This window comes from Stegostoma tigrinum, chromosome 25, assembly GCF_030684315.1.
Source record: "Stegostoma tigrinum isolate sSteTig4 chromosome 25, sSteTig4.hap1, whole genome shotgun sequence".
Taxonomy (NCBI): Eukaryota; Metazoa; Chordata; class Chondrichthyes; order Orectolobiformes; family Stegostomatidae; genus Stegostoma; species Stegostoma tigrinum.
Window position 1 is genome coordinate 5875303 of NC_081378.1, and position 54069 is coordinate 5929371.

Sequence of the window (54069 nt, forward strand, 5' to 3'; positions counted from 1 at the left end):
GGAACTCTGAGAGCGGGTGTTAGGACTGTACAAGCATGTATTGTAGGGTCACTTATACATTGACACTGCAGTATACTGACAAAGTATGACTGGAAAGATGTCATCCCCTTGCAGGAGGAGCTACAACTACGAGAACACGGGGTAAAAACAAGGGATCTCCCATTTAAGACAGAGATGAAAATCTTTCTCTCAAAGGGTTGCGAGTGTATGAAATAACCTTCCCCAGAGAAGTGCAGGCAGGGTCATTGAACATTTTTAAGGGAGAGGTAGATAATTCTTCACTGCCAAAAGTGTCAAAACGGATAGCAAGTAAGCAGGAATATGGGTTAAGGCCAGAATCAGACCTTATTGAATGTAGACTCGAGAGGCTGAATGGCCTATCCATACTGAATGCTCCTTAACTTACATGTTCTTATGTGTAAGCAATTAGTGCCAAGACCCCGACAGATTTCTCTTTGGTAAGTCAAAAATGCTGAGGCCTATTATAACAACACCAGTGTACCCCCAGTCACGACTTACTGATTCATTTCAAAGTGGGGAGTAAACCTGACTTTCCCACATCCCTGTAAGAGAGCTATTGAAAAGCTACAAAGGCGTTTTAGCACAAGGAACTCTATAAAGTGATATCCAGTAATGTCAGCATTAGGGTTGTTTGATCAGAGCTGAGAAGCTAGAAAGATCTCTTCCAGAGGGCAAACGGGACGGCGACGGAAAGAAGGATCGACCTGGTTGTAGTGGGAAGACGTATATCACATAGCAGTCACAGAGAAGTGCGTGAGGATGGTACATGAGTGCAGCTCATCATAGTGGGAATAACTACAAACAGCAACTGCATAGTCAGGTAATGACAGACATTGTTAAACTCCCTGAGCTTTCAGGAACACAGAACCCCCTTTCAATTCTTAGCAGAGAAAAAAAATTAACAACTGAACAGTTCACACAGGCAACAGGGACAGAAACTGGGTAAGAAAAATTTGTATGGACTGACTGAGGACCACGAGACGAGATAAGGAGAATTTGTTTGTGCCCAGTGAGTTGAGTTGAACTGGAATGTAGCGAATGATGGGACAGTAGAAACAGATCCCGCAGTAGCTCTTAAAAGGAGAATTTGATAAACTACTTAAAAAGGGGCATTAAAGGGAAAAGGGAGAGCTGGAGAGTGTGATAAATGGGCAGCTCTTCGAATGAGTGGATACAGGTATGATGGGCTGAATGGTCTCCAGTGCAAAATCATTCTATAATCTATCAGAATGTTTCTTTGCATTTTCATTACAATCCCAAAGCTAGTAGTTAATTTTTACAATAATTATTTGTTAATGGGATTTGGGAGTCATTGGCTGCCAGGATTTATTATCCATCCTTGTTGCCCTTGAGAAAGGGTGATGAGCTGCCTTCTTGAACTGCTGCCATCCCTGTACTGTAGATTGAGGGAATTCCACAATTTTGACCCAGCGACAGTGAAGGAACAGTGATATATTTCCAAGTCAGGATGATGAGTGGCTTGGAGAGGAACTTGCAGGGGGTGGTGTTCTCATGCATCTGCTGCCCTTTACTTCTCGATGGAAGTAGTCACCTGGGTTTGGAAGGCACTTTGGAGGATGCCTAGTGAATTTCTACAATGCATCTTGTAGATAGTACACACCGCTGCTACTGAGCATCAGTGGCGGAGGGAGTGAATGCTTGTGGATGTGGTGCCAATAAAGTTGGAACTACTTTGTCCTGGATGGTATCAGAGATAATGGGAACTGCAGATGCTGGAGAATTCCAAGATAATAAAATGTGAGGCTGGATGAACACAGCAGGCCAAGCAGCATCTCAGGAGCACAAAAGCTGACGTTTCGGGCCTAGACCCTTCATCAGAGAGGGGGATGGGGAGAGGGAACTGGAATAAATAGGGAGAGAGGGGGAGGCGGACCGAAGATGGAGAGTAAAGAAGATAGGTGGAGAGAGTATAGGTGGGGAGGTAGGGAGGGGATAGGTCAGTCCAGGGAAGACGGACAGGTCAAGGAGGTGGGATGAGGTTAGTAGGTAGATTGGGGTGCGGCTTGGGGTGGAAGGAAGGGATGGGTGAGAGGAAGAACCGGTTAGGGAGGCAGAGACAGGTTGGACTGGTTTTGGGATGCAGTGGGTGGGGGGGAAGAGCTGGGCTGGTTGTGTGGTGCAGTGGGGGGAGGGGACGAACTGGGCTGGTTTAGGGATGCAGTAGGGGAAGGGGAGATTTTGAAACTGGTGAAGTCCACATTGATACCATATGGCTGCAGGGTTCCCAGGCGGAATATGAGTTGCTGTTCCTGCAACCTTCGGGTGGCATCATTGTGGCACTGCAGGAGGCCCATGATGGACATGTCATCTAGAGAATGGGAGGGGGAGTGGAAATGGTTTGCGACTGGGAGGTGCAGTTGTTTGTTGCGAACTGAGCGGAGGTGTTCTGCAAAGCGGTCTCCAAGCCTCCGCTTGGTTTCCCCAATGTAGAGGAAGCTGCACCAGGTACAGTGGATGCAGTATACCACATTGGCAGATGTGCAGGTGAACCTCTGCTTAATGTGGAAAGTCATCTTGGGGCCTGGGATAGGGGTGAGGGAGGAGGTGTGGGGACAAGTGTAGCATTTCCTGCGGTTGCAGGGGAAGGTGCCGGGTGTGGTGGGGTTGGAGGGCAGTGTGGAGCGAACAAGGGAGTCACGGAGAGAGTGGTCTCTCCGGAAAGCAGACAGGCGTGGGGATGGAAAAATGTCTTGGGTGGTGGGGTCGGATTGTAAATGGCGGAAGTGTCGGAGAATGATGCGTTGTATCTGGAGGTTGGTAGGGTGGTGTGTGAGAACGAGGGGGATCCTCTTAGGGCAGTTGTGGCGGGGGCGGGGTGTGAGGGATGTGTTGCGGGAAATACGGGAGACGCGGTCAAGGGCGTTCTCGATCACTGTGGGGGGAAAGTTGCGGTCCTTAAAGAACTTGGACATCTGGGATGTGCGGGAGTGGAATGTCTTATCGTGGGAGCAGATGCTGCGGAGGCGGAGGAATTGGGAATAGGGGATGGAATTTTTGCAGGAGGGTGGGTGGGAGGAGGTGTATTCTAGGTAGCTGTGGGAGTCGGTGGGCTTGAAATGGACATCAGTTACAAGCTGGTTGCCTGAGATGGAGACTGAGAGGTCCAGGAAGGTGAGGGATGTGCTGGAGATGGCCCAGGTGAACTGAAGGTTGGGGTGGAAGGTGTTGGTGAAGTGGATGAACTGTTCAAACTCCTCTGGGGAGCAAGAGGCGGCGCCGATACAGTCATCAATGTACCGGAGGAGGAAGATTGTCCTGGATGGTGTCAAGCTTCTTGAGTGTTGTTGGGGCTGAACCCATCCAGGCAAGTGGGGAGTATTCCATCACACTCCTGACTTGTGCCTTGTAGATGGTGGACAGGTTTTGAGGTGTCAGGACGTGTATTCCTCGCCTCTGACCTGTTCTTGTAGCCACTGTGTTTACGCAATAAGTTGAGTTGAGTTTCTCCTCAGTGGTGAGCCCTAAGATGCTAATAGTGGGGGATTTCACTGATGGTAACACCATTGAATAAGAAGGGGCAATGGTTAAATTGTCTCTCATTGCAAATGGGGGTCATTGCCTGGCACTTGTGTGGTGCAAATGCTACTTTTTCACTCAGTTACCATCTCCTTTATTTATTTATAATAATCGGAGATAATGGGAACTGCAGATGCTGGAGAATTCCAAGATAATAAAATATGAGGCTGGATGAACACAGCAGGCCAAGCAGCATCTCAGGAGCACAAAAGCTGACGTTTCTGGCCTAGACCCTTCATCAGAGAGGGTCTGATGAAGGGTCTAGGCCCGAAACGTCAGCTTTTGTGCTCCTGAGATGCTGCTTGGCCTGCTGTGTTCATCCAGCCTCACACTTTATTTATAATAATGTCCACTTTACATTTACAATTAATTCTAGTTAGAAATGAACTCCCTTGAAAGGAATCGCATCTCACATTGGAAAACGTAATAGCAATTAGGCTTCAGAATAGTGCTTCTTTATTTGGAAACACTGCATGCCACACCCAGGCAGCACAGGTTGTTATTCGCGAGCCTTTTCTGTGGAATGTGTCCACACAGGTTTCCTCTTCTGGATGAAGGACTGAATTCCTTCCTGACCATCCCTCAGCGCCAGGTTGTCCAACATGACTTGTGCAGCGATTTGATACGCTTCGTTTCGGTTCTGGGCCATTTGCTTGTAAAACGTGGCTTTTCCCAGCGCAATAACAGGCCTGCTTGCTTCACAGATTTTGTTTGCGATTTTCGCAGTCACCTCGTCCAGCCTGTCCTCAGGAACCACTTGGCTAACCAGTCCATGCAGCAGTGCATCCTGGGCAGAAATAGGCTCTCCAGTAAACAGCATTTCTAAAGCAACCTGGCACAAGTAGAATTTATTCAGATCTTCTGCACAAAAAAACAGCTGAGCAAAAAAATACTTCCCTTCCCTGTCCTTCCCTGAACATATTGGCACAAAGTCAGAAGTCACATGGCCTTCATCAGAAAGTAGGGTCTAGGCCCGAAACGTCAGCTTTTGTGCTCCTGAGATGCTGCTTGGCCTGCTGTGTTCATCCAGCCTCACACTTTGTTACCTTGGATTCTCCAGCATCTGCAGTTCCCATTATCCCTGACCAGTCATAGTCCAATAGGTTTATTTGAAATCACAAGCTTTTGAAACTTTGTGTTATAAATATGTAATGACCTGGGGTGGACAAAGTCAGATGTCACCTGATGAAGGAGCGGCGCCCCGAAAGCTCGTGATTTCAAATAAACCTGTTGGACTATAACCTGGTGTCGAGTGGCTTCTGGCTTTGTCCACCCTGGTCCAACACCAGCAGCTCCACATATTCTCCACAGGCTGCAGTGTCTTTTTAATTTTCACACTTTCATACTTTTCTACAGGCTGTCCCTGGGTTGTAAACAGGTGCCGTTCGTGAATCTAATCGCAAGCTGATTTGTACGCAAGTTGAAACACAAAGCAAGGCAATTAAAACAAGTCCAGGAAACAATCATCTGTCAGATCTTTGAAATTACACTCCTACATGGGAGCGCGTGCATGAATGGGAGCATGTACAAGTCAGACATTTGTTAACTGGGGAGGCCTTGTATAAATGATTTGGATGAAGGGACTGAAGGCAGATAAATTTGCTGATGACATAAACACAGGTATGAAAGGGAGTTGTGAAGGAGTCTACAAAGAGTTAAGTGGGTGGGCAAAGATCTGCCAATGGAGTATAATATGAGAAAGACAGCAAATGTCCATTTTAGCAGAAAGAATGAAAAAAAGAAGCATATTATCTAAATGGTGAGAGGTACAGAGCTCTGAGATGCAAGGATTGATTTCCTGTCCTTTTTCGTGGTGCTGTGGGATGTTTAATATCAATCGAAGGGAACAGACAGGGTGTTTTGATTTATGGTCTCATCCAAAACATGTGGATGTGGGCCATTCAGCCCCTTCAGCCTCCTCTTCCATTCAATGAGATCATGGCTGATCTGTTTGTGTTTCATATTCCATGTTCACATCTACTCCTGGTTACACCTCTGGATGTCCCAGCGCACCAACCACAGACTAGTCTGCAGATCCAGCAAGAATCGGGAAAGCTAAAGGAATGTTACAGATTATTGTGAGGGGAAGTGAATGCAACAGTAGGGAGGAGGTATACAGGGCACTGGTCAGACCACGTGTGGAGTACTGTTTGTAGGACGGGTGGCTGTACTTACGGAGGATGTCAACTTGCTAGAAACGGTTCAGAGAAGGTTTATTACATGAATGCCTGGAACGAATGGATTGCCTTATGAGGTAAGGCTGGACAGGCTGAGCCTGTATCCTCTGTAGTTTAAAGGACTGAGTTGACTTAATTGAAACAAACAAGATCCTGTGGGGATTTCATTCGGTGGATGTGGGAAGGATATTTCCCCCTTTGAGAGAATCTAGAACAAGGGGTCATGGCCGAATACGTGGTCACCCGCAGATGAGAAACAATTCTTGATCACCAAGGGAATGAAAAATGATTGGGATTATGCAGGACAGCAGAGTTGAAGTTAAAATCAGGTCAGGGTCTTTACTGAATGGGAGAGCAGGTTCAAGGGGCTAAGTGGCCTACTCCTGTTCCTTGTCTGTATGTTCTTTGGTTGGGAAGAATCAAGGAGCACCAGGATGAGGGAATGCCTTTTATTGGGAAGACTGGATCAGCTTGATAGAGGATGGTGCGAGTTCAAGTCTCACTCCAAGATCTGAGCCAGGGACGTCTTGTGGAGGCAGGGACACTGTACATTTTTAAGGCAGAACTAGATAGATTTCTGTTAGTCAAAGCAAACTGAGGCCCAGCCTGCTCCCCCAGCCACCTCCCCCAGATCGATACTAAAGATCCCATTGTACGTCAGGGAAATCAATCCTTGCCTCCTGCTCAATAACTACCCCTCAACCAGCATCACTGACTTAAAGCAGACTTTCTGATTATTTGCTGTTTCTGGGTAGAATTGGTTGCTGTCTTATCAACATTACAGTAGTGGTTACATCTCAAAAGTACTTCACCGTTTACGAAGAGCACTGGAATTGTTGGGGTTACGAAAGGGGCTATAAAAATGCGAGCTGTTTCCTTTTCTGCCAATAGTCCGGCAGCTAGAGTATCAGGAATTTAACAATCAGCAGCTCTTCACAGGAACCAATGGCATTCCTAATTGTATCAGTGATAATGGGAACTGCAGATGCTGGAGAATCCAAGATAATAAAATGTGAGGCTGGATGAACACAGCAGGCCAAGCAGCATCTCAGGAGCACAAAAGCTGACAAAAGTTTCGGGATCTGATGAAGGGTCTAGGCCCGAAACGTCAGCTTTTGTGCTCCTGAGATGCTGCTGGGCCTGCTGCGTTAATCCAGCCTCACATTTTATTATCTGGCATTCCTAATTGCACACGTTTTGCAATGCCGTACGGGTATTGCATTTATGATTACACACTTGCAACTGTTGAAAATATTAATTGAGCGGTTTCAGTCACAAGCTCCTGCGAGGTTGCGAGAAAAGCAAGGAGTCGGGCAATTTGTGAACGAAAGCACCGAGCGAGATTCAGGGAGTTTGTGACATGAACCGACCATATTGCGAGCACAATGTCCCGGAATTTAATGCCGCTGAGTGTCTACAGCGACGTGCGTACCTTCCGAGGAAGAGATCGGCCCACGGCAACAGCTGGCGTGGAGCAGAATAGCCCAACGCTGACTCCTGGAGTGGCAAACTTTGACTTCTCTGATACCACAGCAATGTCGCAACTGGCAACGAGCTGACAGCCAGCAGCGGTGGCTAAACCATTAACTTTTGCAATGACTGGTACTGGGATATCCTGAATCAAATTCATCACCTGTAAGTTATAGAAAGTCTGATCAGCAGTGGTAATCTTTAATTGTCCTGCCACCCTTTTCCTGAAATCCTTTCACTCAAGGATCATTTCCCAGCCCTCCCCCGGCATGCCCAGCTTTTTACAGGGATACTGCATACCTCGATTACCTTCACACAGCACTTTTCATCACCAGCAGGCAAATTGGCCGTGAGGGCCTCACAATTAAGCCTGATCCCACCCACTTGGAGGGATCTGTATAGTTCAACTTGTGTCTGGTTTGCGAAACTATGTGGTTGGTGGTTAGTCAAGTCAATGAGATGCTCAGCCACATAGGTGGCTCAGAAATTATTGCCAGGGCCTGATGGCTACTCAACGAGGCAAGGACTTGCCATTGTATCAGAGACTTCAGAATATTACCGTCCTGTCTTGAACCTTCATCATTTAACAACTGGTGGGTTGAGGGCGTGGGGAGGTTCAGTTAGCTTGGATGGCTGGTTTGCAATACAGCATGATAGCGCCACATGGGTTCAATTCCCACACCAGCCAGGGTTCCCTCGAAGGACTCTCCTTCTCGACTGTTCCCCTCGTCTGGGAGATGGTGACTCTCAGGTTAGGCCCACCATCTGTCATTCCCCTCCTTTTATTCATTGACGTCTAGACCAGCACTTATTGCCCATCCCTATCTGCCCTGAGGCCACTTAAATGCCAACCACATTGATATGGGTCTGGAGTCACATGTAGGCCAGACCAGGCAAGGATGGCAGAATTCCTTCCCTGAAGGACTTCAGTAAACCAGATGAGTTTTCCCCCTGACAATCGACAATGAGTTCATGGTCATCATTAGATTCTTTATTGAATTCAAATTCCACCATCTGCCTTGGCACAATTTGAACCCGGGTCCCTGGAACATTACCCACGTCTCTGGAAGAAGGGTCTAGGCCTGAAACGTCAGCCTTCCTGCTCCTCTGATGCTGCTTGGCCTGTTGTGTTCATCCATATACACTGTGTTATCTCGGATTCTCCAGCATCTGCAGTTCCTACTATCTCTGGATTAACAGTTCAGCGATAATACCACTAGGGTCCTGCCTCCTTTTTCCAATGGGGGAGCAGCCCTATGGACTGATATTCTACTTTTAGTGTGCACACTAACAGCTCCTTGGGAAGTGAAGTCCCACATTTACTCCCTAAATCTCTCCATCTCTTTCAGATTCCATCTCATTATGTCCTGATGTAGTTCATTGTTAAATCTGGCTTAATAATCACCTTTATTTTATTCTGTTAAAGTAACAATAAGTTGCTGTTAAAGACATGGCATAACTGTCATTGTTATTCATTCCATTAAATATAAAATGATCAGCTTACTTCAGTGCAGACTGCAAAAACCTCAGCATGATGATCCCATCCTTCAGCAGATGTTAGCTCCTTGAGGTTGTGGCCAGATGAAAACACGGGTCCTTCAGCTGCACACACCAATCACACAGTATCAGCCTCAAATGGAAATATGATACTAATATTACAATTAAAATAAATAAAATCATTTCCAGCAATGACCCGTGAACATTTTCTTTCGTTAAGTGCAAGTTTATTGTTTTCTTGCCTTCTGCATTGTCAGATCCCTGGTCTAAGTGAGGGTATGGGGAGAGTGAGGGTGACAGATTTAGAGAGGGAGTGGGAAAGAGACAGAGCGAGAGAATGTAAGTGACAGAGAGAGTGAAGGAGAGAGACAGTGGAAGGGAGATTCAGAAAGCCGGAGAGGAAGAAGGAGAGAGAGAGAGAGAGAGAGAGAGAGAGAGAGCAAGAGAGACACACACAGTGAGGATGGGAGAGAGAGACTCAGAGAGAGCGAGGGAAAGAGAGAAGCATTGAGAGTGGGAGAAAGGGACAGAGAGGGAGAAGGAGAGAAAGAGAGACACAGTGAGAGTGAACAGACAGAGTCAGAGAGAGTGAGGGAAAGAGAGAGAAGCAGTGAGAGTAGGAGAAAGAGACAGAGAAGGAGAAGGAGAGAGAGAGACACAGTGAGAGTGGGAGAGAGAGTCAGAGAGGGAGAAGGAGAGAGAGACAGAAAGTAAGAAAGGGAGAGAGGGGGCAGAGTTGGGACTTTGGCACTAAGTTAAAATGCTGAGAGAGCTGGTACATACATAATGGGTGAGATGGCCACTTCTGCACCAGAACAATTTTGTAACACGGCGAGAGACGGAGACAGCTTGAGAGAGAGCCGAGATGTTTTTCACAGAAGTTTACAGATGACAGAGGCCATTCAGTCCATCAAACCCTTGTTTACTGGACTGTTGAACCAAAGACATAGCCAGAATGTTTCTGCTGGCTCTGTCTCCTACCCTAGCAGCAGAGAAGTCGGTGGTGATCGCTTTCCCACTAATCAGGGACATCCCTTGGCTATTTAAACCTGGAGATGGGGGAGGTGGAACGTGGGGTTGTAGAGGAGGCAGGAAGGCCCAGAGCTTGGGTGAAGTAGCCCTTTGATCGCTAAACGGGGTCAGTAGCAGGGGTACTCATTCCATCTAGCTCTCCCTCCTGAGGTACGGTTACCTGACAGACCCAGTTGTACAAAGGCTTCGGTGAGGCCGCCTCTCCAAACTGTGCATGGTTTTTGTCTCTTTATGTAAAGAAAGATGGAAATAAAGTGGAGGCTGATCAAAGGAAACTTATTGGAAGGAGCGGATTGTTTTCTGACAAATAGAGACAGGGCTGCTTTTGTTTCTAGTGGTTTTACGAAAGTAGCAGGTGACTTGAATGATATGTACAAAATCCTGGAAGGTCGTGATGGGTGTTCGTGGAAAGGAGACCAGAAGCCAGAGGTGCTGCTTTAAAATTAGGATCACCTTTTTCAGGTCAGAGCTGAAGAGATATCTTTTTTTCTCAGTGTTGTCCACCATTAGAACCCTCTGCCTTGGAAGGCAGTGGATGGGGTTAATTGAATATTTTGAAAGACAAGGTAGACAGATTCAGATTGGTTCTGAGGGTTACTGGATTCGAAACGTTAACTCTGCTTTCTCTCCACAGGTGCTGCCAGACCTCCAGCAATTTCTGATTTCCAGCATCCACAGTTCTTTCAGTGTTTCTAAAGACATTCTTGTTAGGCAGATGAATCGGGGGTTATTGGGGATAGTTGGGAATGTGGAACAGATCAGCCACGGTCTTATTGAACAGTAGTGTCGGATTTAGGGTCTGAATGGCCTACATATGCTCCTAAGTTGTATGTTACTCATAATTCAGTTCCCCGCGTGATTTTTACCCTGTTTCTTCTCTCTGGAGAAGCTAACTTTTTCCTGGGATATGGTTTTGCTGCAGCTATACTCCCCCCTCCCGCTGGTGGTTGTCCCAGGTTTCCTGTGTGAGGTTTGACAGTTGTCTCCTTTGCATGTTCCAGCCCACAGCCTGCTCCCGAGCTTACCTAAACCCTGAATCAATGCAGAAGACAGAAACCAGGAGCTGGAGTGAGCACTCACTAATTTGCCACTATATCTCCCAGAGTGATTTATAACGCCTCAATTAGTGCACTACATGGGATCATCTAAGCCAGTAGAATCGTAGAATCGCAGAGGCCTTCGGCCCATAGAATCTGTACTGTCAAAAATATCACCAGTACAACACTAGCCCCACAGCCCTGAATGTGACGACATTTCCAGTGCTCATCCAAGTACTTTTTAAAGGTACAAAGAGAGCATTCATAGTATCCCTACTGCGTGCAAGCAGGCCACTCAGCCCATCAAGTCCACACCAACCCTCCAAACAGTATCTCACCCAGATCTACCCTGCATTTCCCATGTAGAATCTATGTCTACTGTATGCTATGACCAATTTCCCATGGCCGATCCACCTAGCCCGCACATCTTTGGACTGTGGGAGGAAACCGGAGCACCCGGAGGAAACCCACGCAGACACGGGGAGAATGTGCAAACTCCGCACAGACAGTCGCCCGAGGCTGGAATCGAACCCGGGTCCCTGGCGCTGTGAGGCAGCAGTGCTAAGCACTGAGCCACCGTGCCATCAGTCTCATTTCCCTAGCTTCGTTTTACTTTACCCCATGATCTAAGTAGGTGTGTTAAATGTTAAAACCCATGCTGGAATTACCTGATATGACAATAACGCGCAGGTCATTGCTTTCTGCTTCGTGGAGGAGGTTGGTGCGCAGAGATTCCAACATGGCCAGCGACAGAGCATTCCTCTTCTGTGGGTTATTCAGAACGATGGACCTAGACAGGAGACAAACTATTTTCTAGAGACACACTGACAATGGAGGCAGCCCAGAGATACCAGGAAGGGAGGGACTGCTTTATGAGGCGACGTTCAGTAGGTTGGGCCTGTACTCACTGAAATTGAGAGAGGAGAAAGGTGACACCCCATTGAAACATACAGGTTTCTTCAGGGGCTCAACAGGGTAAATGCTTAGAGGATGTTTTCCATCATGGGAGAGTCTGGGTTCACACAGTATCCCCTCAGAATGAACGGTTGGCAATTTGAGACTGAGATGAAGAGGAATTTCTTCTCTCAAAGGGTTGTGAGTCTTTGGGACTTCTTGCCAACATGAAGCTGCGAGGATGGAGTCCTTGTGTATATTCAAGGCCGAATAAGTTCTTGGCCAGTTGAGGAGTCAAAGTTTATGGGGAAAATGCAGGAGAGTGAATGTGAGGAGTGTTGGATCGGCCATGATCTTATTGAATGGAGCAGGCTTGAGGGGCCGAACGGCCTATTCCTGTTTGTTACGCCCTTGGCAAATCTTAAATATCTCTGTTTTGTTGTCCATTTAGGAAAGCAGCCTCTTTGACTTTGCATTTGAACACCTCCCACAAACTACTGCTCAAGTCTTTCGTAACTGGATTGGCCCCCTGTGTTTGTTATTCCCTGAACGGGGGCATTTCCGGTGAGGGCAGCATTTATTGCCCCTCCCTAACTGCCCACGGGGTAGCTGAGGGCCAACCACATAACAGTGTGCCAGGAGCCACAGGATGGCAGTTTCCGTCCCCGAAGGATATTGGTGAACCAGATGGGATCAGCAGCGACGAGTTCAGGGTCAGATGTTTTCTTTTTGTACTGTTCCACCATCCTCCCCGGGCGGGATTCGAACCTGAGTCCCCAGGGCATTCGCAGAGGTCTCTGGATTGACAGTCCAGCGATGATACCACCGGGCCACTGCTTTCCCAGCTCTGCAGAAGGCTAGTATTGCCAACCCCATCCCAATTTACCCGAAGAAGAACAGTGCCCTGAACCTGTGTAATTTCTAGTGGGTAGCGTCTGGGTCAGTCCATGCCCCCACCAACCTGATCCCATCCTTCTGAGTTCTGACAGTCAGTTTATCACATTGAGCTCTTTCACTGGCCCAGCGGCCTGGTGTATAAATAACCGATACATTTCCCGTGGTGCCTGCCCCCTGGAAAAGCCGGGTGGAGGGGGCTCTTCTCATTTTCCTGAAACATCTCGCAGCAGCGGCCAAGCTCCCCATGGTGCCGCCACCCCTGTTCAGACAACACAACAGTCCCAACACAACCTAAAACTCACACTTAAAGTTCCACCTACTTTACAAGTCCGGGCCAGGATTTTGCTCGCTTTTTCTCATTTTTGCTTTGGGGATGCAGCGGCCCAGTGGTGTTATCGTGAGACCATTCATTTGGAGACCCAGGTAATTGTTCTGGGGGCCTGGCTTCAAAATTTGTCAAGGCACACAGTGGAATTTGAATTCAATAAAAATCTGGAATTAAATGTCTAACGACGACCATGAATCCATCGCTGATCGTCAGAAAAGTCCATCTGGTTCACTAATGGAAACTGCTCTGGCCTATATGTGACTCCAGACCCACAGCAATGTGGTTGGCTTTTAACTGCCCTCTGGGCAATTAGGGATGGGCAATAAATGCTGCCTAGCCAGTGATGCCCACATCCTGTGAATGAGTATAAATAAATCATAAATGCTGTTTTGTTGTAAATTATAATTTTCCCAATTTGACCATGTTTCATTTTCTATTTGATCTGCTTTGATAATACCTCGCAAAATAATACGGCTCATTTGTTTCAATGGACTTTCACTGCCCTTTTCACCTCGAAATATCTCACTTCAAACACTTCCCCAAACATTGATACTAATTTATTTTTAAAATTTTAGAGTCCCGAGGGGGAGGTTTTGTAGTACAGCAGGTAAAGCTCTGAGTTCAGGTCCCGATGGCCATGGAAGGGTACCGTAATACAGTCCACAGGGTGATTATCAGTCTGCAACATGGACTAATCTGATGGAGGTCCATGATTATCAATACCCTCCTTAGGCATGATACTTCACAGAAATCATAGAAACCCTACAGTGCGGAAGCAGGCCATTTGGTCCATCAAGTTCAGACTGCCCCTCTAAAGGGCATCCCACCCAAACCACCTTATAACCCTGCATTTTCCATGGCTAACTGGCCTAGCCTGCCTATCTTCAGGTTGTGTGAGGAAACCCATACAGACACAGGGAGAATGTGCAAGCCTTCACACAGGCAGTTGCCTGAGGGTACAATTGAAACCCAGGTCCCTGGCGCTGTGAGGCAGCAGTGCTAACCGCTGAGCTGCCATGCTGCACTTGAAAAGTGAGTGAGACAGTCGGTGTGTCCGGAGTCACTCATTGATCAACTCCCAAAGAACAGTTGACCCATTGTGGCTCAGTGACAGCGCTTCTGTTTCTGTGTCAAAGTTGGGGCTTAACCACAATCAACTGGCCTCTGGTGCAGTACTGAGGGAAAGCTGCACTGTCGCAGTTCGTGAGGTGCTCGCGGCCTGTTTTTTTACCCCTCTCAGGTGATTGTACAAGATCCCATGGCATCATTTAAAAGAACAGCAGGAGAGATTTTCCTGTCGTTCAAACCAACATTGATCCCTAAAGCTGTGCAACTAAATCAGACTTTCCTGTCTATCTATGGGACCTTGCTAGTGTCCAATACAACAATGACTGCCCTTTCCTTCATAAAAAATGCATAACTGGCTGTAAACTGTTTCAGGACCTTCTGCTGCGGCTCACAAAAACATTCCTTATCAAGTTGCAAGACTTTCAAGTGAAGAACACAAAGTTGGCACAGTTTCCATTCTTGCATGTTACCTGTCAAGGGTGTGAGGAGAAAGCAGGAGTTTGGCAGTAGGTAAATGATGAAGAAGCAGGTAATTCTCACAGCCTTTAAAAATCACTTGGGCCATGGGCGAGTTGGTGACGGGGAAAACAAAACATTCAGCTGTATGTAAGAGCAATTCTGGTTAAGTTTTTTAAAAAAGAAGTACGTGAATGACCACTTGAAATGGTACTCCATTCAAACGGTGGATCTAATGCTCAAGGACAGATGCGAGGCTGAAGGCAGACTTGACCGTGATGCTTGCTGCAGTCGAATTGCCAGGTGCACTGACTGACCAAGTGGATAGATGGACTGTCTCCAGCGTGTGTGCGTGTAATTGAGGTGGGGGTGTGGTGGATGTGTAAATATATTTTAAAGGGATAAAATTTTAAAAAACTGTAACCCGAGGGTGAACACAGTGGGTTTGCGGGCGGACAGCTGCAGCTTTCGGTTTATTGTTGTGTGCGGCGGGGGAGGGACCGTTTCTGCGGCGGGGCCGCTCCGTGTTTCCCCCCGGAGCCGCGATGTGGATGGACCCTGGGCCCAAGCTTCCGGTGAGCAGCCGCCGCGCTCAGGGCCTCGCGGGGCGAAAGGACAACAACAACCCGCACCCCCCCCCCCCCCCAACCCCCACACCTTACCCCCCTCCCCCTCGGGGGGACAGAGACAGAGACAGAGACAGAGGGGGCGGCAGCAGGAACCGGTGAGGGGTAGCGCGCGGCCCGGAGGGAGGGAGGGGGGAGCTGCTGAAATTGACGCCGAGGATTTAGGCCTCAGCGCGGCCCCGCGTCAGACTGGAGCCCCCCCCCCCCCACCTCCCGCCATCGTCACCTTAATATTTATCTTCAAATTACGCCCCCCCCGGTCTCGATTCCCCCCCCCGATTCCCCCTCACCCCCCCCCCGATTCCCCCTCACCCCCCCCCCGATTCCCCCTCATCCCCCCCCCCCGATTCCCCCTCATCCCCCCCCCCGATTCCCCCTCATCCCCCCCCCCGATTCCCCCTCATCCCCCCCCCGATTCCCCCTCATCCCCCCCCCCGATTCCCCCTCATCCCCCCCCCCCCGATTCCCCCTCATCCCCCCCCCCCCGATTCCCCCTCATCCCCCCCCCCCGATTCCCCCTCATCCCCCCCCCCCCGATTCCCCCTCATCCCCCCCCCCCCGATTCCCCCTCATCCCCCCCCCCCCGATTCCCCCTCATCCCCCCCCCCCGATTCCCCCTCATCCCCCCCCCCCCGATTCCCCCTCATCCCCCCCCCCCGATTCCCCCTCATCCCCCCCCCCCCGATTCCCCCTCATCCCCCCCCCCCGATTCCCCCTCATCCCCCCCCCCCGATTCCCCCTCATCCCCCCCCCCCGATTCCCCCTCATCCCCCCCCCCCGATTCCCCCTCATCCCCCCCCCCGATTCCCCCTCATCCCCCCCCCCCCCGATTCCCCCTCATCCCCCCCCCCCCGATTCCCCCTCATCCCCCCCCCCCCCGATTCCCCCTCATCCCCCCCCCCCCCGATTCCCCCTCATCCCCCCCCCCCCGATTCCCCCTCATCCCCCCCCCCCCGATTCCCCCTCATCCCCCCCCCCCCCCGATTCCCCCTCATCCCCCCCCCCCCGATTCCCCCTCATCCCCCCCCCCCGATTCCCCCTCATCCCCCCCCCCCCGATTCCCCCTCATCCCCCCCCCCCCGATTCCCCCTCATCCCCCCCCCCCCTCATCCCCCTCATCCCCCCCCCCCCGATTCCCCCTCATCCCCCCCCCCCCCGATTCCCCCTCATCCCCCCCCCCCCCGATTCCCCCTCATCCCCCCCCCCCCCGATTCCCCCTCATCCCCCCCCCCCCGATTCCCCCTCATCCCCCCCCCCCCCCGATTCCCCCTCATCCCCCCCCCCCCCCCGATTCCCCCTCATCCCCCCCCCCCCCGATTCCCCCTCATCCCCCCCCCCCCCGATTCCCCCTCATCCCCCCCCCCCCGATTCCCCCTCATCCCCCCCCCCGACTCCCCCTCATCCCCCCCCCCGATTCCCCCTCATCCCCCCCCCCGATTCCCCCTCATTGTACCCCCTTGCCTCTCATTGATCCCTCTTGCCTCTCATTGATTCTCCCCTCCCCCTCCCTCCATTGATTTCTCCCGCCTTTATCGATACCCCCCATCATCCCTAGTCCCTCCCTCGTTTGCTTTTTGATTGATTGGTTTTATTGTCAGGTGTCATGAAATATTGTGAGAAGCTTTGTTTACGAGCGGTAAAGGAAGCTCACAGCAAGCAAAGGGGGTACAGATGAAAAAGACTTGGAGACATACAGGTTACATTGTTGGAGGGTAGAGTCCATTCATCACTTTCACAGTTCTTTTCTAAAGCCACATTTCATATCCTACTCCTCCTACAGAAAAAAGCTGTTTCTGAACCTGCTTGTGTGTGTGTTGAGGTTTCTGTATCTTCTGCCTCATGGAAGAGGTTGTAGGAGATCATTACCAGGTTGACCCTTCTTGACTGTTGCATCTGTGTGGGAAATCCAGGACAGGTTGTTGGTTATCATCTCTCCGACAAACTTGATGCTGTTCCCTCTCTCAACCTCAGTTCTGTTGATGTAGGTGGGGGCGTGTTCTCCTTTCTTTCTGAAGTCCATAATCACTTCTTTAGTCTTGTCGATATTGAGAGACAGATTATTTTCATTGCACCTCTTCACCAAGTCCTCCATTTCCCTTCCGTACTTTGACCCATTGTTGTTAGATATCTGTCCCACTATGGTGGTGTTGTCAGCGAACTTATAGATAGCGTTCGTTCCGAATTTGGCAACACAGTGTAGGTGTACAGGGAGTACAGTAGGGGGCTGAAGATGGATCCTTGGTGGGGGTGGGCAGGGTTCCAGTGTTGAGTGTTATTGCGAAGGAGTTAGCCATCCTCACTGATTGCAGCCTATGGGTCAGAAAGCTGAGGACCCAGTTGCAGAGGAGCCAAGATCAATGTCATGGAATTTTGAGATCAGCCTGGAGGGGATAATGATGTTGAAGGCAGACCTGTGGTCCATGAGCAGGAGTCTGACATAGGTGTCTTTGATGTCTAAATGCTCCAGGAAGAGTGCAGGGCTAGGGCATCTTCTGAGGACCTGTTATGTTGTGGGCAGACTGTAGGGGCTTGAGGCACCACATTGACTCTTTGGATGACATTTTAAATCCCTATCAGTCTACTTCCTGTTCCTCAAACTCTTCAATATTGCCAGCCTCACTAACTCTTTTTCTTCTGTGTGGCTGCTTTGAATATAAAACAATTTACCCACTGGGAGATCACTGAACCTTTCTTTATATATTTAGTCTTAAATTGCACAACCTGTTAGCCACATCTGAAAATGATTGAAATTAAATCAACTGATACTTGTAGTTTTTATCACTTTGAATACAGTTATTAAGTAGTGTAGAGAATTATCTGTCTGGGTGATGTGGTTTTAGAAGGGCCTTGAATCCAAGACTTTGTGACCGGAGGCAAGTACCTCCCATTCCACTTATTGATTTCACCCATTAACTCTTCCAATTCTCTGTGTTTCTGTGGTTGCATGCACACCTCGTTTCTAAACTTTAATCATTTTCTGATTCCCACAGTTACAAATCCTGTGTTATTCTGCATTTACGCTCATGGCATTTTCTCTCCCTTCCCTTTTCTTTATTGTGATGTTCCTTCTAATTTTTTTTATTGGTAATGTATTTTAGTTCAGATTGTTGCTAAAACCACAGTCAACTTTTGTTTGTTTGATCAATTACATTAATTTGCTTGGTGCTTCTGAGGCTTTGTTTTTTTTCAGATTTACAACAAATGTATTATTTTTCCTTCATGTTCTCATCTGTTTCTGCTTTTCTCCCCCAGACCACTCAGTAGTGAATTGACTCCTGCTGGTTTGCATTGTTTTTTTTCACACAAGTAAATGTTAACCATAAATAAACTCTTCCTTTCTCTGGGGCCTCAGAAGGATCACTCGAATTTGTAGGAGAGGAGTAGAATGTGAAATGTTGTCTGAATGCTGAAATGTTGCTTTAAAAAAAACTCTGAAGGTTTGGAGTTACTTACTTGATGAATTTGTCACTTTATGCAAGTGTGATTTTATTTCCTGTTCATTGCAGCCGTGAAGGGAAGGTGAAATGTCCCTGTACGATGATTTGGGGGTTGAGACCAGCGACTCAAAGACAGAGGGCTGGTCAAAAAATTTCAAACTCCTTCAGTCTCAGCTGCAGGTGAAGAAAGCTACGCTTACACAAGCGAAGGTAATACTTCTTATTTTTCACCTCTTTATTTACAAGCCAGGCTCGAAGTACAGTATAATGGAAACTCGGTCACATTTTCATACGGGAAGGTCAACTGTTGGGCAAGCTCCGTCAGAGGTACCTTCTTCAACCATTCGGTGTTGGTGTGAGCAGAGAACTTCTCCTGCATTCAGCTTTTGAGATCTTCTCGTAAAATGTACTGCAATCCATTGTGGATTCTTTGTCCTTCTCTTGTTACTAATGCCCACTCAACACTCGGTGAGCTCAGGTGAAATGACCCTGAGAACTGAAGGCTGTGTGTTTTGGCTTACGATGCTTCTAGTCTTTGCTGGTGCCTGATCTTCATCCAGCACTTGAGATGAAGGAAAAGTTAATGATCAGTTTGTTTCTGTTCCTGGAAGATGGATAATGATTGGAAATATTGGCTAGTCCCCCTGCTCCCCCCTTTTATGCGGAAGCAAGGTGCAAATACCATTGAAGGGTGAAGAGGATAAAAATTATTTTTAAAAAGAAAAATGATCTAATTATGATAAACAAGTCTGAATAACTTTTATCACTTACTGATTACTCACACAGTTTATCGTCTATGAACTTCTGTTTCTGATAATGTTTATCAGCTGGAGATATGTTACTGTTAATGTATTGTGGTGGGATGATTTATTAAAGACTTATTTCCTTTTTGAGTTTACTATCTTTTCAGTTGGAAGACTTTGTTCTTTTGGTAGAAGTTGACACTGGTTCTAATTCATGTCTGCGATTGCTTCTAGACCCAGCGCTCAAAGCAGAGCACAGTTTTAGCTCCAGTTATAGACCTCAAACGAGGCACCTCTGGGGATGACAGGCAGATCGTTGACACACCACCTCATATAGCATCTGGCTTAAAGGTAAGACTCTTTAGGATTTGATGAGTTATGTTTTTTTATTGGTTTTGAACATTTTATTTGCTGACAGTTTTGGTCTCGTAATTCACAAGGACAGAAGCAAGAATTCCACACACGTTGGTTGTTTAGCAAGTTGACCACAGTTGGTTAGCAGATTGCCACAGAGCATTCAATGTGAAATTATTGTTAATTTTGAAAAAGATGCAATTGGTTGACATGTTCTTTCTGCTGTTAGGGGATAAGTTAGGGGATAGGTATGAATATATCTAGTTTCTCCCAAGTGTAAGTTAGCACTTTGAGACAAACACAGAGAATGCTGGAGAAACTCAGCAGGTCTACCAGCAACTGTGGGGAGAGAAGGTTACGTATTGAGTCTCAGCAGTTGGAATGTGTGGCCTGCATTCCTGGCATTGCATCTGCCAATCCGAGTCTACTTGCTGACTAATCTTCCCCTTTTCCCATGCAGTTTATTTTGTCATTCCCTTTGCAATTTGGCATTCTTGTGTCTATAGTGATGAGTGCAAGACACAAAATTCAACAACATGTCTATTTCTGTTTTAGCAGTATTCATGTTCAGTTTAAGCAGGTAGCTTTTGATACTTCTATTGTTCTTTCCTGTGGCTCTTTGTAACACTGTAGTGGTGGCAGATATGTTGCCACAGTTCAACAGATGTCTGGAACTTCTTCCAAGTAACTCTGGAGATTACCAATACCATGCTGATGGCCTTGGTTAGATGGCAATTGGAATCAGAGCTGTCAAGAATGATTGGGTCCTCCTTTAGGCATTCGGCATGAAGTCAGCAACCTGGCTCAAGTTGGCCAACAGAGAGTAATTGAATTACATTTTCCTTTGAATTGAAGTAAAGAATTGTGCATTGGTTTCTTTGATTTGCTTTTTAAAGGGTTACCCTGTAATCTACAAGTACAGATTGCATGGTTACAGGTTAGTAAATGGTTTGAGTTTAGAAAGAAAGCTGCAAATTCTGGAAATTAGAATTAATACTGAAAAGTCTGGAAGTGGAAAGTGAGGTCATGCAACATGTAATTGAGCCAAGTTATAATATCATAAATAGCGTCCTTAGAACAAGTGGAAATCATGTGGCATTTCATTTTTCAGAACTGAAACGTTTGTAAAAATGATTGCCTGTCAGAAAATCAGTAGCAGTAATTAAGATGTGGCATTTCTGTTTAGAAAATAGAGAAGTATTCTTCCATAACCATGATCTTATCAGATTGATGTGATTTGACTTTGATCCCAGCAGGTGAAGTGAAATCTTTGTTGAAAATTTTACGAATGTTGTGCGGTACTGATATGAAAGGCTTGACTAGCTCTGAGGTGGTTGTGTTCAGAAAGCTCTCACTGGCCCACCAGCTAATCTTAGTTGTATGCTCTCGACATTGATGTAAATGGTAGAATTTCAAAACTTGCAGATGACAAACTTTGCAAGTATTGTGAATTGTGAGGAGGATAAAGATAAATTTCAGAAGGTTTGACGGATGGGTTGCCCAATTGGTGGATGAAATTTAATGCAGAGAAAAGTGAAGTGATTCATTTCAGTAGGAAGAACAGGGACAATATAAAATCAGGGATACAGTTCTAAAGAAGTTGCAGGAACTGAGAGATCTTGGTTATATGGACATAAATTATCGTAGGTGTGAGGGCAAATAAAGTCCACAGTTACAGTGTGAATGTGCTTTGTAAAGAGACATGAAGAACAAAAGCAAGGAAGGTATAATGTATCTCTGGTTAAGGCACATAATAAAACACTGGTTCAGCCTGAAGTAGAAGGCTTTATTCATTTCTAGGCTCCACACTTTAGGAAGGCTTGAAGGCATTAGAGAGAGACAGTGCTGAAAAAATTCACGAGATGGTCACACAGGTGAGACGGATCAGTGACATAGATTGGACAAAACTATTTTGCTCAGAGGAGAGAAGATTTGATGGTGAAATTCCAAAAACAGATGGGGTCAAGATAGAGGGGAGAAACAGCTCCCATTGTTGGAAGGAGCGAGAACCAGAAGATACCAGTTCGGTTCGCATTAAGCAACTGTACCTCCCAGTCGCGAACGATTTCAACTCCCCCTCCCATTCCGCAGACGACATGTCCATCCTGGGCCTCCTGCAGTGCCACAACGATGCCACCCGAAGGTTGCAGGAACAGCAACTCATATTCCGCTTGGGAACCCTGCAGCCCAATGGTATCAATGTGGACTTCACAAGCCTCAAAATCTCCCCTCCCCCACTGCATCCCAAAACCAGCCCAGATCGTCCCTGCCTCCCTAACCCGTCCTTCCTCTGACCTATCCCTGCCTCCCACCTCAAGCCCCACCCCCATCTCCTACCTACTAAACTCACCCGCCCCCTTGACCTAACCGTCCTCCCTGGACTGACCTATCTGTTTCCTACCTGCCCACCTACACTCACCTTTACTGGCTCCATCCCCGCCTCTTTGACCGGTCTGTCTGTTCTCACCTATCTTCTCCTGTATCCATCTTCTTTCCGCCTCCCCCTTTCTGCCTGTTTATTTCAGAACCCCCTTCCCCTCCCCCAGTTCTGAAGAAGGGTCTAAGCCCGAAATGTCAGCCTCCCTGATCCTTTGATGCTGCTTGGCCTGCTGTGTTCATCCAGCTCGACACCTTGTTATGCCAATTTAAGGTGACTGGTAAAAGAAGCAATGGCAACATTAGAAAGAACCTTTAACTCATTGAATAGGTGGGATCTCAAATGCATCTCAATCCACCTGAGAGCGTTATGCAGCCAGAATCAGCTATGGCTTCCAAAAGGTCTTGAATCATCATGTAAGGAGGAAATATTTGAAGGTTAAATGGAAAAATGGGGTAGTGGCACTAGGTAAATTGCTCTGGCAGAGAGCCAGCCTAGACCCAAAGGGCCCAATGGTCTCTTTCTCGGCTCTAATTCTGTGATTCAGTTCTTTGACTCTTCATTTGTGACCGTGGCAGAATATATCCCTGTCTGAGGAGGGTCTTGTGTATAAAATCAGGTACTGTTTTGCTTTGGTATTTAGCATATCAAATATTGCTACTCTTTCCAAGGATCCAGTACCAAGTGGATTCTCTACAGGAGAGGTTTTGATCCCATTGGCTGATGAGTATGACCCCATGTACCCAAATGACTATGAGAAAGTTGTGAAACGACAGCGCGAGGACAGACAACGACAGCGTGAGCTGGAACGGCAGAAAGAAATTGAAGAAAGGGAAAAGTAAGTGTTTGGAAAGCTCTGAATTTTTTTTGTGTTTGAAGGAGATTGCAAGAATACTAGTTTACCAAAAATGTGCCTGAAGTAGTTTGACGTTTGAGACATTTGAACGTAACAGTTCCCAACATCAGCGATTTCCTTGGCAACATGAACTGATGTGCCAAACTATCTAACTGGGCCACTTCTGAAGTTTAATTTCTCTTTATCTTCGCTCTGTTTTCTTGCAATTTGCATCAGGCCATCTCGAATTCTCAATATGGAACTCTGACCAGCAGCTTAGTTTCACTGTTTTTGTAGAAGGCAGTTGGAGTATGACGAGTGTGTTTGGGTGAATATTTTGCGGTATAATGGATTCAAGAGTTTGAGAGATGGAACCATGGATGATGGGAGCTCAATTTTTTGCTTTCAGAGGCTCAGTCTTCCCTACTGTACAAACTTCGTGGACTACTGTAACATTTTTAAAAATTCATTCAACTGTTCTAATGCAGTTACAACACTAGCATCTACCATGTGGAAGATTGCCCAGGTATTTCCTGTACATAAAAAACAGACAATTCCAATCAGGCCAGTTACTGCACCGACAGTCTACTCACAATCATCAGTAAAATGATGGAAGTTGTCATCAACAGTGCTATAGTCAGCAGTACCTTCTCAGTGACGCCCAGTTTGGGCTCTGCTAGGTGCACTCAGCTCCTGACATCACTACAGCCTTGGGTAAAACGTGGAAGAAAAAAGCTGAATTCCAGAGGGGAGGTGAGAGTGACTGCCGTGACATCAAGGCTGCATTTGACGGAGTGTGGCAACAAGGAGTCCTAGCAAAACTGGAATCAATCTGTATTAAGAGGACAACTGTCTGCTGGTCGGAGTCATACCAGTCACATAGGAAGATGGTTGTGAGTTTTGGAAGTCAGTCATCTCAGGTCAAGGACATACCTGCAGCAGTTCCTCAGGGTAGTGTCCTAGGCCTAAACATCTTCAGCTGCTTCATCAGTGACCTTCTCTCCATCACAAGGCCAGAAGTGGGGATGTTTGCCGATGATTGTGCAATGTTCAGCACCATTCGGACTCCTCATGTACTGAAGCAGTCCGTGTTCAAATGTAGCAAGATCTGGACACTATCAAGGCTTGGGCTAACAAGTGGCAAGTAACATTCTTATCACACTAGTGCCAGGCAATGACCATCTCCAATGAGAATCAATCTAACTGCTGTCCCTTGACATTCACTGGCATTACTATTACTGAATTTTCCACTATCAACATCCTTGTGGTTGCCACTGACCAGAACTTCAAGTGGATTTGCCACATAAAGACAGTGGCTGCAAGAGCAGGACAGACCCTAGGAATACTGCAGCCAGTAACTCACCTCCTGATTTCCCAAAGCCTGTCCGTCATCTACAAGCCACAAGTCAGGAGTGTGATGGAATACTCCCCACTTGCTTGGATGGGTGTTGACCCAACAACACTCAAGAAGCTTGACACCATCCGGGACAAAGCAGCCCACTTGATTGGCACCACATCCACAAGCATTCACTCCCTCCTCCACCAATGCTCAGTAGTTGTGTGCACTATCTATGGCATGCAGTGCAAAAATTCTGAGAAGCCCCGTGGGGAACACCTTCCAAACCCATGACCACTTCAATCTAGAAGGACAAGGGCAGCAGGTACATGGTAATACCACCCCCTGCAAGTTCCTCTCCAAGCCAATCATCATCCTGATTTGAAAATATATCACATTTCCTTCTTTGACTCTGGGTCGGAATCCTGGAACTCCCTCCCTTGTGTGTTAACCTATTGCATGTGGACTGGTGGTTCAAGAAGGCAGCTCTCCACCACCTTCTCGATGGCAACTAGGGGCAGGCAATAAATGTTGGCCCAGCCCGTTACACCCACATCCCATGAGTCAGTAAAACAAAAACTTAAACGGGACACTAGTGTTCTGGCCATGTTTATTGCTGTAGTCAGATTGGTGGAGTCTGTCCATCTTTGATAGAATTCGGAAGTTTAATCTAGACGTAGCTTTCTCTCTTCCTTTATAGTCCTTATGGGAACTGTTGACATTACAATTGCCCCTCCCCATTTAAAATGATTGTCACTGTTCCACCAGGATTTGTGGAGTTCAAATTCTTGCTTCACTTCTCCTCAGCAATTTCTGCTGTGGATACAGAAAGTATCAGGTGGAACCAGTAAATCAGATTCAGTCATGGCTTTGGAAATCGAGTATGCCCCTGAAGATAAATGATTTGCAAGGCTACTGGGCAAGAACAAAGGAGTGGGAATAACAGACTTATTCATGCAGAGAGCCGTCTTGAATTCAGTGGCCCATATGGCATGCTTTGTGAAAACCAAAATTTGATTCCATAAATTGATAAATCTGAACAACAGTGCAATCTTTTCCTTGCTCATCAAACCCAATTATCTTGGCTGTCAACTGAAAGGGGATTGCCCCTGTATTGATTCAGTGCCTCTGTATTGATTCGCTGTACAGTCCAGTGTGATGGATGCTTGTGAAATTTTAATTAAGACGAATTAACGAGAAACGAAAACTGCACTTGATTTGAGATCTTTGTAGCTATAATTTCAAGAAGAGTCAGTTGGTGGCAGCACCATTCCTGGTAGAATCAATGACATTAAGCACCAATTGTCATTTGAAACCTTCTCCTGAACCCCAGCCTGTCCCCAATTGGACTTACTTCAGACTTTGGCACTGGTGGCATAGAGTTTAGCATCAGTGTTGCTCTCTCTATAGTTTTTTTTCTGTATTTGAAGTGAGTTGATCATTCTGTCAGCTTGTTTCCATCAGCAGAAACAATACCGGCAGCAATTAGTAAATTACAGCAGGTTCATCACCTTAATTCCTCATGTAGAAGTTTGCATCTCACATTTACTGTAGTGACAGGATTGGTGTAGTTATGCACTGTCTACCACTACATCAGTGTGAAAGGTGCCAGTGATCCATTTTTATGGAAAATCTAGTATCAGCATTGATATTACTCTGACCTTCCACAGTGTTTTGAACTGACTGACTGGTCCAACTGGTTGGCAAACATAATTTATGCTTTCAGTGAACACCCCCATCCTGCTTTGTCTAACCTATCAGTGCAGATTTTTACCCTTTTCTTCTCATGCACTTATCTAGCTTCATCTTCAATGCATCTGTTTCTTCAACTATCACTTGCTGTGAGCATGTTTCACATTCAGTTCACTCTGCATAATGAAATTTCTGCTGAATTCCTAACTGGATTTACTAATGACTTTCTTGTATTGACTCACCCGCCCTCCCCAGCACTGACACTCACAAAGCACACACACCTTTCATTATATCTCGCCTACAAGTCCTTTTACTAAATGTTTTCATTGTTGTTTTTTATTCATTCCTTACAATGCTCATTCAGGGGTCAGCTGGTGAAGACACAATGGGCTGAATGGATTCTCTCTGTATGTAACAGTTCCATGATTATCTCTTTCTTTTCAAGAGAGAAGTAAATGTAGAATTCAAGTAAAGCAATAGAAATTGGAAATACATAACATCTATAAGGATGACGATGTAGGTTATTGTTATCTGTATATAGATGATGAGTTCTGAGGAAGGGTCACAGGACCCAAAACGTTAACTCTGTTTTCTCCTTCACAGAACCTGCCAGATCTGCTGTGCTTTTCCAGCAACTTTGTTTTTGTTATAGATGATAAGCATTTGTCTGAACCCTAATAAAAAGAGACAAATGGAGTGCTGTTGTGGCATAGTGGCATTGTCCTTATCTCAGAGCCAGAAGCTCCCAGGTTCAAGTCCTGTCTGCTCTGGAGTTGTGTGAAAGAATACTGAAACCAGTTGATTTAAAATAACAGATTAAAACCAAGCGGAGGCTTGGGGACCGCTTTGCAGAACACCTCTGCTCGGTTCGCAATAAACAACTGCACCTCCCAGTCGCAAACCATTTCCACTCCCCCTCCCATTCTTTAGATGACATGTCCATCATGGGCCTCCTGCAGTGCCACAATGATGCCACCCTAAGGTTGCAGGAACAGCAACTCATATTCCGCTTCGGAACCCTGCAACCCAATGGCATCAATGTGGACTTCACCAGCTTCAAAATCTCCCCTTCCCCCACCGCATCTCAAAACCAGCCCAGTTCGTCCCCTCCCCCCACTGCACCACACAACCAGCCCAGCTTTTCCCCTCCACCCACTGCATCCCAAAACCAGTCCAACCTGTCTCTGCCTCCCTAACCTGTTCTTCCTCTCACCCATCCCTTCCTCCCACCCCACGCTGCACCTCCAACTCCTACCTACTAACCTCATCCCACCTCCTTGACCTGTCCGTCTTCCCTGGACTGACCTATCCCCTCCCTACCTCCCCACCTATACTCTCTTCTCCACCTATCTTCTTTTCTCTCCATCTTCGGTCCGCCTCCCCCTCTCTCCCTATTTATTCCAGAACCCTCACCCCATCCCCCTCTCTGATGGAAGGGTCTAGGCCCAAAACGTCAGCTTTTGTGCTCCTGAGATGCTGCTTGGCCTGCTGTGTTCATCCAGCCTCACATTTCATTATCTTGGATTCTCCAGCATCTGCAGTTCCCATTATCACAGATTAAAACTGTGGTTGCTCGTTTAGGAGATATATGCTTGTACAATATAACTTGATTTTTTTAAAATCATGTATAGACCGGCTCTGATCATATCCTTCAGTCAGTAGTTTTCTTCAATACAGATCTTTTGTTGGAAAAAAATTTAAGCAGAAGATCTACACCTCAAGTGTTAATATTTTTTCAAGTGTTCGCAGGCATGTTTCTTTTCCTGCATTTTCTTTGTTTTTCATATTTTCGGCTATTTCTTTTTAGCTCAGTGCAGCTTAGCTTTCTCCGTCACCAGTATTGAGGAGATTTGGCTCTCAGGAAAGCTTGAGCTGACTTGGATTCTTTTATGTACTGTAAACGAGTGAATGCTAAGAAGACTTGGTAGATCATTATGCTTTGTTTTACGAAGATACTTCCTTCACCGTTGTTTAGGCAGCTTCCTGTTTTGAAGGATGGTAGAAATTTGGTTCATTTCAAGTTTCATGGAAACATCCGAAGTGGTTCCTTTAAAAGAGCTCATTGCAAGTTCATTGTGGGCAGTGGAGTTTTTTTTAATCAAGGCTTCCTGTGCTTATTTTGTTGAAGACCCTGCTGGGGCTCTTTTGAGCAGTGACTTAATTGGAAAATGCTTATTTTGTCTGGCTCATTTGGAGGGAACCTGCTGAGAACATGTTGGGTTGGAGGAAAGCATGTAAACCCATCCCAGTCAAACTTTTTTATTTCTGAATATGAGAGTCCAGGGTGAAATCTGTTAACCCTTTTGACAGTGTGATTGCAGAAACATCTCAAGATTGTATTTCCTAAGCAAGCAGCATCTGAAGACTTCAAAAACAGTTGTGCATGATGAGTGACTTGACTACACTAGCCAGAACATCAGGGCAGCAGGCTTTGAAACATTCTGCTTGTTAGCCTTTGCTGTCAAGAGTAACCCATTGACCAAAGTGTTTCTGTTTTCAGAAAATGAGATATTTCAGAGAAATTTCTTTTTATTCTTCTGAAGAGTGATCATGTGAGTGCATGTATTTGAGGACATTAGTGAGATAAGTATTTATATTCCTGACAGTGTATGTCAACCACTAATTGCATCTTCAGTGTTTGAGTTTCTTGTTTCGATAATAAACCTACAATTGTGGCTATGAAGAAACCTGATTGATCGAAGTTTTTGTTTAAATCCTGATTAGTTGGCATCTTGGTGACTGGAAAAAGTATTTTTTACTTCCTCCAGCCTTGGTTGTAACAATTCAGTGGAGGGAATGTGGTGAAACATTTTCCATTAGTTGAGAAGTGGACTTTAATATAAGATAGCAGCTAATACATCAAATTAAAAAAAAAGGATGGTGTGAAGGTACAAATATGCTGCCACATGGATTGGTTGAACGAGGAATAGGTGGCCTAGTCATAATGTTGTTGGACTGATGACCAGAACCCTAGGCTAATGCTCTGTGGACATGGGTTCGAATCCCACCCTGGCAGCCGGTGAAATTAAGTATGGAATTCAAAATCAGTCTCGGCAATGGTGACTATGAAATGATTTTTAAAGAAGCAGATACCATTGTAATGTTTAAGAAGACAATTGGCACATGCATGTGGAAGTTGGAGGACGGGAATGGTAGAAATAAGTAACCCAATGGGAGAAAGCTCATGTGAGGCATTTACAAAGCAGAGACCATTTTGGCTATTTTTATGATGTATGTATGTGATTCGGTGATTTCACCCTGAATAGTAGATACAGCAGCAGCGTTAACTTTTGTAAAATAATGTGTGCTTGTAAGCATGTGCTAATTTCTCTATTAAACTATCCAGACGAAGGAAGGAAAGACATGAACAACCTAGTGGGTTTTCGAGAAGACCGGATCCAGAGTCAGATGAAGATGATGATGAAAGAGAAAAAGAAAGGAGAAAAAGAAGTAGGTGCCATTGTGGTTTTCCAGCTCAGCGTTGCTACAGTTATTTTCAGTTTCTTTTTCACTCCGAGATCGCCAGTTGTTTCTGCCTCAGCAAAAAGTTTTCACCAATTGAAGGTTCTTTATTTTGTTGAATTTTAGGTATGGGAGGAGCAGCAATTGCCCCACCTTCATCACTTGTCGAAAAGGACAAAGAACGTACGTATAATGAATGTCATTGCATCTAAATTTGTTTTTGTTATTAAATATCTTTCTCTGATGTTAGTTAAATATTTTGTAAAGGTGTACTTCCTCCAGTACAGGTGTTTCAATGGTTTGAAGGTGGTAGCTCTGAGCACTGGCTCCTTTAGTTTTCCTCGGTTTTGTTTGTTTGGGACTACAGAATTTTTAATGAACTACTTCAAACACATTATGACACACCTCCAAAGCAGGTGGGGTTTGAAACTGGATTTCCTGGCCTCGAGGTGGATACTACCACTATGTTAAAAGAGCCCTCATAGAATTTCTGTGTATGTGGTTTCAGAATGTTTGTGTCAAGGATCTTGCTGCTTGTGTGTTTTGGGATTTCTTGAAATTTCCATTGGGGACTTGCTCTATCATAAGTGGAACTTTCTGTGTAATTTGACATACCTCACTGGCTCGTTTTTATGCAGCTTTGCAAGTTTGGAAATCCTTCCACCAATGGGCTCAATGATTTTTCACTTTTGAGTTTTATGTGAAGCATCATCATCACAAACATTGACTTGTCTTTACAGATGCTAATGGGTCTGCTGTGCATTTCCTATTTGTCTTTCAGGTTTCCACTGTTTACATTCGGTTTTAGTTTCAAAGTGGATTTTTACCTGTTCTCAGACCTGCATGCTGTCCTGACCCTGTTTTGAAGATCTCTTGTATTGAAAGAAAAGAATTATGTTTAATTAATGTGCAATAATTCAAACTGTTCGACATGCAGAAAGATCTATTTGCAGAGAAAGAAGACCATGAAGAACATGCTGTGAAATTGGTCAACTACCTCAGACTTCAGGAAAAGCTTCAAGGAGGCAGTTTAATGTAAAACAAAAGGGAAATTTAGATTTTGCAGAAAGATGAGGTGATGATCTAAGTGAACTGTTTAAGATCGTTGAAGAATCATTAGACGGTCATATAGTGGCAGTGTCACTGGATTAGTCGTCTAAAGAGCAAGGCTCATGTTTTGGGAACATGGGCTCAAATCCAGCAGTGATAGCCTGTCCAATTTAAATTCAGTTAACCTTAAATTCACCCGATTCCTTGTTTTTTTATAAGAAAAGCACCAGTTGAAAAGCTTGTCCCAATAATGGAACCATGAGACAATGACCGACTGTCGTAAAAATCCATTTTTTCACTAATATCCTTTAGGGAAGGAAATAGTCATCCTTGCCTGTTCTTGCCTCCATGTGACTTCAGAACCACTGCCATGGGTGCTTTGTTGTGCAAAAGAGGGATAACACTGACAGACCAGTTAGCATCAAGTTGGATGCCAAAAAAGACAAAGACACAAGCCCAGCCCGATTAACCACGCAAAGCTTTCTTTGCTAACGTCTGAGGGTTTGTGCCAGAACTGAGCGAGCTATTCCACACATTAGTTAAGGATAGCTTTAATAGTCATACTCTCAGAATCATACCTTGCAGTTACCAACCTGGACATCACCATCAAAATCACCTTGGTATGGCCTATCCCACCAGCAGGTCTGACCCATTAGAAGCAGCTTTGCCACTATGGTTATATGTAGTCAGGAGGGAACTGACCTGGTGGTCTTCCACATTGTCACGAAACCTCATTGGGTCCAGAGAGAATGTGTCAAGCACGAGGAAGAAAATATCCTGCTGATTACTGTGCACTTCCTTCAAGACAAAAAAGGAACTTATAGTACCACAGCTCACCAAGCTGGCCGGATCATGAAGGATGTACCTGCTGGACTTGACCTATGGGCAGATGGTGAGAGAAGCAAAGCGGGGAAAAGCTATTTGATCTTATCTTCATGAATCTACCTATCACAGTTACATCTGTCCTTAATTGGATGGAGCGACCTTCCATTTTCATGTTGAGGATATTCTCACTGATGCACTGTGACACTAACAGCGTGCTAAATCGGATAGGTTCGGGATAGGCTGAGTTGTTCAAAATTGGTCAAAATGAACTCCTGAAATAGTCTGGAGATTTTTTTTTCCCCAGAAACAAAATGTAAAACTGCAATTGTTTTCTATACGTCTGAGCAAAATTTGTATCTGGAGTGTTAATTTGCGGTTTCCCTTTTTTCTCAAAAGTTATTCCACCTTTCCAGTATGAGGATGAATCCAGATCTCGAAGTGCACCGAGCAAGGCTGCAATTCCCCCTCCAATTTATGAAGAACCTGAGAGACCACGATCCCCACCTGGTCCCACCAACTCTTTCATTGCAAATATGGGGTAGGTGCAAAGTGAAGCTAATCTCTTTTTCATAAAATTCGTAGTGTCGATTTTCATTTGAAACTTTTATAAGCAGGATTGATATTATGTAATATACTGACATTATTTGCATGCACTGCTCAGGGTATACATACGGTAAAACTCAAAACAGTTTAAGTGCAATTCAGAGTAAAAATTATTTTAAAACTAGCTCATCTCTTGACTCCCCATAGCCAGTTTACAATCTGCGAGTCAAAAATTAGGAATAGAATGGAATATTCCCGATTTGCCTCGTTGACTGCTGTTCCAACAACACTCAAAAAGCTCCACTTTGAAACTGAAACCAAAAGCAACCCATTTCATTGGCACCACTTCCACTAATTTAAACATTTACATCCCCATCTACAGAGCACAGTGGTAGCAGCGTGTATCAGATCTCAAGATACAGTGCATAAACTTATGAGGAGGTGATGACATGATGCTAATGTCTTTAGACTAGTAACGAGAACCCCAGGCTAATGTTCTAGGTGGAGAGTTTCAATCCCATTATGGAAGGTCACGAGATTCAAAATCAGTACACATCTGGAATAAAAAGCTAGCCTAATGGCGACCACTGTTAATTGTTGTTAAAAACCTGTCTGATTCACTAATGTCCTTTTGGGTTATGGTCTGATCTACATGACTAGACCGATAGCAATGTGATTGACTCTTAACTGCCCTCTGGACAATCAGGCAGCACATCCCATAAACAAATATTTTAACAAGTTGCCAAGGATTCTTCAATAACACCTCCCAGAGCTGCGTCCTGAAACAAGGGCAGTGGGCATCCTGCCTGCCATCTTGACTTAAAACAGTATCAACATTTTCATTGTCACTGGGTCAAATGTTAAGATTGCTAGGCTTCATTGTATTGATTTCCCATCATGTCTGCTTCTGTGATCTATGTTGGGCAGATTTTTAAATTTCTAAATTTCCTTTGATTCTGTGGGATTCACCTGATGGGTTAGGTTAAATTGCCGTCAATATTGTCAGAACTGTGAGAATGGTATGTACAGTAATTGACTGTTCCAACGACTACTGCTCCTTTTTCTGCTGTCACCATTAGGTGGCACGTTAATCTGAAAAATGCTTTCCTCCCCAGCGACTGTAACCTGTGCTAGGGAATTGTGTAAACTGCAGACAAACATGTATCACGTTTAGCTGTCAATCTCGTATTAAGACAGTTACATTTTTCTGATTTTTAGATAGAATTTTGCAAAATTTCTTTTCCCTTTTTGATTGCTTGCCAACATTGTGATGTTGCAAGGTGACGACTATTTCTGCTAGGATTTATATAGCTCCTGCTGTCCCTGAGAAGCCACTTTGCTAATGGAAATTGTATCATAACATCAAACGCACGAGCAGGCTGGCTTCGAGTTAATATGGCTGCAGTTTTCTATGACTATTTGCTTGCCTTGTGACACTGTGTTACAGGCGTATGAATTTAATTTGGCATGCCTAATGAACTGACCAGGAAGGGCTGCATAGAGTGTACTGCCATATTCAGCAAAATGTGGATCTTACAACCTTACTGAAAATTTTTAATGCAGAAACAAATCAAGGAAATAGTGAAAATGTTTAATTATTATTGAACTTTTGATATAATAGAACTTGCCATGGCACCTGATAGGAGTGTTGCTAAAATTTGACATCAAACTAAGTTTGTCAGGGTAAGTGACTAAAAGCTTAGTCAACGAATATGATTTCATTGAATTGTAAAAGCAGTTCAGCCTCCAATCCAGCCTCGGGTCTGTGTGGAGCTTGCATGTTCTCCCCGTGTCTGTGTGGGTTTCCCCCGGGTGCTCCAGTTTCACCCCACAGCCTAATAATGTACAGCAAAGATGTCATACAATCTCTATAGTGTGGAAGCAGGCCTTTCAGCCTATTGAGTTCACACTGATTATCCAAAGAGCAGTCCACCCACCCCCATATCCTTATAACCCTGCATTTCCCATGGCCAATCTGCCCACACTGAACATCCCTGGATGCTGGGCAATTTAGCCTATACATTTAACCTGTACATCATTAGGCTGTGGGGTGAAACTGGAGCACCCGGGGGAAACCCCCACAGACACAGGGAGAACATGCAAACATCACACAGACAGTCACCCGAGGCTGGATTCGAACCCTGGTAGAGCTAAAGATGTTGTGGGCTATGATATTGAATGTATTGTATGTTTTGGAGGCTTGGACAAGACATGATTGCTGACCTGGTGAGATGAAATCTCTTGTCTAATTGGAATATTGTAAGTCCAGTTGCTGTTGTCGTAATTGGACAATGGACTGCAGTTTATTGCCAAATCAAAGCTTCATTTACAAAAGCCATGTGAATTGCTGCAAGGAAAAGAGACAGACCTTTTGTGCATAGGGAAAGCATTTTGAAAGCATTGGCAACATGCATCAGCCTTCAGAAAAATGGGATAAAACATCTTAAATATTGCAATTGCGAATTCCAGACATGTTGAGTTTACAAACTTTTTTTTAAAAACAGAGGCACAGTGGCACACAAAATTATGCAGAAATATGGCTTCCGCGAAGGCCAAGGCCTAGGGAAGCACGAACAAGGGTTGAGCACTGCACTGTCAGTGGAGAAGACAAGCAAACGAGGAGGAAAGATTATTGTCGGCGACAGTGCAGAAAAAGGTACTTACACACAAGGTTGTATTACTGAGCCATATTCAAATATTGTTGATTTTATCAAAGCTGCTCTGCCTGCTATTAAAGATGCTGAATGAATATTATTAACTATAAGAATTTTAGAATAGTAGACTTCATGTAGCTTTTAAGGTTTGTGATTGGATCTCCTATGTTTATTTAAAACTGCCTCCTGTCAAGGTTGTGGGTGTTCATTGTGACAGAAATTCGAGTCAACTTATAATTAGCATTTGAATGTTGTACCTTCCATATGCAAGCTGCGCAGGAGAACAGAAGGGCTAAATCTGTGGGTGCCAGCAATGATTTAAAAATAACAGAAGTAATGCTTTGTAAGCTCAATTTGGAGAAAGGTGTTATGTATCTATTAAGGAGATGTTTTAACTGTTCATTTTTCTTACTGAAAATCACTCCATAGATCATTGGAAGATTTCTTTATGAAATATTTCCCTTCCTTATAAACTATTTTTCCACTTTTACTGTCCACAACTTGATCATTTGAATTACCTAGTTCTCTGTAATTAATTTAGCATTATGAGCTTTTTTAAAACAAGCCACCTCCAAGAAATTGCTATTGTTGGTAAGATTCTCCATCACCATATCCTGAAATGTTTATCTACAAGTATGAAAAACGTAAATGAAATGGAACTCACCTCAAGATAAAATATTAAAATCACTTGTGAAGAAAGGAGAGGAAAAGGCCAGAAACAATTTGCCTGACATGTTAAACATTAAACTTATTGAAATAAAAGCAAAGTATGGCAGAAACTGGAGACTTGAAATAAAAACAGAAAGTAGTGGAGAACCTCAGCAGGTCTGGCAGTAAGGGGAAAGAGAAAACAATTAACTATATTTTAAGACCATAACATATAGGAGTAGAGGCAGGGTATTCAGTGTATCGCAGGGTTTGTTTCTATGCTGTACAGCTTGATGACTGTATGAGTCTGCTCTCATGCAGTGTGATCATGGCTGATCATAAGATGTAGGAGCTGAAATTAGGCCATTTGGCCTATCAAGTCTGGTCTGCCATTCAATCATGGCTGATAATTTTTTCAATCCCATTTTCCTGCTTTCTTCCCGTAACCTTTGATCCCCTTGATGATCAAGAACCTATTATCTCTGTCTTAAATATAGTCAATGACCTGGCCTCCACAGTCCTCCGTGGCAATGAATTCCACAGAATCACCACTCTCTGGCTAAAGAAGTTTCCCTTTACTTCCGTTATGAAACATCTTCCCCTTACTCAAAGGCTGTGCCCTTGGGTTCTTGTCTCTCCTGCCAGTGGAAACATCTTCCCCACTTCCTCTCTATCCAGGCTGTTCAGTATTCTGAGATAATGGGAACTGCAGATGCTGGAGAATTCCAAGATAATAAAATGTGAGGCTGGATGAACACAGCAGGCCAAGCAGCATCTCAGGAGCACAAAAGCTGACGTTTCGGGCCTAGACCCTTCATCAGAGAGGGGGATGGGGAGAGGGAACTGGAATAAATAGGGAGAGAGGGGGAGGCGGACCGAAGATGGAGAGTAAAGAAGATAGGTGGAGAGGAGAGTATAGGTGGGGAGGTAGGGAGGGGATAGGTCAGTCCAGGGAAGACGGACAGGTCAAGGAGGTGGGATGAGGTTAGTAGGTAGCTGGGGGTGCGGCTTGGGGTGGGAGGAAGGGATGGGTGAGAGGAAGAACCGGTTAGGGAGGCAGAGACAGGTTGGACTGGTTTTGGGATGCAGTGGGTGGGGGGGAAGAGCTGGGCTGGTTGTGTGGTGCAGTGGGGGGAGGGGACGAACTGGGCTGGTTTAGGGATGCAGTAGGGGAAGGGGAGATTTTGAAACTGGTGAAGTCCACATTGATACCATATGGCTGCAGGGTTCCCAGGCGGAATATGAGTTGCTGTTCCTGCAACCTTCGGGTGGCATCATTGTGGCAGTGCAGGAGGCCCATGATGGACATGTCATCAAGAGAATGGGAGGGGGAGTGGAAATGGTTTGCGACTGGGAGGTGCAGTTGTTTGTTGCGAACTGAGCAGAGGTGTTCTGCAAAGCGGTCCCCAAGCCTCCGCTTGGTTTCCCCAATGTAGAGGAAGCCGCACCGGGTACAGTGGATGCAGTATACCACATTGGCAGATGTGCAGGTGAACCTCTGCTTAATGTGGAATGTCATCTTGGGGCCTGGGATAGGGGTGAGGGAGGAGGTGTGGGGACAAGTGTAGCATTTCCTGCGGTTGCAGGGGAAGGTGCCGGGTGTGGTGGGGTTGGAGGGCAGTGTGGAGCGAACAAGGGAGTCACGGAGAGAGTGGTCTCTCCGGAAAGCAGACAGGGGAGGGGATGGAAAAATGTCTTGGGTGGTGGGGTCGGATTGTAAATCTTGTTCAGTATTCTGTAAGTTTCAATTCGATCGCCCCCTCCCCCCCATCCTTCTAAACTGCATCGAGTATAGATCCAGGGTCCTCAAATGTACTTCAACTGTTAAGCCTTTCATTCTTGGGATCTAATAATCCTCAACGTCACTTTCTTGCTTTTTCTCCTTTATCCTTACTGATTAAAAATCTGACAGTCTTAATCCTGTATGCACTAAACGACCAGTCTCCACAGCCCTCTGTGATAAAAGAAATTCCACAAATTTGCCACTCTCCAGCAGAAGGAATTCCTCAGTTTTAAAAGGACGATCCCTCATTCTAAGATTCTACCCTCAGGTCCTACACTCTCCACAAGAGAAATAATCTTTCTACCCTCAAAGAATCTTGTATGTTTAAATAAAGTCACTTCTCATTAGTCTAAATGCCAATGACTACATGTTCAACCTACTGTATTTCATTAGACTGTCCCTCTGTACCTGGGATCAGTCTGCTGAATCTTCTCTGGTCTGCCAACAGTAGCAATATATCTTTCCTTAGGTAAGGAGTCCAGATCTGTAGACTGTTTCTAACAACCAAAAAGGCAGCTCACCACAACCTTCTAAAAGGCAACTAGGGACCGGCAAGAAATGTCAGCCAACCAGTGACACCCACGTCCCACAAATGAGTAGAGAAACCTCACCGCTCGCCTTCGCAAGCCTTTTTGTGTCATTTGCAAACTTGCCTGCAATATGTTTACTTTCTGTGCCTAAGTCATTAATATATATTGTAAATAATTGTGACCCCAGCCCTGATCCCTCTGGTTTTGACTCAAATATGACTGTTCCTTGGAACTGAGTGAATGTAGTATGATCATTTTATGTTGACAAAGTGGGTTTTATGCTGTTGACATAGAGGGAGGAAGAGTGAGTTGAACAGACGCTGAGGGTGGAAACAGCAAAAGTAGAATAGAAGGGCAAATACAAATGCAAGTAAATATCGAAAATAGATTAGCTTTGCTGAGAGAAAACCCATGCAAACTAGAGATGCTGTTCCTTTAACCAAATAAAATTCCAATAAAACACCAAACATTCCCAGTCTTGCTGTATGATTCAATGCTAACACCCATGTGAACTATGTGATTTGCCTTCTCAGTTGCCTCTTGTGGAAACCACTTTGCAGAATCACAATTAAAGGATAATTCTAACATAGAAGGACACCATTCAGCTTATGTGTTGGCTGGCTGTCTGATAAAGCAATTCACCAATTGTCATTTGCTCACTTTCTGCCTGTGTAGCTGCACAATCTTTCCTTTCAAATAGCCCTCTTGAATGCCTTGATCGAATCTGCCTTAAGCACTCTCTCAGTACCGCATTCCAGATTCTAACTACTCTCAGTGTGAGGAGATTTTTCTTATTTCTGCCATTTCTTCTTTTACCAATTACATTACATTTGTGTCCTTTTGAACTTGATGCTTCTGGTAATGGAAATAGTTTCAAAATATTTCAAGCGCATGTAATGTTGGACCTTGGAAGGATTCTGGCTGTTTTTAGAATTTCGGCCTTGTAAACTTGCTCTATTATTTCATTTTGTTCCAGTGGATAAAGTACACAGTGCATTGACTTTCAGAAGTTAGCTTTGTAGATTAAAGTGTTCCTCACTAAAACTTTGTAAAAGTCTCAATACATGAATTTATAGTGTTTTCTTGATTTGCTAACAGTAGAAATGCCTGCCACCACCAAGAAATCAGAAGCAAACCCATTGACGGAGATCTTGAAAAATCCCACAAAAGTGGTCTTATTACGGGTAAGGACTGAAAATTTTAACATGTTTTTTTTAAGCATTTTTGTTTAGAAATCTGCAAGCTCATTCAAAAAATGCATGTATTTTTGTCACCAGTCTTTATCTGCATGTGGCTGCAGTTCACGTTTCATATATTCTATACATCATTCATATGAAAATCCTAAATTGTAAACATTTTTTCAGTGTAAAAAAGAGCATTGCATAAGTCTTACTGCTGTTAAAAGCAACCAAGTGGCTGATATTTGTTTGTATTGGAGTGTCAGTTGTAGTTCTGTTTTGCAGTTGATTATAATTCTGTGAATTTATGACACATTGTTATCAGAATGATCACAGTTCTTTTATTTCTTATCCACATTTAACTAGAAGCAAGTAATAGAGCTAGAAGTTGACTTCTGGAACAGAAAGTCACTTGGTTCATTTATATTTTACGTAGAATATTATATTTTTCTGTGGAACTTATTAGATGGTGACCATCATTAACTACCAAATCTGGAAGGAATATACGTGCAATAGTAACTTCCTGTTCTCTGAAACCTCTATTAATATCAGTGAGTTATTGATTCTTAATTATTGATTGTTATTTAGTGTTGAATTATTTTCCACAACTATAATTACTACTGAGAGCACGCTTTATGACAGGATAGTTAAAATTTGAAGATATAGTATATACCTGTTGCTAAATGGGAAGCCTCAATTTTATCGTGCTTGTGGGAAAGATTTTTAATTGAGCAGCAAAGGCTTTGACATTCAAAAATGTATCTTAACTTTTGCCATTGAAAGTTAATTTTTGCATATTTTGCAAAGAGGACTGCACTTCTGAACAAGAATGTTGCTGGTGATTACTTGAAGTTTAATTGATTTGGTGTATTGAACCAATAAAGAGAATATTGAATTTAGAAGTCACTATAAAATATATTTTAGTAAAACGTGTAATGCATGAATCAAGCTTGATGCTGGCCTCACTTGTATAGTCCAGTACCATTCCATATTCATTAGTTTGTATTTGGTTTATTATTTTTAGAACATGGTGGGGGCTGGAGAAGTCGATGATGACCTGGAAGGTGAAACCAAGGAAGAGTGTGAAAAGTATGGAAAAGTGTCCAAATGTGTCATATTCGAGGTACGAACTTTGCTGATATGTACTTTATGTTGTTAAACAGAAAGGTAGTACAAATCCTATTTATGTACCTGTGAGGCAGCTCTCCTTCCCTTCATTAGATGTGAATATTGCTGGCAAATGTTGACTTTGATTGCCCTTGAAGGTGCTGGTGACAATAGGAGTAACTTGCTAGGTTGTTTTAAGACACAGTTAACACGCAAGCTCATTGCTGTGGATCTGGATTTAAGTATAGTTCAGACTAGGCAAGGGGAACAGGCTTCCCTCTCTGAAGCACATTAGTAAACTTTTTGCGTTTTTACAACAATCTAGTCATTTCATGGTCACTATTACTGGTACTAGTGCTTTTATTCTAGTTTTATTTTGTCTACTGCATTTTCATTCCCCTGCTATTATAATGGGATTTGAATTCACAGCTCCAGAATATTAGCCAAACTCTCTGAATTACTAGTCCAGCATTACAACACTGTGCTTCCGTACCCATAAATGCAGTTTTATCTCAAAGTGAGTCAAAACAGTTGCAATTTCTATTATTAATCAGGTTCATCAGCTTGAGAGGTAAAGTTCTACAGTGGAACTGACCCAACATGTTTACTCCAACAGCACATTAGACCACAGTACCAGACTTATTTGAGTACTGTATATCTATAAAAGGGAAGAAAATGGTTAACATTCAAAGAAAATTTTAAAATAATCTTTCTCTGTTCTTTCTTTGATACCTTATACTCACCCCACTCACTTTCCAACATAACTTTACTGCATTCCAAAGTGGGTGTATCACATCAGGACATTTCGGAGAGACATGGTCATTACATTAATTACAACACTTAACAAGGCCATTTGGCCCAAGCAGTCAATGTTTATCTTTCACATTAACAGTGTTGCAGAATCCCTTGTGTGGTCCTGTGTTCTAATGAAAGCAGCTGTAAATTTTCGAAGTCTGCATTTGCTGTCAACACAACACACTTGAAGAAGTAATCCATGCCATTGAAATAAAACAGAGAACTGTGGACTCTGAAGACCTGAAATAAAAACAGAGACTGTTGGAGAAATGCAGCAGGTCAGACAGCATCTGTGGAGAGAGCTGAAGAAGAGTCACTGGAATTGTTAAGTCTGCTTTCTCTCCACGGAGTTTGTTGGACCCGCTGAGTTTCTCCAGCAATTTCTGTTTTTGTTATTATATCACTGATTTGGTAACCAAATTTCACAGACTTCCACCAGAGGGCAAGGGGAGTGGGGAAGGGGTGACAAGAGCAATGGAAAAAGAGTGGTGAGTAGATTGCTGAGGGTGTCAGTGATATAGAAAGTGAGGCAGTGGGACAAGGATCAGTCTGTTTCATACTGTCCTCCTCTGCAACTAGGCTTCGATTTTGCTTCTCTGTATGCTCTTCTGTGAAAATCAGTGACTGACTGATTAGGCACCAGCAACCACAATCCACCATGGGCATTAAATTTTTAATTTCAAAAACACAGTTTGTTCATAAATTATCTATAAGTAAATACAGCAGGTACAAAACAGGTCTCTACAGACTTTGCAGAAAATACAGTGGAGTTTTGACATTCTTCATTAGACCATCAATCCATTGCAACAAAAGAGGTGTTTTCTGAAATTATTTAAATTCCCATTGAGGCTACAAGTTATCTCAGAGTAACAGGCCCTTATGCTTTTGGCAGAAAGAACTTAGCCAGTGCCTCGGTGGCAGCTGCCGTAAACTTGAGCATGTCTCTCTGCATGCAGCCCTGGCCCTTGGAATGTGCCAGTCTGCAGCACTCAATTGAAGTCAGCTTTGTGCACTGGAAGACCAATAGTTTCGGCTGGACCAAAGTCAGACTTTCACTGAGTTGGTGGTCCTCCAGGCGTAGTTGATGTTTGTCTTGTTGTGCATCCCATGGAACAGCCCACAGAGCACAAGAGTCCTGTGTCCCAGAGCTGCTCAGGGTGAACCTTGACAAAAATCACTGCATCACCCTTCACACATACTCTTTGCAAAATCACATTCCAGAAGGAGATGTGTGACAGTCTCTTCACCACTGCAGCCACTTCAAGGGTGGCCTGTAGTGGCAGTATGGGCGTGTATGTGGGATGAGACGGGCAGTGCCCTTCTCGCCACCAGCCAAGGTGCTTGTGGGAAAGTCCTGGCAAAGATGCATTCTGCCAAATTACATCGATCAAAGGTGATCAAAGATCATATTTTAACCCTGTGCTCCTCTTTCCCACACCCTTTGTTATTAGGGCACAATATATTCATCCAACAACCCATCAAGAAAACATAATTCATTTTAAACTAATTCCTAAAGAAATACTGTTATGATTCCAGGTGATGTCATTTATGGACATAGTAGATTTACATTTAACAATAAAACAGAAGTTTATTATGCAAAAGAGGTGCAGATAAAATAGAATAATGAGTTTTGAGAAGATTTGTAGCTGAGGTTTAGATTCTGGATGTGAGTTTGCTCGCTGAGCTGGAAGGCTAGTTTTCAGACGTCTCGTCACCATACTAGGTAACATCATCAGTGAGCCTCCGACGAAGCGTTGGTGTTATGTCCCGCTTTCTATTTATCTGTTTAGGTTTCCTTGGGTTGGTGATGTCATTTCCTGCGCTGGTGATGTCATTTCCTGTTCTTTTTCTCGGAGGATGGTAGGTTGGCTCCAAATCAATGTGTTTGTAGATGGACTTCCGGTTGGAATGCCATGCTTCTAGGAATTGTCGTGCGTGTCTCTGTTTGGCTTGTCCTAGGATGGATGTGTTGTCCCAATCAAAGTGGTGTCCTTCCTCATCTGTATGTAAGGATACGAGTGATAGTGGATCATGTCGTTTTGTGGCGAGTTGATGTTCATGTATCCTGGTGGATACAAGCCACTGAGAAAAAGAACAGGAAATGACATCACCAACCCAAGGAAACCTAAACAGATAAATAGAAAGTGGGACGTAACACCAGCGCTTCGTCGGAGGCTCACTGATGATGTTACTTAGAATGGTGACGAAACGTCTGAAAACTAACCTTCCAGCTCAGCGAGCAAACTCACATCCAAAATAGAATAAACTGATCTATTTACATATAACAAGCATTTAAAACTTCTGAAACACAGTAAAACTATAATCTCATTAATTCCAACATCATCCCATTACTGTACTCAAAACACCAGAGAGAATGCCCTTCTCTATCCCACACAGTGTCTAACTTGGTTGTGGCTGCATTTCCTGGTGAGAACCTGATAACTTCTTCCCTTAACCTCTTCCTTGATTCATCATAAGACCATAGATTAGGAACAGGAGCAGGCCATTCGCCCTCTTGAACGTGCTCCACTGTTCGATAGGATCCTGGCTGATCTTTTTTTCTTACTTTATTCATTAACTGGATGAGGGTGTTGCTGGCTCGGCAGCATTTAATCCCCATCTGTAATTGCCCAGAGTCAACACATTGCTGTGGGCCTGGAGTCACATGTAGGCCAGACCAGGTAAGGAAGGCAGTTTCCTTCCCTAAAGAACATTAGTGAACTAGATGGGTTTTTCCTGACAATTGACAATGGATTTGTGGTTCCTTTTTCCAGATATTTTATTGAATTCAAATTCCAGCATCTGCCATGATTTGAACCCAGGCTCCCTGAATGTTACCTGAGTCTCTGGATTAACAGTCCAGTGATAATACCACTAGGCCATCACCTTCCCCCTCTGAATCATCCTCAGTTTTCCTCATAACCCGTGATTCTCCAACTGGTTAAGAGTCTTGTCTATCTCAATGTTAAATATGTACAGGACTCTGTCCCCACAACTCTCTCTGGCAAGGAGTTCCAAAGACACTCAACCCTCTGAGAGAAGAAACTCCTTCTCAGCTCAGTCTTAAATTGGCACCCGTTTATTCTGAGACTATGCCCTTTGGTCTTAGACTTTCCCATGGTGAGAAACGTTCTCTTGGCATTCATCCAGTCAAGGCCCTTAAGAATCTTATGTTTCATTAAGATCACCTCTCATCCTTTAAACTCCAGTGAGTGGAGTGCCACCCCTGTTTAACCTTTGCTTACAAGACAATCTCAACATACTAGGAATTATCCTTTTGAACCTTTTCTGAACGCTAATGAAATGATATCTTTCATAAACAAAAGCACCAAAGTTGCTCTCAGTACTCCAGATGTGGTCTCACCAGTACTTTGTATAGTTGCAGTAAGACTTCCTTACACTTATACTGCAATCCCCTTGAAATAATGGCTTAACATTCCATTCATCTTCCTGATTACCTGCTGCTTCTCAGTTCTGGCTTCGTTTGTTTTGTGCACAAATCCTATTGTGTTGCAGTTTTCTGCAGTTTTTCTGTGTTTAAATATTCTGTTCTTTTGTCCTCCCTTCCAAAGTGAACATGCAACTTAGCTTAAAGTTGCTCAGCTTCGCACAACCCCTTCAGGGTTTTAACAAAATATTTCTGGTCTGGGACTTTTAAGCTAATCTCCTAACCTAATTTTACAATTATAAATTAACTTTGTCCTTTCTCAGGAGCCAAGTACCCTGCAGACTTGCCCTATAACTACATTAAAAAAAATTTTAGAGCAATGTGTTTCTCCCCGAAGCCCCTCAAAAATTCTAAATCTAATGCCTGAAAGCATAATGCGTTACACTGTTTACTTCGATTGCTTGTAAAATTCTCCCAATGCAAGCAATAGCCCGTTAGTCTCCAAGACAAACCCTCTCAGATTTTGTAATAAATAAATCATCTACAGAATTGCATCCATGTTAATCGTTAAATTCCCTTAGATACACCAAAAACCCACATGCCAAACCCATTTTTGTTCTCATAGCTCAAATTTAAAAATCCAAATGCTCAAACAAATGGTATTTTAAAACTATACAAATCATACAATAAACAGTTACAATATATTGACCCGTTTAGGTCCCAGAGTGTATTGTGTTTGCGGAAAGACAGATTAAAAGAAGGGCTGAGGTGACAGGCACAAATGTCAAGGTGTTGTAGTTTGGCGTTGTTTAGATGGACATAAAAATTCTGCTGTGATCTCCATGGATTGGTGCCTGTTCAGAATTTCTTGGACAGATCTACTGAGCGTAAATTTACTGCTGTTTGGAAGTATAATGATAATGGTGGCTGAGTGCAGCACCTGTGTGTCAGAACACTGGCTGTCTGCTTTCCCTGCTCATTTCCTTTGAAAAGCTTTCAACAAGCAGGATGTTTATGAGGAGGAAACATCTTTTGGATACTTCTAACAAATGACTCAAAGTATGACAGTTACACAACTAATGGCTCAAGGTCCTACCTCAAAGAGTCGGGTGGGAAAAATGTAGAGATGTAACTTTTAAACTTGACCTTTTGACTCTTTAATCTTATTGCTGCTCTTAAAAACTGTCCAGTTGTCCTGGGAGTCTGTGTGCCTGTTGTTGTGGTTCCAGCTGATGGTACTGATGGACAAGCCAGATCACAAAACGAGACCTGGTTTGATTTTTTTTTTATTCTTTTAAAGTGGTGGTCATTCACTGAATTGTAAGCATAAACAGTTCCAGAATCTCTTAACTGATATGATACATTTGGTGCATAAAAGAAAAAAGATTAAATTGCAAAGGACAAGCAAGCCATCTAAATTAGGACACTTTTTAAAAGGGTACTTAAGCATACAACAAAGCACACTGTTCAGCTCTTTCCCATCCCCATCACTTTACACTGTCAAATCCAGAAAGATTACTGCTTCATCTCAAACCTTTAAGTTTGACTCAACTGATTGTTTACTGTCAACTGTGGAGTTTTCTGACATGGATACCTTCAAAACTGAAAGCTTATACTTTCGAAGTCTTATAGTAATCTGCAGGTGTCTAACCAAACACTCCTGGTCTGGAAATTACCCAAACTCACTTTCTACTAAGGTGATTAATTTCCTGAGCGGTTTTGCACTCCTTTCTAGGAGTGAAAATATACACCTCTTAATTGCCCAAAGCATCCAATATCTGGGTTTCCTTGATTATTGTGAACCAAAAACAAGCAAGTGGACCTCGATGTTTACACTCTTGGTCATAAACTCTGTACAGTACCAACAATCTTCCATTAATGCACATATTAGATTAGATTATGATTCTGGAAAGACTGACTGGCCTTGTTATTTTTAAAACCCTTCACAAAATTAACGAAAGCCCACCAATTCGAAATCCAAATTCTAAAAAATGATATTTCTGTATTAGACACCTTTAATCACATTGTACCGTAATGTGAATCAGTGGAATGAGTGTAAATGTACTAAAATACACAAATGTTCTGGTGGCATGCTGCCATCTGTTGCCTTTGGAAGACGATGACCTGGTTTTAGCTGCTTGAAATATATATCTGGTTTACAATATCCAGAGATCCGTTGCTACTGTCCTGCAGCTACTTCTTGACTTCTGTGAACCGTAGGTTTTGTTATTTCACACAATCAATACCTTTGCTTAATTTTGCAGATTCCTGGGGCGCCGGATGATGAGGCAGTCAGGATATTTGTCGAATTTGAGAGGGTAGAATCTGCAATTAAAGGTAACAATACGGTGATAATTTATTTTCATTAATGAAAACTTACCCAGGGAATTCCAGTTTATCTCCCATGAATACATGAGCCAGATGGACAAACAGTGTCACTGTTTTTATCTCTGATCAATGCTCAGCTAATCTTAGCCAAGGTAGGGGTAAACGTATTCGGTGGCATTTACTGACTAGGTAAAGAGAAGGCACTCTTAATCCCGGAACTCTTGGAGGAAGTGTGTAAGAGATTATGATTTGAATTGGCTATGATGCAGCTGTGGTTGACTAGCTGTACTGTTCAGGATAATCCTGATATGCAAGTCACCCTGTACTGGAATACACCACTTTTAAACCTGCAGCTGCTGGGTTCATTCAGCACCTCATCAAGTTGTACAGTATGAGGAATGCAGTTGTGGCTGTGGGCCATGTTGAAGTGTGTTTGCACTCGGTTCTGAAAATATGAATGTCTGGTACATGTACAGTTTTGTTGAACCATGAATGCATAATGCAATGAATAAAGAAGATGCGTAAATTGGACCAAAATTCTCTGCAGTTTAGAAGAATGGGAGGTGATCTCATTGCAGCGTTCTGAATGGAGCTTGATAGAGTAGCCATTGAGAGATTGTTTCCTTTGTTTGGATAATTTAAAATGCAGTGACACAGCCTCAGGATGTGAAGCTGATCATTTAGGATTGAGATCAGAAAAAGTGTTTTACTCAAAGGATTGTAAGTCTATGGAATTCTCTACCCTAGAGGGTTGTGGGTGCTCTACTGTTGAATATATTGAAAGCTGGGAGAGACAGAGCTTTGGTCTTCCAGGAATTGGAGGATATGGAGGCTGAGCGGGAACATGGACTTCAAGTTGGGATCAGTTGTGATTGTATTGAATGGTGAAGCAGGCTCAGTTGGCTCCTGCTCCAATATTTTATGTCTACTGTGAACACACTAATGCGTGAAATAGTGGAGAGAGAGTGACATTTGGTGAAACACAACTCCAAAACAGGTTAGTATCTCGAGGAGGAAACTCAGGAAAAAAGTTCAATTATGAAATATTAGTATGTTGAGGCATATAATTACTTTTCATACAGTAAGATTAGAGTAAGCGCCATCCTCTGAGTTTGGATTTGAGATGTTGGTGAATTAAGATCTTTACTGTGAAACAAGCTTTACCTTGGGCTTCGAGGCCTGGAGGGAATAGTTTTCATCTTCAACCATTCAGCTTGTCACCAAATGAAGACTGTGGTATTTGCTGATTGACGAGAATGGATTGTAATGTTAATACTTAATTCTTGATGTTATTTTTGTTTAAGATCGTACAGGTTTCTGTCTACACCAACATGCCACAATGAGTTATTTTAAACTAAAAATTAAACAGTGTGCTGGAAATACTTAGGTCTGGTAGCGTCTATGGAGGGAGAATCAGAGTCACTGTTTCAGGTTGTTGAGTTTTCATCAGAACTGGGGAAAATATTGAGAGGTGTTACAGGTTTTGAGCAAGTACAGAGGTAGGGAAGCTAGGAAGTGAAGAGAACATAAGGGTAGGTTAATGATGGGGAGAAAGAAAGGAGAGATTGCAAGGCAGAAGAGATGATGATGCAGGACGGAAAGGAGGGGGCTGATAGAACAAAGAACAAATAATATGTTTAAAGGAAGAATTAATGGGAAAACACGTTATTATTACTAGCATGTGTCATCCAACGTCCAGCACACAGTATGGAAGCAGAGATTATGATCTGAAATTGACGATTCCAAGGTCCATCATGCCCAAAAACATGGAACATTATGTTGTGTGAAAGGTTACATTGGTCTCAGTTCAAAAGAATTTTGGATTTTCATGCACCTTTGTCATTGATTGCAGTTTACAATTTAGCATTTTTAAAACTAACAGTTGAGCCAGTTTCCCAAATTGAAGATGATTGTTTATTGTGTTCTTTCTACATATTGTACGTATATATTACAATGTGCATATGTGTGTGCTGAATCCCTTTTTAATTAAGATGACGTGATTAACTCCATGATGACAATTATTCTGTATAAATCCCTTGCTACAATAGTAATCGTTTTCGCTATGTTTTTGTTTGAATAATACAAAAGTCTGGTTGCTGGAATTGTTGAATCTTGCACCTCTTATTTCAGCTGTTGTTGACCTGAATACAAGATACTTTGGTGGCAGAGTGGTGAAGGCGTGTTTCTACAATCTGGATAAATTCCGCCAGCTGGATCTTGGTGATCTTTTCTAAAGACATGAATTGAAAACGTTACATCACAACAACATTCTGCATACAGTGTAAACACCCCCTAGGTGTGCAGTTGTGAAGGATCGGAAGAAGAATTAATTCTGAAATGATACGACCATCTTTAATTGTAGCTGGCGTTATATTTTTCCTTTCTTCACGTCTTCAAGACAAGATCTTGTTTCTTCCCATGGATGCACAGAGAGATGGGTTTAACATCAAAAGTCACTCAGAATTTCTGTTCGCTGGCCAGTGTGACATGTTTCCAATATGCTCATTTCCTTTTGATTGGGAGGACACTAGAGTTACTTTGTAGAATTTTCCATCAGAATTTACTTTGACTGTCAAAGATTCTAGAGTTTACTTTTGCCAGTTTCACTTGACTAATGGTTGGATGGTGACCTGATCCATAAACAAGTTGTATTTTTAGAAAATATTTTCTTGCATCAGCTTGAACTCTTGCGGATCTTGTTGAAGTTGGTGGTGATGATGGAGACATTATTATTCTACCTGTTCAGTCACTCCTTCCCTTCAGTGACTATTACTTGTGACAGAACTTGTAAAATGTTAGACTTATTCAGCTTTCAGTGAAATGATATGATTCTGAAGAAAATAATTATACTGGAACTATTATTTGATTACACAGTGTGCTCATAAAATATCAGTATCCAGTTGGAGGCATTGCAGTTTCTTGCTTAGTTGTCATTATTTCTTTTTTTAATTTCAGAATTCATTGATGAGAAGCAAGCTAGTGGCAGAAAATCTTAAATGATTGGAATAATTTCTGTAAATTACGTTGTGTTTTAGCTATGACTGTTTGGATCTTCAGCTTTATAAAGGGGTTATGATGAACTGTTTTATGGCCATTTGTTACAGTTGTTCACAGCTAATGAATGTACATTTTTACACTGTGCATGTGCTTTGTCTTGTAACATCGTCGGAACAGAGATGTTTATTTGTTTTGTATCAAATTGAAGCAGTGAACAGCAGTCATCACAAGAGCTGTTGAAAACCTGGTGGTAGTAAAATAGCATTGATATAGGTCATGTACAAGTCGCTGTTTGCAAACAGGAGATTTTTATATCTGCTAATTGGCATAAGAATGAAGAGCCTCTTAATAAAGAAGGGTGTAATCTTCACCACTCTTCACTTTGCATTACGAAACTTAGCTGCTTTCCTGTGTCTTCCCCTGGTAAAGACACACATTCCTATAGTGGTTCCACCTATGTCCCATAGCCAAAAATGGCCCCCTCTCAGTTGCTGGCGTTGAGAACTGGTAGCTACAAGGCATATGACAGCAACATGAGACCACCTCTCCCTCCCACTGCAGCATGTGGTTATATGAATTACGAGCTGGAATAGGACACTTAGCACCTTGAGCCTACTTCACCATTCAGTGAGATTATGACCAATATGATTGCGGCCTTGACACTTTCCTGAATATCCCCTTAAATTATTATTTGTTTGATCAAACTGCTATCAACTTAAGTTGCAACATATTTGGATATTTGGCCTTTAAACAATGATACAGAAAGGCAGTGCCCTAGAAATATTATCGCTACTCTGTTAACACATAAATTGAATTGAATCGAACAATTTGTTGTCCTGCCTAAGGGCTGGGGTTTGAATCTTGCCACGACAGATATTGGAATTTGAATTCAGTAAAAAAAAATCTGGAATTAAGAGCCTAATGATGACCATGAAGCCATTGGCGATTGTTGTGGGAAAAACCCCTCTGGTTCACTTATATCCTTTTAGGGGATGAAACTGCCATCGTTACCTGGTCTGGCCCACATGTGACTCCGATCTGAAGCAATGTGCTTGACCCTTATTGCTGATGGGCAATAAATGCTGGCCAAGTTGGTGACACACGCACCACATGAATAAAAAAAGTTTCCTGAAGCCCCAGAATGTTATCCAACATTTATTAGCAGATCTTGTTCACAGTAGCAGCATGTCAGTATGAGTGTAGTATATCTTTCAGAATAGTGAGTGTGTTACTTAAAGTGAGTGTACCATTGTCCCATCACTCCTTGTTACAGCTACTGTGCGGTTTTCGAAGCCAGGCTCGGATAGTACCCACTTTGTCAGGCATTTACTTACAGTAGTGAAGATTACTACTGCCCAAAGAGTGAGTTTTATTACTGCTTAGCTATCGTTTGATTCATCAGTAAGGCCAAACTGTAATCTGTCTCAAAGAAAATTTCAGGTTACTAACATTGATGGGCTTTTAAACTTTACGTTTGATTGTGGTAAGAGTGCCCTAAGTGGGCTGCTCTAATGAGTTCTAAACTGTGCTGCCAGTTTCCGGTATTGAACCATGAATTGTTAATACTTCCACCAATACGTACAAAATAAACGTCAGGTCCTCAAGATATTTTGCTCAATTCTACATTTCAGCTTTGGAGTTGTTGTGGTGTAATGGTTAGTGTCTGTACCTCTGAGCCAGGAGGCCTGGGTTCATGTCCCACTTGCTCTAGAGATCAGTGATAAAGTCTTTGAACAGGTTAATTGGAAAACTCCTACATGTCAACATAAAGAAGTGTGACAAATTATCTGCTGGATTGAGAGAAATAAAAGCAAACTGCCTGAGGGAGGCATGGTTCTACATGTGCGACACATTTCCAAAACTTGTACAACAAACCCAAGACGGGCTGTTGACATTTACTGTCCTCATTCCGTTAGAGTCAATTAAATAATTATTAGAGATAGTAGGAACTGCAGATGCTGGAGAATCTGAGATAACAAGATGTAGAGCTGGACGAACACAGCAAGCCAAGCAGCATCGTTGGAGCAGGAAAGCTGATATATTGGGCCTAGATTTCTGAAGAAGGGTCTAAGTCTGAAACGTCAGCTTTCCTGCTCCTATGATGCTGCTTGGCCTGCTGTGTTCATCCAGTTCTACGCCTTAAATAATTATTAGCATGGGGGAAGCTGTGGACGACTTTCTCTGCTTCTCTGAAGGGCTCAAGTATCAGTCACTGCTGAAATTGTCTGATTCACCACAGACAAAGTTATCAAATCTAGGATCCTGTCTCCGGACTCTGTGTTTAACTGTGTTTCCCACATTGGGAATGAGTCTTTTACAAATAGAACTACCAGGATATTCTCTTACAGACACGATTGCTGCCTTTTGACTATTCAGTTTGTTTTGGTAGTCTTTTTATTTGGTAATCCTGAGTAAAATGATATTATTCACAAAGGAAACAAATGCAAAATACTGTAGATACTGGAAGTCTGGAATAAAGATAGCAAATGTAAAAAGTGTTCAACAGGCCGGCCAGCATGCGTTAAGGGAGAATAAAAAGTATTTGATTGTTTGTCCACTCTCCAGTTGCTTAAGCATCATTGTTTCCATCATTTAGGTGTTGCAGGTAATCTATTGTGTAATGTTTAGCTGTCAGCTATGTAGCACTCTCACCTACGAGTTAAAGGATTGTGAGTTCAAAACTCACCCCACCGACTGGAATTCGAAAATCTTTTGGTTGACACTTCAGTGTGTGAGTGCTACATTGTTCAATGTACTGTCTATTAAGTGAAGCCTTAAACCATGTTAAAACCAGCTGGCATGATTTTGACAAAAAGCAGTGGGCTTATTTCCAGTTTCTTGACCAGTGTTTATTCCTTGTTTAATGTTGGTGCCTTGTCACATTGAAGTTTCTGGCAGTTTGCTATGAAAATCAGCTGCATTGCCACAGAGGGGAGGGTAAGCGGTACTGTAACTGAGCCAGTAATCCAGAAAAGCAGGCTAATGTTGTTCGGGCATTGGTTCATATCCCAACATAACAGAAGGTGAAAATGAAATTCAGTTTAAAAGGTTGGAATGAAGCGTTGGTCTAGTGGCAATGTGTGTAGCCACTGCCAATTGTTATAAAGACCGGACTGTAATGTTAATGTCATTTAGTAAAGGAAATCTACCATCTTTACCTGGTTGGGCCGACATGTGACTCTGGGCCTATTGCATTGTGAGCTGCCCTCTGAGCGATTGGGATTGGGCAATAAATGTTGGCTTAGCTGGCCACACGCACGTTCCAAAGTTTCTGTGGTTGTGACAGGTGCCACAAAAATGTAAGTCTGTTTATCTGTACACACAAGACTATGTATTGATCAGATCATGAAGCCAACTCACCATTTCCTGAGTAATAAAAACTGACACCTTCAAGTACAACAACGTGTTCTGCATGGTAAGACAAAAAAATTACAATGTGTACAGTATGAAGTTAAGTTCTGTGCTTGCTGCTTTAGCTAATGCGTGGTGTGTTTGTTAGAATAGACTGTAGAGAAAAAAGTTTGGCAATGTTCACATTCCTGCACATTGTGTGCCGAGCTTACTTGGAATGTCTATTTATTGACAGTGATAAGAAATTGATCAGGTTTCTTGCAAAACCTGTTGGCACTCCGTTGGAAAAGAATTGAGCCGTTTGGCATGCTAATTGCTGAGGTATTGCCTCAGAAAGAAAATGTAGACTGGCAAGTGTCAGTCAGTGCCTTTAGGGAAAGGAAAGACAGTAACTGAAGGACAGGGAATAAAACCCTGTGCCTGTGTGAGGCCGCAACCACTCCGTTAACATGCGAGTGAGATTGCCCCTTTTTCATATGTTGTTCTTCGCACGTTAACAGCTCACACACACAAGGTTGTTGTCCATTTCATTTGGCCCTGGGAAATTGTGTTATTTTTGCCTTGACATTTTGAAACTGTCTCATCATGTGACTCCCAGGTCTCCTCTTCTGCCTTTACAGAAGATCCAGAACTTGTCTTTTGCTGATTTGTATCAATATCTTATTGATTTACATTCATGGTTTAACTTCAAATCAGGCACCTAGTTAATTTTTGTTTTCAGTTCATTCAGCACCTCTACATGTAAGCCACCCCCTCTCCTGTGAAGTTAAAAACCAGAATTTTTTCAATTTTTGTCACAATGTGTTTTGTTTGCAAGGTGGTGATGAGTACTGAACATTATACAAGGCTTAGCCTGAAAGCACTGTAGAAAAAAACTACAGGATCGTTTTGGTCAGTAGTCTGTATCAGTGCTAAGGAACAGTCCTGCCTTTTCCAGTCTCTCCTCAAAATTGTGGTCCCTTATCCTGTTATCATCCTCAGGAACACCCCTATACAACTTCATCTTTTCTGAAGTGAGGTGCACAGAATTGCCCTCTTTTATTACAGCTGCGGTCTAACCAGCGATTTATAATCTTCAGGTATCATCTCTGCTTTTATATTTTATACTCAATTTCAAAACAGGAATAAAAACCGAAAGAACTGCAGATGCTGTAAATCAGGAACAAAAACAAAGTTGTTGGAAAAGCTCGGAAGGTCTGTGAAGGAAAAAACAGTTAATGTTTCGGCTCCGGTGACAGTTCTGAGGAAGGGTTACTGGACCTGAAATTTTAATTTTTTTCCTTCACAGATGCTGACAGAACTGCTGGGCTTTTCCAGCAACTTTGTTTTTGGTCGAAACAGAAATATCTTAGGGCGCACTGTGCCCTTTCACTCTGACTTGTGCAACCCCCTCATTGAGCTCATTCTCCTCCCCTTTCCATTGCTCTCTCCCGAGATAACCTTACTGCAGTTTTGTTATGCTATGCTTCTGTACTATTCTGTGCAGTTGTAGTCTCCCTAAGAAAGGATATATTTGCCATAGAGGGTGTGCAACAGAGGCTCACTAGGCTGATACTGAGAATGGCAGGATTGACCTGTGAAGAAGCCTTGGTTCTACTGGGCTTATATTCACTAGC

The 54069-nt window shown here is 43.7% G+C and overlaps 2 protein-coding genes across 5 annotated transcripts; one reads left to right on the plus strand and one right to left on the minus strand.

The window, feature by feature from the left end:
* Positions 1–3920: 3920 nt before the first annotated feature.
* echdc3 (enoyl CoA hydratase domain containing 3) lies at positions 3921–14767 on the minus strand. 2 transcript variants are annotated; one of them, XM_048553892.2, is made up of 5 exons: positions 14429–14767; positions 11440–11561; positions 8710–8807; positions 7168–7368; positions 3921–4390 (listed from the first exon to the last, which is right to left on the minus strand). In XM_048553892.2, exons 1-5 carry the CDS (start codon positions 14521–14523, stop codon positions 4058–4060), a joined length of 849 nt encoding a protein of 282 aa, XP_048409849.1. In that variant the 5' UTR covers positions 14524–14767; the 3' UTR covers positions 3921–4057. The 2 variants fall into 2 exon arrangements, with proteins under 2 accessions (XP_048409849.1, XP_048409848.1); XM_048553891.2 differs by lacking the exon at positions 14429–14767 and adding an exon at positions 12627–12848 and having other exon boundaries at positions 3925–4390.
* A 128-nt stretch (positions 14768–14895) lies between these two features.
* Positions 14896–49185, plus strand: rbm17 (RNA binding motif protein 17). 3 transcript variants are annotated; one of them, XM_048553887.1, is made up of 12 exons: positions 14896–14989; positions 18547–18687; positions 19455–19571; positions 22623–22789; positions 29161–29264; positions 29403–29459; positions 31548–31689; positions 34199–34350; positions 38408–38493; positions 39512–39610; positions 46042–46114; positions 48236–49185. In XM_048553887.1, exons 2-12 carry the CDS (start codon positions 18565–18567, stop codon positions 48337–48339), a joined length of 1224 nt encoding a protein of 407 aa, XP_048409844.1. In that variant the 5' UTR covers positions 14896–14989; positions 18547–18564; the 3' UTR covers positions 48340–49185. The 3 variants fall into 3 exon arrangements, with proteins under 3 accessions (XP_048409844.1, XP_059510438.1, XP_059510439.1); XM_059654455.1 differs by lacking the exon at positions 14896–14989 and adding an exon at positions 15010–15138; XM_059654456.1 differs by lacking the exon at positions 14896–14989 and adding an exon at positions 15010–15138 and having other exon boundaries at positions 38411–38493.
* Positions 49186–54069: the final 4884 nt, after the last annotated feature.

Excerpts from the sequence above, each read along its gene's own strand:
- echdc3 (XM_048553891.2), bottom strand. The coding sequence starts at position 12,808 with ATGGGGAGCTTGGCCGCTGCTGCGAGATGTTTCAGGAAAATGAGAAGA. Across the intron at positions 7,369-8,709 it reads TTTTTGCAGTCTGCACTGAA|GTGATGAATTTGATTCAGGA; the intron begins GTAAGCTGATCA and ends TATAACTTACAG. Across the intron at positions 4,391-7,167 it reads GCCGATCTCTTCCTCGGAAG|GTTGCTTTAGAAATGCTGTT; the intron begins GTACGCACGTCG and ends TACTTGTGCCAG.
- rbm17 (XM_048553887.1), top strand. The coding sequence starts at position 18,565 with ATGTCCCTGTACGATGATTTGGGGGTTGAGACCAGCGACTCAAAGACA. Across the intron at positions 19,572-22,622 it reads ATATAGCATCTGGCTTAAAG|GATCCAGTACCAAGTGGATT; the intron begins GTAAGACTCTTT and ends ACTCTTTCCAAG. Across the intron at positions 34,351-38,407 it reads CGGCGACAGTGCAGAAAAAG|TAGAAATGCCTGCCACCACC; the intron begins GTACTTACACAC and ends ATTTGCTAACAG.